General features: G+C 38.4%; 1 protein-coding gene, 1 long non-coding RNA gene and 1 pseudogene across 3 annotated transcripts; 1 reads left to right on the forward strand and 2 right to left on the reverse strand.

Annotated features, from left to right (window-relative positions):
* Nucleotides 1-28,800: 28,800 nt before the first annotated feature.
* Nucleotides 28,801-29,154, forward strand: LOC149163537 (large ribosomal subunit protein eL34 pseudogene; annotated as a pseudogene).
* Nucleotides 29,155-47,317: 18,163 nt separating this feature from the next.
* Nucleotides 47,318-48,214, reverse strand: LOC149163538 (uncharacterized). Of its 2 annotated transcripts, none has more exons than XM_089430766.1 (3): nt 47,922-48,214; nt 47,740-47,800; nt 47,318-47,642 (listed from the first exon to the last, which is right to left on the reverse strand). In XM_089430766.1, exons 1-3 carry the CDS (start codon nt 48,180-48,182, stop codon nt 47,617-47,619), a joined length of 348 nt encoding a protein of 115 aa, XP_089286892.1. In that variant the 5' UTR covers nt 48,183-48,214; the 3' UTR covers nt 47,318-47,616. The 2 variants fall into 2 exon arrangements, with proteins under 2 accessions (XP_089286892.1, XP_089286891.1); XM_089430765.1 differs by having other exon boundaries at nt 47,740-47,812.
* A 6,336-nt stretch (nt 48,215-54,550) lies between these two features.
* LOC149163539 (uncharacterized) lies at nt 54,551-55,251 on the reverse strand. Its single transcript, XR_016260174.1, has 3 exons — nt 55,182-55,251; nt 55,000-55,060; nt 54,551-54,902 (listed from the first exon to the last, which is right to left on the reverse strand). It is a non-coding gene; the product is annotated as an uncharacterized LOC149163539 (long non-coding RNA).
* Between the last annotated feature and the right edge of the window lie 16,838 nt (nt 55,252-72,089).

The following is a 72,089-nucleotide window of genomic DNA, read 5'->3' on the forward strand; positions in this document are numbered from 1 at the left end:
AGAAAAATCTTGGTGTGTTGTTTTATCTTTGCCGTAGTAATACGGAGTTTAGTGGTCCCTTGGATGATGGCACATGGACGTGTCTGATAAATGTTATGATGCCACATGGACGTGTATGATAAATGCTTCTAAACAGGTGTTGACACTCACACCACGTGGAAGTGTACTGCAAATGCTTTTGAAAACGTGTTCACAACTCATGCCAAGTGGGTGGGCCGTGGGCGTGTACAATAATCAATTTAAAGAGATTGTTTTAAATTTCAGTTAAAAAGAAATATATTTACGCAACATTTTTATAATAGAAAGTTTAAATATATATATATTTTAATTAATAGCAATATATTATATTTATATTTTATTTTCAATCAAATGGGATGATTATTGTGTTTGCTCTTTTAAAAATTAATTCTATAGAATTTTAATAGATTTTAGTTACAATAAATTGAATGAAACTTAGTAGATTTGTAATGGATTCTGCCTCTAATTTTTTTTATAACTTAACAATTCAATAATGTTATTGAATGTTATAATTAATAAATGAAAGTTAAGCTAAACTAAATATAATTACGATAGAATGGATGTAAATTATAAATGCAACCAGTTAATTTAATTGTCACAATTTTAAGGTGTTTTTTTTTGTTACGAACACAATATTTTAATTACTATGACATGACTAAGACATGGCTATACTCAAAATCTCAATCACTATCACTATGAGATCACTAGAATAATGATATCCAGATTTAATTCACTATATATTGAATCAAAATCAAAAGCTACAAAGGAGGAGATTAAAATAAGTTGCGCATATTTTGGATGAAGTGAGAAAACAAAATTTATAGGGGATTACTTCCTAATAAGTTGGGAAAAGATTTTACATCTTATTATAATAGGAAATTACTTTATGATTAGTTGGAGAAGGTTCATGGATATTGGACCAACTTAAGCTAGTTTAAAAAGTGTAAAGATTTTGAATTAATGTGTAAATAAAACATAAAGGATAGGTGATATTTTGTTTTTTTTTTTTAGAATTAACATGATTGTATTCTTGATGAGATGTTGATGTTTTGTCATTTAAATTATATTTTTGAATGTAGAAATAGATTTAGCTTATTGAAGAACTCCAGGGTATAGATTTAAAAACTTGAATTATAATTATCTCAATTTCTAACCTAACTCAACGCAAAATTCACTTTAAAATGTGCTAGGAAAAGCCTAGAGAAGTCACCTTGTTAAAGTACTACAAACATAAATATGATATTGTATCATCACACACTGGGAGGAATTTTGATCTAGGTGGATATTGGTGGTCACTCGCCTATTCCACTGCGACCCTCACCATTGTACCATTATTTCTTTCAGATTTCATAATTGTAGCACATTTTACTATTTTTGTCAGTTTTTCAGGTCTTGAACTTACAGAGCCGTTTTGAAGCCCTAAAAGGCCTTTTTTTGGAAAATGGGAAAACATAGGCCTTTGATTGATGTTTACATATGAAAGTTATAGTACTCGGATAAATATTTTTAACAAGGTATCATGCGCATCAAACGAAGATCATATGCCAAAGTTATGACCCCAGAAAGTTGATGTACCAATTTACCCCAACGGGGCCCATAGTTTTGGCACTTGATCTCCTAGGGTTAGGTTTTTGGATGTTTAGGGTTTTCCTTTGTTTCTCAATAATAAATAGGCCTTCGAGCCTCATTGTAACATAGTTTAGAGTCATTTAGACACTACATCTCTTCTCAGAGATAAGCTAACATTGCCCGAGCAAGTTTATTTCCATTTTGTATGTAAGCATATTTCAGTTCTTTGATATTAATGAAATTAAGTTTTATTTCTGCTACATCTCTGTGTTTATGTTTATATCTGTATTATGTTGTGTTCTTGCATAAGTTTGGAACAGTGGTATTAGAGCAGTCTGTTCTTTCTCTTCTTTTCTTTGCATGTCCCAAACGAGGTTAGGGTATAAGGAGTTAGGGCTCGAATTGGTTGAACCTTTGCAAGATCAACCTCACAAACCCCGACGACCTCCCATGGTGGAAGAAAAGAAAGATGAGGAAGTAGGAGATCCCTTCCAAATATTGATAGAAGAAGCCCTCGAGCGACCAAGGAACACGATGATGAACAACTTTGTCCAGATCCTTCGACAGATGTCCACAAGTGACACATCTTCATCTTGTAACCACTCTGGTGGCACCACTCCCTTTAAGGTACAAGTCAACTTTGACATTCCCATATTTGAAGGACAGGTGGATGCAGATGTCGTAGATAGATGGTTAAATATGTTCGAAGGGTATTTTTCGATTCATGATTTTTCCAATACGGAAGGTTACTTTTGCACTCCTCAAAGCCACCACCCACATCAAGGATTGATGGGAAACCTACTGTGAGCGGGAGGACAAGAGAAAACCCCCACTTTTTTCAGATGCACCCACTTGGAACTCTTTATGAGATGCCACCAAGGAGCAATATTACCCTGTTGGGAGTTATGAAGATAAGTACATAAAGTGGACCACACTGCAGCATGGAAGGGACCAAGACATGCCGAAGTTCACAAATGTTTTTCATACCCTTAGCACGAAGTTGGGTATCAAGTAATCTAACTGACATCTGGTACTCAAGTACCGTAGTTGTCTACACAAATACATCCAGGACGAGATGGAGTTCCTAGACATCTCCTTGCTTGGCGCCGCCTACTGATACACTGTCAAGATCAAGCAAAAGTTTAAACATAAGAAGCAATACTTTGGATCTACAAATCTGAAGCAAGGGAAAGGTGCCCCTAAACCACATAACAAAGGACAAAGCCAAGGCGGGGTGACCGAGGACAACCCATCGAAGCCGCAAGCAAAGAACAACACCACAAAGACAAAGAAGGACACAAGAAAGTGGTGTGAGTTCCATAAGTGCCATTTTGACAACACAAGTGAGTGTTGAGCCAAGCAGTCACTAGTGGCCGAGTTAAGGGCTTTAGATTCAGATGCATGTTCTAACTTTGAGTCAAAACTCGACAAGGGGAATGACAAAGGGAAACATATTATTGATGTGGAGCTTAGCGCCACTGTTGCCACCACCAAGATCCAGAAGATTGAGCCTGAAGATCCAGAGGATGGGGAGCATCTCTTCACTCACAGATGTGGGTGAAGGGTTCACTTCTGCAATTTATTGTCGACAGTGGGAGCCAAAATAACCTCATTTCAGTAAAGATTGTGAAGCGGTTGGGCCTACCGACCGCACCACACCCACAGTTGTACACCATTGAGTGGCTTCACCAAGGATGAGATCTTCGCGTAAGATAGCAGTGCTTCCTTTTCTATAGCATCAAGCCCTTCACGAATGAGGTATTGTGTGATTTTTCTCCTCTTGAAGTTTGTGATGTATTATTAGGCCAATCATACTTGTGGAAGAATCATGTTGTGTATGAGTCGAGGCCTCACAATGTTATTACTTCTTTGGGAAATAAGTTATACAAGATACCAGAGGTAACCCCGCTTACAATCATCTCTTTGACCTCTGCTAAGCAATGTAGTAAAATCATTTCCCAGACTATGAAATTTGTTTTCTTTCTTATTCACTCTCAAACTATGGGGAATATCGTGGCCACATCCATGGCCCCTGAGAAGGGTTCCTCCACTCAGCAGAAGAAGGTGGATAAGGTCATGGAAGGATACAAGGACATCTTCTCCTCACCCACAGGGGTACCCTTGCATTGTCAGGTCAAGCATTTGATCGATCTAACTCTCGAAGCACCTCTACCCAACGGGTCGATATATCGTCACTGCATTCTGGAAAATGAGGAGATCAAGCGACAAATCTAGAAGTTGCTACAAAAAGGGAACATTTGACCAAGTTCCTTGCCTTGTGGGAGCTTTATTGTACTTGTACAAAAGAAGGATGGTACCTAGAGGCTTTGAATTGATTATCAGGCACTAAACAAAATCACTGTTAGGTACATGTATTCAATCCCATAGATTGATGACCTTCTAGACCACCTCTAGGGGGCCAAGTATTTCAACATGATCGATCTGAATTCTTGCTATCACCAAGTTCCAATAGAGTCCACAAATATATGGAAGACCACATTCAAATCCAAGTAAGGCCTTTTTTAATTGTTGGTTATGCCCTTCGGGTTGACAAATGTGCCTCCTACTTTTATGAGGCTAATGGATGACATCTTGTGGCCCTTCACTAACTCATTTGTGGTTATTTATCTGGGTGACATCCTCATCTTCAACAAGAGTTGGTAAAAACACTTGCAACACATTCAGAATGTCCTTCAAACCCTGTGGCAGCACAAAATATGTGCCAATTTGGAGAAATACACCTTTGACATGAGCCAGGTCCAATATCTGGGTTACATCATAGATGAGTGAGATGTGCATGTGAATCTAACTAAGTTCCAAGTCATTCAAAATTGTTCATCCCCGACCACTCTAACATAACTTCACAACTTTTTAGGCCTTGCAAATTTTTATCGAAGGTTCGTGTTGGGATCCTCCCATATCACTTGGCCTTTGAGTTAGATTACTAAGGGAAGAGCGAAAGCAAATTTTTCTTGGTCTGAGTCCCAACAGAAAGCGTTCACTAAGTTGAAGTGTCGTAACTGCTTTTCACCGATACTCACATTTCTAGACCTACAACAACCATTTGAAGTTGATATAAACACTTCCAACTATGCTATTGGTGTAGTCCTCACCTAACACAGACATCCATTGACCTATCATAGTGAGATGCTTTTCGATATAATTTAGAAGTACCCCACCTATGAGAAAGATATGTATTCCATCGCATAGACTTGTCGTCAATGGAAGAAGTACATTCTAGGGATGGAGATGGTCATCCACACTTATCACCGAATTCTACAGTTTATGCAGGCACAAGAGAAGTTGCAGAACAAACGACATCAGAAGTGGTCTATATATCTGCAAAAATTCCCCTCGAACATTAAATACAAAAAGGGAAGTACTAATCATGTTGAATACTGCCTTAGTCGACCCCCAGTTTCACCACTGATTACTTTTCTCAATTCTTGTCGCTACGAGACCTTTAGATGGCTGCAACTATACAAAAATGATCTAGAGTTCACCTCCACATACTAGATGTTAGTGGATGGCAAGAAAGTTCCTGATTTTCACCTCCAAGATGCATTATTATGCTACTTGGACCACCTTTGTGTTCCTTCAAGCAAGCGTGCCAAGCTGATTTAGGAGGCACATTATAGTCGAGTCGCAAGACACTTTGGTGTGGAGAAAACTATGGTCGTACTACAAAAGTACTTTTATTGGCCAAAACTTTGACATGATGTTGGAAAATATATCAGATTCTGCACTGCCTACGTCATCGCCAAACCAACTATTAAGAAGCAAGGCTTGTACACTCATTTGCCTACTCCCAACCAACCTTGGGAATCCATCCCCATGAAATATTTTTCTCGCCTCTCTTCTACCAAGCATTGTAATGACTTTGTATTTATAGTCGTGGACATTTTTTCTAAGATGGTTATTTTGGCAGCCTGCAAGAAGAGTATCACAACAGAAGACACGATCAAACTCTTCTTTGAACGAGTGTGGGTACATTTTGGGATCCCATAGACCATTATATCAAATTCGGATAGCAGGTTCCTGAGCACATTCTAGTCAAGCCTCTGGACACTATTTGACACCAAGGTCACCAAGTCGACTGCATTCCATCCCGAGATTGATAGCCAGACAAAGGTCATCAACAGGATGAGAGTGCACATACTCCGCATGTATAACTCCAAGAATCTTAGAACCTGGGCTGAGACCCTTCCCTATGTGTAACAAAATTATAACATAGCTCTCCATAGCTCGACTGGTCACAATCTCTTTCAACTGGGTCTAAGATTTCAACCATTGTATCTGATTGATGTTTCCATGCCTCATGTAACTACACAGACAAAATCCACACATGTACTGTCTGAGGTTGATAAAGCAACCTGATTTATTGAATTCATCCAACACATTCATGAGTAGGTTCACGACATCTTGGATAAGTCCAATGCCAAGTACAAGCAATGACATGATCAACATCGGGTGCCACCCAAGTTTCAGGTGGGTAACAAATTTTTGTTGCATTTGCAAAAATAATGCCTTATCAGAGCCCATCGAAAGCTCAGACCACTTTGATATGGGCCTTACACCATTACCAAGGCTATGGGAGACAATTATTTTCAATGTGGACCGCCTTTGGCCATACTTTCCACAATTACTAGACACATCATACATTGCAGAACAACTCAAACTAATAGAGCTAAACCTAGACTACATGGAACAGGCCACAACTAATTCGATCATGGACATGTGGATCAAGAACACTCACCAATAAAATATCCAACTGTATCGGGTTGTCAAGCTGGCCAACTCCTGTACTAAGGCAAGTGGCTCACCAGGGACTAAGTTCAACAGAAGTTTCCCCATCTCATGGAGGCACTCAATGCAATGGTGTTCATTGCTTCCTAAGAGGGGAGGATTGATCCAGGTAGATATTGGTGGCCACCTGCCTATTCCACTTAGACCCTCACCATTGTACCATTATTTCTTTTGGTTTCCATAATTGTAGCACGATTTACTATTTTTTGTTGTTTTTGAGTCTTGAACTTTCAGAATCATTTTGAGGCCCTAAAAAATGTTTTTTAAGGAAAAAGGGAAAACGTGAGATTTTGACTGACGTTTGCAGTTGAAAGTTATATTCCTCATATATATCTCTCTAACGAGGTATCGTGCTTGTCAAACAAAGATCATATGCCAAAGTTATGACCCCTAGAAGATGATGTACCAATTTACCCGAACGGGGCCCATAGTATTGGTGCTTCATCTCCTAGGGTTAGGTTTTTGGATGTTTAGGGTTTTCCATTATTTCTGAATAATAAATATGCCTTCGAGCCTCATTGTAACATAGTTCGGAGGCATGTAGCCACCACATCTCTTCTTAGAGATAAGTTACAATCGCCCGAGCTAGTTTATTTCCATTCTATATGTAAACATATTTCAGTTCTTTGATATTAATGAAATGAAGTTTTATTTTTTCTGCATCTCTGTGTTTATGTTTATATATGTATTTTGTTGTGTTCTTGCATAAGTCTGGATCAAATTTATTGTGTGAACAAAACATTTAGTGAAGGGTTAGGTTGTGCAGAAGATCATTTCTTAAACAAATCTGTCATAAGGAAATTAAGGGTTTCCTTGGGGCTAGGTGGTAGGAAAGGTTGTTTCTAGTTAGCTCAATCATAAATTTAGTCTAAATGTTCTGGAGAAATGTAAGAGGAAAACAACTAGAGATATCTAATTCAACTCATCTACAAATATCTAATCCAACTTAGCTCCAACTCAAATGAAAGTTGAAATTATTTCTTAATTTATTTTTATATCCATTCGACAACTAATCTCTCGAATTCAACTTAGCTCCAACTCATCTCAAGTTTTAAAGTATTTCCTAATTTATTTCTATGTTCATTCTAGTAAATTTAACACTTAGCTACCTTGTTATAAAATTTGTTTATTTAAACTAGATACATGATGTTAAATTATCTAATCATACGATTCTTTAAAAAATAAGAGATAACAAAGGAAAAAAAATTAACATGAAAATGATAGACTTTGTTTTTTTCAGTGTAGTTGATTTCAATCTTAACCAAGACAGCCCACAACTAAAAGAAAAAAGAAAAAGTGTTGGGGGTCTATAGGCACAATGCTGCTTATGTGAAATCAATGTCACCTTCCATTGTGACACGATGCTCCAACGCTTTTGTAAATTACAACACATATGAGTGTTTCGCAAACAAATCCACTTGAAGATTTGGAGACAGAGCAAGCCAAAAGTGAATTGGCATCACCTGTCGTGCTCCCGCATTGCCTAAAAATGCCCCTGGTGCTAAGAAAATTGTTTAATTGAGACTTGATAATAATTCTTTGTCCTCAACGAGGGCTTTGTTAGACTTGCCTTGATCCATTAGAGAAGGAAGCAACTGTGTTGCATATAGAAACATCCCAATCAATAGAAACCCAACCAGCCATGTGGACCACAGATCCACCCACAATGCCTGATAAATGGGTTGCTCCATTATTTAGTTCTTTCCCACTCACCAAGAAAAGGAAAAGAAAAAACTAGACTAGCCCAATGTAAAACACACGTGAATTGAGAAGTTATTTTTAACATCAAAGGCAAATATTTGACTTGATACATGGATAGGATCGCTTAAACCTGTTGTTTGAAACTAAAAAATGCAGAAACCACATCCTTCATTTTCATTTTTGTTTCTCCACGAAAATAATCCACTTAAATTTGGTTTGTCCAAAAGGAAAAGAGAGCATATGTGCTCTGTTGGTAAAGCCATTGAAGATATGTCAACATTTGTGTTGTGTTGGGAAGTGAATTTATTGTGATACATTTGATTTCAACAGGGCGTGGTCTACAAATGAAAACTTGATTTTATAATTGAGGCTGAGAAGAATAATTGAATAATGTAATCGTTTTTTAAATAAAATATGTTAGGAAGCTCAAAAAAATATAGTTGGTCTTGCTCTTTGCATTGTGACTAAGAGGAGTCTAAAACAAGTTTTCTTACAACCCTCCTATCATTTTTATTTTCTTCATTGCTAAAGCTACCGCCATTATGACATCTATCAACGAAATGACCTCCATTACACTCTATTTATTGCTACTTGATATTTTTGTTTTGTGATCCATTTCTCAGTGGCTGTAGAGTAAACAAAAATTAAGTACAAAATCGTATGAAGGTTGAAGGTCATTCACTTTCAATGTAACATCAACAACATGACTTTAAGTTGTCTTCAAAGTTGAAATGTTGGCTACGTACTCTGTATGTCATGAATTTTAGAAACGGGAATAAAGCAACATGTGAAGTTGCCAACCAAGATCCAGGCCCAACCTCTAAGAATATCTGACAATTTATGTAGCAATCCTTCATAGGGCATTTTGTTATAATAGTTAATTTTTTTAAAGACTAATATAAATAAAAATTTACATTTTTTTTGACATTTAATTTTAACTTGGCATTTTTGGGACGTGTTTGAGAGGCCTCTTGATAGGTTCAATTTTGAACCTTCTCCCGTGTATAGAAAATACTTGTATAGGCCCAAAATTCAAGCATATGAGAATGAAAGAGACGTCGGTCTTCCATTTCTTTAATAATTATTTCATACTTTGGTTTTTTTTCAATGTTTTTTGCTTGTTCCATCTCTATGTTATTTAGCAAAATTACAAAACAAAAACAAAAAACAATGTAAACTTTGAAACGGGAACTGATACCGTTATCCGTTTCGTAGAGATAGCAAAAAAGTGACATGATTTTGAAAAGGGGTGATGCAGAACACACATGTTTTTTTTAGAGCATAGTTTTTGACACTTTAAATTTTTTTATGTACATTATGCTCCTGATTTTGAAAAGGGGTGATGCAGAACACACATGTTTTTTTTAGAGCATAGTTTTTGACACTTTAAATTTTTTTATGTACATTACGCTTTAGAATGGTAGTGATTTTCCTGCTGATTTTAAAAAGTGGTAATTCTTCATGAGGCTCTTTTTTTAAAAGGCCTATCTTTTGAATTTAAATTTTCTACTGTATGAAAGGTAAATAATTATTTTCTAAATTTAATAATTTTTGAAGTGGTCTTCTTCTTCATATTTTCTTGTTTTTATTTTTATTTTTTATTTTTTTGTAGTGAGTTTTTTATTGTTGTGCATATTTAAAGAAGAAGGTCAATATTTTGAATTTTCGATATTCTACATATTGATACATCGTTAATTAATTTTTCAATCCACATGAAATAATTGTCTCTAAAAAACAATAATTTTTAATAATTGACATAAAAATAACCATTTTCAACATAGATATAACTAGAAAACTACACATTTTGATAATTTTTTGTACTTTTTTTACTAGAGATGACATGTCAAAATCACAATTTTCATAGGAAAATTTTAAGTAAAAATGGTTAAATAATATTTTTTTTATGAATCTCAACTCAAAATAATAATAATAATCACTAATTTTTCAAAAAATAGTGATTAACATAAAAATTAATGCGAAAATCACATAATACAAATATTGAACGCATAAACATTAATTGAGTGCTTATTCTTCTCATAAAATGTCAAAGTCAAAACATTACAAGTATAACTAATTAATAGTTACAAAAAATGAGTTTAATTTCCAAACATAACTTAAATTTAATTAACAATGTCACGTAATCCAAACTCTTCGTCTTCTAGAGTTTCATCATTGTCTTCTCCCACAATATTTTTTGCTTCATTTTTCTCATTTTCCTCTTTTAATGGATCTTTGATGTTTGTGAATCTCCCAATGTATGCCTTTCCAATCATTCCGCGTAATGGTGGTAGGGGTTCCTTTGCTTTTTTTGCCACATGTGATTCACTAAAGTCCCTTTTCTTCAACCCAATTTCTTACATTGCATCTAAAAGAAATTGAAGAGCATTAATTCTTTACTGAATAAAATTGCACTGTATTGGATCTTTTCAATGGCAATGCAATTTCTTCATTTTTGAAGGCAACGTGTTAGTGTCGTACCTAATTATCAAGCACAAAAGAAATAATGAAGTAAATTAGTGCAATGACATATAAATTAAGAAATAACATATTGAAATTCAATTCCATATAATAAAACTTACTTGAGCTAGAAAATAAATCTAGAACCCAATCTCCTTTATTTGAACACATGTCTATAAGATAGTTAATCAATAATTGTGGTTTTTGATAAATGTTAACTATCTCTCCATTTTCTTCTTTGTCTTCATATGTTAGTTTTCTCGCGACAACATCATAAGTCAGTATTTGGCTATGACTCTTTCCATCTACTCGATTAAAAACCATAGACATATAGCTATCATCTTTTTTCCAACTATCAATATGGATGAACTCACAATAATTTATAAATGGTTGATCTTTGTAGAGTTCCTGCAGAAACTCCGATAGATCTAAAATTCTAGTTAAATTAAACACAAGTAATTTGTTGATATTGAAGAGAAGAGAGAAAGAATTTGCTCCATAAAATCAATGTATTAAATTAATAAACCATAGTAATACATGAGAAACCAGACCTCTAATCCCAAAGGGAGGTGGTTATATAGAAATTGTCGAATCTAGAAAACTAGGAAAAAAACTAGTAAAGAACTAGAAAGGCTAAGAAAAGCTAAAGGGAGGCCTAAAATAGAAACAATGACTCAAGACAACCTATGCCAACTATCAACCACAAGGAAAGCATGAGGATGGGCACATTTCCCAAGGAAGACAACTTTAAAACATGCTAAAATGGTCCGGGGGACCAGATCCTTTGATTTAAGGGGGGGTAATCTTCATGTGGGGCGTTAATCCTCAAATAACTCAAGTGGATGAGGTGTGGTTAGGTGTGAACATGCACTTAGATGTCTAAATGGTTTAGGAAAGTGGTTGGACCAATATTTCCATAATATTAGGCATTTAAAGGAAAAAAACAAGGGAAACTTGGTCCACCGAGCTAGTTTACCAAAAACCAAGTGTGAACATGATTTTTAGTGCATGTGGCTAAGTCAAGGATACTTAGGCTAAAAAATAAATGTAGATGTTAGGATTATATTCCAACACCCCCCCTTCATCCTAACTCACTTATCTAAACTGAGTCCCTGCCAAGATGCCATGTTAGGTACTTAGGTACAATAAATAAAAGATCCTCATAAAATGAAGGAGGGAAAACCTCGTGGGAACCCCCCCCCCCCCCCCAAAAAAAAAGAAAAGAGGAAAAATGGCTAAGTGGCTAGAAGGGCCTACTCAGCTATCTCCACGACTCCAAGCATAGCTCTTATTTCTAAAAATTTCATTTCAGTGAAAGACTTGGTGAAGATGTTTACAACCTGCTGCTCAGTGGGGCAGTACTGCAGTGATATGAATCAGTCACAGATCAGCTTGTGGATGTAATACATGTGAATCTCGATGTGCTTGGTCCTCTGCCTCTAAACTGATCAATCAATATCTGAATGGACCCCTGATTGTCACAAAATATGACAGTCGGAAGTGGATACTGAATACCAAACTCGAAGAGAAGCCCCTGCAACCAAATAGCCTGTGTCGTTGCATTCACTACACCTCTATACTCTCCCTCGGCTATGGATTGCTTCTTGCTAGACCAAGAAAAAGGCCTTGAACCAAAGCTAAAAACATAATCAGAGGCGGACTAGCGGTCTATACCATCACCAGCCCAGTCAGAATTTGCGTACCCAATCAGTGAAAGTGGGCAATCTGCAGCATAAAAGATACCAAAACTAGAAGTACCTTTCACATATCTAAGGATTCTCTTTGCAGCTTTCTAGTGAAGCTCATGGGGCTCCTGCATATATCTAGAACAAAATCCTACTGCAAAAGATATATAAGGTCGGGTGTGAGTAAGATACAACAAACTCCCAACCAACTGTCGATACAGTGTACTGTCCACCAAAGGTGTAGTACCCGCATCCTCAAATCTGATCCCTAAAAGAAAGGGAGATGTTGCTGGCTTGCATTCTGTCATCTGAAAGTGGACAAGTAGATCTAATGCATAATTAGACTGTGCCATCTTGATCCCTGAAGTAGACTGAGAAACTTCAAGACCAAGAAAGTAGTGCACCAATCCCAAATCTGTCATGGAAATTCGATAGCGCAACGCTGATCTTGCCGAATCAATAGCTTAGGTAAGGTTCCCTGTCATCAGTAAATAATCTACATAAAGTACTATCAGAAAAAGGGAATCATCATGTTTCAGCAAATAAACATTCGGATCAGATTTTCATCGAATGAATCCAAAGGAAAGCAGGAAAGAGTCCATCTTTGCATACCAGGCTCTGGGAACCTGTTTTAAGCCATACAAAGATTTCTTTATTCTGCAAATGAGGGAAGAGTTATGAATGTATCCTTGTGGCTGCTCCATATAGATCTCCTCCTTGATATCTCCATGAAGAAATGAACTCTTCACATCCATGTGATGAACTTCCCATCTGTGAGAAGCAGCAATGGCTAAAACTAGTCGAATGGAGTCCATTTTTGCAACAGGTGCAAATGTCTCTGTGTAGTCTATGCCATGTACCTGTGAGTATCCTTTTGCAACAAGTCGAGCTTTGTACTTGCTGATCTCACCATCTACAACAATCTTTGTTCGATAGATCCATCGGCATTGAACAAGCTTTCTTCCTTTCGGAAGTGGAACCAAGTCCCATGTGTTGTTTTCCATGAGAGCAGAGTACTCTTCATCCATGGCAGCCTCCCAAAGCGGGTTTCCAACAGCCTCAGAGTGTGACTGTGGATCTGAACCAAGTGTCATATAGCAATGTATGGGAAGCAATGGTTTGGTGGTAGCCAGGGCTTGAGGAGCCCCAAAAAACTGTGATCTAGTTCTTCTCGCATCCGCAGGATCACCGACTAGTTCACCCGCATCTTGCAGGGTTTTATCTGCTCAAGTTGGCAGCTACGTTGGAGTAGCCATGAATTACTCATCATCCTCTGAATCATACCCAAGAGGCTTCTCTGATGGCTACTCTAAAGTGCTCGAAGAAGTTTCGGACTCCTCCTCATCAGTGGTAACAAGCAGTTCCTCGGCAGGGTTTGCTGAAAAATCATGTAGTGATTCTTCTTCAAACTTCACACTTTGAGCTACAAGGAACTTTTAAGTGTGAGAGTCCAGCAATCCATATCGTTTGACATTGTCAGGATATCCAACAAAGATACATTCAACACTTTTAGGCTCCAAAGCCTTCCTCTTATCTGTCGGAATGTGAGCCCATGCTTGTGAACCAAAAATGCAAAAGTGCGACACTTTCGGTGTCTTACTGATCCAACATTCAAATGGAGTGGTGCATTTGATTGCTTTGTGAGGAATGCAGTTCTAAATGTATGTTGCAAAATTAATAGCTTCATCCCATAGCTTAGGAGCTAATGATTTGGACTGTAGCATACAATTTTCCATCTCTTTTAATGACAGGGTTTTCCTCTCCGCGACACCATTCTACTGTGGTGTATATGGCACTATGTGTTGTAGCTCTATACCTGCATCAATACAAAGTTGCTGCACATATTTCTTGACATAATCCCCCCATTATCAGTGCTGAGTATCTTAATCTTACACTCAGACTCATTCTCAGCAAGTGCTTTAAATTCTATAAGGAATTCAAATACTTTCAATTTTAATTTCAGAAAAAATAACCAAGGAAAGCGAGAGAAATCATCTATGAAGGTGAGTACATATCGAGCCTTACTGATTGAAGGATGCAGGAATGGGTCCGTGATGTCACTGTGAATCAACCCAAGAGGTGAAGAAGATCTTTGTGCCTTCCCTTTGTCAAATTTTTTCTTCGGATGCTTGCCAAGAATGCATCCTTGACATACACCGCTTGTGAATTTAATAGCGGGCAATCCTTCTACCATGTTTTCCTTGCTAAGTTGATGCAAGTACTTATAGTTTAGATGGCCAAATCTTTCATGCCATAACCTGTTGATATCATTAGATTGTGATAGAAATACAGTGCTAATATATTTAGGAACAAAGTGGGAGAAGAAATACAAATGAGAACCATGATCTGCAATTCCATGTGCAAGCTGTGAGCCCGTGGAAATGTCGGTAATCATTGCGGAGTCCAGAGTGAACTCCACCTTCCTTCCAGAGCCGGAATGAGTGATCTGATATATCGAGAGAAGATTTGCGGACAGTGAGGGAAAATGAAGCACATTTTTGAAGCAACGCCCTTCAAGGTCTACAATTCCTTCTTCGCACACCTTTGCAGATGTGGCATCTCCCAAGTAAATTGGGGATCTAGTGCTTTCTTCGATGCAGGAAAATTCATCTTTTGATGTAGCCATATGGTTCGATGCACCTAAATCAAGGATCCAAGATGATGGAGTGGATGTGACAGCCATTAAAGCATGATCATCTCGTGCTCTCCCTCTCCCATCTCCCATTCTGTTATCATCCTTCTTCTTTGCATTCTTGGGTACAGTGAGATTGTGCTGCTGCAATTGCTTAGCCATCTCATCGATTGTTTTCCTCATGCAATTTTCTGCGGGATAAAACCTTTGGAACAGTAGCCGAAAAGTGTTCTTTCCTTCTTCTTCTTACCCTTAGGCAAAGAAGATCTCTCTGAAGATTGTATGGGTCTCTCCTTCTTCGATTCATTAAATTTACCCTTCCTTTTTTGCTTGTCTCTTCCACTACTCTTTGGGGCATCAGTAGCCGCAAGTGCTTGGTTCTTTGAATGCTTGATGGCACCCATTTGGACTAACTTAGCTTGCTTTTGAGTCAATGCTGAAATGAAGTCATTCAATGGAGGCATTTTCCATTTTTCCTGAGTCAATTGAGATGCTTGAAAAGACAATACAAATACAGAATATTCAGGGCCTAATTTCGAGAGAATTGAAAGGATGAGTTGATCTTCCTCTTTCTTGACTCCACATGCATCAAGTTAAATGAGGAGGGATTTAAACTTGGTGAAGTATTCTTGCAGATTGCTGAAATGAGTTGGACTGAGGGATGTGAGTTCATTCTCCAGTTGATGCACTCTCATTTCATCCTGCTTGCCAAATAGTCCTTCCAATGTGGTCCAGACCGCATCGGGAGTAGTGGCTCCACTGACATGAAAGAGGAGTTCTCTAGAAATTTATAGGCATATCAAGCCAATTGCCTCATCTAATTTATTGAAATACTTGCTCTTCTCCACTGCAGAATTCGGTTCAGTCTCCACTCCCATTGTTACCCTATAAAGCCCTTTGCTTCCGAGGAGCAGAGTGATCTCTGTCTTCCATTCGAAGTAATTGAAAGGATTTAGAACAAGTTTTGTGGGCTGAGAGATGATCCATTGTTGCTCGCTGCACCTCCTAATGATCTATACCTACAAATAAAACTGTGTACAATCCACTAGATTCGAACTAGCTCTGATACCATGTAGAATTCCTGCAGAAACTCCGATAGATCTAGAATTTTAGTTAAATTAAACACAAGTAATTTGCTGATATTCAAGAGAGGAGAGAAAGAATTTGCTCCATAAAATCAATGTATTAAATTAATGAACCATAGTAATACATGAGCAACCAGACCTCTAATCCCAAAGGGAGGTGGTTATATAGAAATTGCCAAATCTAGGAAACTAGGAAAAAACTAGTAAAAAACTAGAAAAGGCTAATAAAAGCTAAAGGGATGCCTAAAATAGCAAAAATGACTCAAGACAACCTATGACAACTATCAGCCACAAGGAAATCATGAGGAGGGGTGCATTTCCCAAGGAAGGCAACTTTAAAACATGTTAAAATGGTCCGGGGGACCAAATCCCTTGATTTAAGGGGGAATCTTCATGTGGGGCGACAATCCTCAAATAACTCAAGTGGATGAGGTGTGGTTAGGCGTGAACATGTACTTAGATGTCTAAATGGTTTAGGAAAGTGGTTGGACCAATATTTCCATAATATTAAGCATTTAAAGGCAAAAAACAAGGGAAAGTTGGTCCACCGAGCTAGTTTACCAAAAAGCAAGTGTGAACATGATTTTTAATGCATGTGGCTAAGTCAAGAATACTTAGGCTAAAAAATAAATGTAGATGTTAGGATTATATTCCAAAAATCTTCACGGTTAAGGAGATTTGACTTTTGCCTGTAAAATGAAATAGTAAAAGTTCAATTAACTCGTACATAAATGAATCTTTTAACATTAATCAAATATACATTTTAAATGTCTTACCATGTAAGCTGCATCCTTGAATTTGTTTTCCCCTTGAAGCTTGACAATAACATTGCCAATTGTGTGTCTGAATGAAATGTCACAAATCTCCATAATGGTGATGACGTGACTTCTAGAAATCCTGCAACCACTTTACTAAGAGCTTGATAAGTATAAGGGTCACTATCATAGTCAATGTTTGGAATATTTAAACCATGGGGAATATCTGCAATAACTAGGGCATAATCCCTTTTAGGTATGAGTTTAGCAATGTCTTCACAGTTGCCTTGTATTACTTGATATTGAATGGTGTTAAGATGATCCAGGTGGATGTTGGTGGCCACCGACCTATCCCATTTGGACCCCCACAACTGTCTCTTTCAGTCTTTTCAGTTTACTAAATTGTAGCACAATTTACTATTTTTAGCAATTTTTCGGGTCCTAAACTTCCGGAGCCGTTTTGAGGCCCTAAACGATGTTTTTTGGGAAATCATGGGCCCATGTTGCCTCCCAAAGTGGTAATACTCGGGTAGATCTTTCTAACGAGCTATTGTACGCGTCAAACAGAGATCGTATGCCAAAGTTACAACCCGGGAAATTGATGTACCAATTTACCCAAACGGGGCCCATAATTTGGCGTTTCATCTTATAGGGTTAGGTTTCGAGATGTGAAAGGTTTTCCATTGTTTCTCAACAATAAATAGGCCTTCAAGCCTCATTATAACACAGTTCAGAGGCATGTAGCCACCACATCTCTTCTTAGAGATAAGCTACCATCGCCCTAGCTGGTTTATTTCCATTTCTGGTTGTAAGCATATTTCAGTATTTTCCATTAATGAATGGAAGTATTATTTCCGCTGCATATCTGTGTTTATGGTTATCTTTGTAATTTGTTGCGTTCCTATTTAAATCCAGATCAGTGGTATTAGAGCCGTCTGCTTTTTCTTTGTTTTTCTTTGCATGTCCCCAACGAGGTCCGGATATAAGGAGTTAGGGCTTGAACTGGTCAAACCTTTGCAAGACCAGCCTCGCAAATCCCAACAGCCTCCCATGGCGGATGAGAAGAAAGACGAGAGAGCAGGAGATCCTATCAAAATCTTGCTCGAAGAAGCCCTCGAGCAACAAAGGAACGCGATGATGGACAACTTTGCACAGATCCTTCAGCGGCTACCCAGAGGCGACGCATCGGCTTCCAACAGCTACTCTGGAAACGACACACCGTTTAAGGTACAAGTTAATTTTTAAATCCCCATCTTCGAGGGTCAAATAGATGCAGATGTCGTAGATAAATGGTTAAATATGCTAGATGGGTATTTTTCTGTTCATGAATTTTCTAATCGCGAAAAGATTGTTTTCGCTCTTCTCAAAGTAGCCCCCCACGTCAAGGACTGGTGGGAAACCTACTGCGAGCAGAAGGATGAAAGTAGAGGCTCACTATTTTCAGCTGCACCCACTTGGAATGACTTCTGGGATGCCATCAAGGAGCAGTACTACCCTATCAAAAGCTACGAGGACAAATACATCAAATGGACCACACTGCGGCAGGGACGAGACCAAGATGTGCCGGAGTTCACAAACATTTTTCATACCCTTCGCACACAGTTGGGTATCAAAAATTTTGAGCTGCATCTGGTACTCAAATACCGCGGCTGCCTACACATATACATCCAGGAAGATATGGAGTTCTTGAACATCTCCTCACTTGGCACAACATATCGATACGCTGTCAAAATCGAGCAGAATTTCAAACAGAAGAAGCGAGACTTTGGATTTGCAAATCCGAAGCCCAAAGGACAAAGCCAATGCGGGGTGAACTAAGACAACTTGTCGAAGCCGCAAGAAAAGAACAACACCACGAAGATGAAGAAGGACACAGGAAAGTGGTGTGAGTTCCACAAGAGTCCCACTCATAACACAAGTGAGTGTCGGACCAAGCAGTCGCTGGTGGCCGAGTTGAAGGCTTCTGAATCAGATGCATGTTCTGACCCTGAGCTAGAACCTGACAAGGGGAATGGCAAAGGGAAGCAGATCATTGATGCGGATCCCAGCGCCACTGTTGCCACTGCCAAGATCCAGAAGAATGAACCTGCAGATCCAGAAGAGGGGGAGCGTCTTTTCCACTCACAGATGTGGGTGAAGGGTTCGTCGCTGCAATTCATTGTCGATAGTGGCAGCCAAAAGAACCTCATTTAAGTAGAGGTCGTGAAGCGGTTGGGCCTACCGACTACACCGCACCCGCAACCGTACAGTATCGGGTGGCTTCACAAAGGACGAGATCTAAAAGTTCACCAACAGTGCCGCCTTCCCTACAGCATCAAACCCTTCACAGACGAGGTATTGTGTGATGTTACACCTCTGGATGTTTGTGATGTATTATTAGGCCAGCCATACTTGTGGAGGCGACATGTTGTGTATGAGTCCAGGCCTCGTGCTGTCATTATTTATTTGAATAATTCATTATACAGGATACCAGAGGTAGCCCCACCTACCGCCACATCTTTGATCACCGCTAAGAAAGGCAGCAAGCTCATCTCCCAGACCAGGAAATTCATCTGTCTGGTTCACTCCCAAAGTAAGGGGAAGATTGTCATCACATCCATGACCCCCGCGAAGGGTTCCTCCATGCAGCAGTAGCAGCAAAGGGATACAGTCATGACAAGACACAGGAACAACTTCTCCTCACCCACAGGGGTACCACACAAGTTTCAGGTGGGCGACAAAGTTTGGTTGCATCTGCAGAGAGAACGCCTTACCAGAACCCATCAAAAACTCAGACCACTCCGACATGGTCCTTACACCAGTACCAAGGCTACGGGTAACAATGCTTTGAAGCATAGCATTCCTCCATTCCTTCGCTTGCACCAAGTGATCAATGTGGACCGTCGTCAACCATGCTTCCCACCATTTCTGAACACATCAGAGATTGCAGAACAGCTCACCAGGGACCAAGTTCAGCAGATGGAGGAACTCAACGCAATGGGGACCATTGCTTCCTAAGGGGGGAGGAATGATCCAAGTGGATGTTGGTGGCCACCCACCTATCCCATTTGGACCCCCACAACTGTCTCTTTCAGTCTTTCAGTTTCCTAAATTGTAGCACAATTTACTATTTTTAGCAATTTTTCGGGTCCTGAACTTCCGGAGCCGTTTTGAGGCCCTAAACGACGTTTTTTGGGAAATCTGGGGCAACATGGACCCATGTTGCCTCCCAAAGTGGTAGTACTTGGATAGATATTTCTAACGAGCTATTGTACGCGTCAAATGGAGATCGTATGCCAAAGTTACGACCCCGGGAAATTGATGTACCAATTTACCCAAACGGGGCCCACAATTTGGCGTTTCATCTTCTAGGGTTAGGTTTCGGGATGTGAAAGGTTTTCCATTGTTTCTCAACAATAAATAGGCCTTCGAGCCTCATTGTAACACAGTTCAGAGGCATGTAGCCACCACATCTCTTCTCAGAGATAAGCTACCATCGCCCTAGCTGGTTTATTTCCATTTCTGGTTGTAAGCATATTTCAGTATTTTCCATTAATGAAATGAAGTATTATTTCCGTTGCATATCTGTGTTTATGGTTATCTCTGTAATTTGTTGCGTTCCTGTTTAAATCCAGATCACAAGACCATTCCAAATGAAATGAGTAAGAGTTGAATCAAGTTCAACATTCTTAAGACATTGCTTCTTTAGTCTTTCGATCTTAATTCTTTCAATAAAGGCTCTGAAACTATCTGGTGCTCCATTTGCATCCTTCTTCATCTTTTATAAAATAAACAAATATATGTGTAAGTTATAAATTAAAAATAGTATACAAATGAATAAAAATGAATGTATAAATCAACATACCTTTTTAAATGCAAGATATATATATATATATATATATATATATATATATTTTTTTTTTTTTTAATGTTGATGTAGAACTTGAATCTGGATAGTTGCATACAACATCATCCCAACTATCTTCATTCAACAATTTAACCATTTGTTCTTGAATTTTCATGTAAACTTTGTGACTGCATAGATAAAGTAAAAAAAGTTAATATAACAATATTTATAACAAATACTACCAAGAACAATATGTTATATTTAAAAGAAAATTATAATCTAGAAATAAATAAAAATAATTCAACAAACTTACTTTTGAAATTCCTCAGACATTTCCTCCAATGCTAATTCCCTTGACCTTACACGAGATAATATTGCCTTTGAAAAGTTTTTCATCCTTCACTCCTTGCAATTCTCTCCAAGGTGTGATAGTCATATCTTCTGGAAGCTGCTTCCTTTCAGGACCTGATTTATTGTTGCTACATATCAATGGTTTAGACCTTTTGAACTTTTGGTTTTTAATGCCAATATTCTCCCATATGCTAAAAATCTCATTAATCAATTCCCATATCTCTCTAGTTCTAAATGCCAACTGGAAAATGTTATCAATAGCTCTGAATAAATCACTAACTCTACCACCTTTTGAATTGATTTTCTCTTCAATTTGATAACCTATTTCCATACAACGTTCCTTTTGGAAATCTACAGTAACATTTAGCTTATTCCTACCACATTTTTCTTCAAATTCACTATGAATAAATCTAACCCTTTGGATGAAAGTCATAAACATCCTATATTCATTATCTGAATTATGATGCCATGCCACTAACTTTGCTTTTCTATCTGATAAACTAGCATAAATGATACATTTCATTGTTTCAAAATGTGGGTTATTGGGATATTCCTCCATCAATTTTCTTTGAGCTTCTATAGAATGGTTCCCCCTAAACACATAATAATTGTATTCAAAACATTTTGACTTATCAAATGCTTTTTTGTTGGGAACTTGAATTGGATCAACAAGAAGCACATAATTAACTACATGATCATATGGATTGTACCTCATCAATGTCTTCAAGTTGTGAACATGCAAATGGTGTGGCTTTCTGATTTGATATTTACATTGTCCTTCACTTGCCTTATAGATTTGTCTGACATTAAGCTGAAATGTATGACCACCCTCAATTAAGTTTCTCTTTGTCAAGTTCTGTTGAATGACATTTTGTTTTGTTTTGATAATGCCATCCTCTAAATCAGCTCCTGGTGTAATGATTTCTCTGTTTTCTTTTGAAGTTTCACTAGGTTCTTGACTGTTGGTAATGACTACTTCAAAATGTTCAACTTTACTTTTCTTCCTCATAACATTCTCATCATTAACTGGAACAAATTTATTCTTGGGCATTGTTACTTTTGGTCTTTTACGACTCTTCTCAGTTCCAATGTCATCCTTAGTAACGACAACATATTCTTCACTGCCAGTTTCAACTTCCTCATCTTCAAAAGTAACCTGTCTACCTTTGCTAGATTTATCCACTAGAGGTTTTTTTTTTTTTGATCCCTTGGATGTAGTTTTGTAGCATCATGAATTACTAAATTTTTCTTGTTTGTCATATCTTCTTCTGACACTGAGTAGAAACTGCTGACAACTTTCATAATATCATGCTCTATGAAATGAATGCCTCTTAACCTTATTGAACAACTTTCAACAAAATTCTGCCAAACAAAATATCATATGTCAATAAAAACAAAGTTATAAAAATATAGTGAGACAATTACAAGAACACAAAACAAAAATATAAATAACAATACTTATGATATTTTGTATCATCTCATTTATGATTTGTTTACACAACTTTGTAGATATCTCTCTTGTGTCATATAATGAATATGATAACTTGTATTTAATCCTTTCATGTGACTTGGGTGGTTTTGTAAGTATGTAAACAGATTCACTGTCCGGTACCGAACACATGTCTATGACCTTTCCCATCACCTCATAAATTCCATTATCATTAGGTATATCAACATATAGATATATCTGCACATTTTGGCTTTCTCTTTCTTTCACATACCAGACATTTGTTGGAAGTTGCATTTCTTTTGATTTCTTTCAGTATGAAATCATTTTCTTATCATTTGAGACACTTGAAAGATTTGTAGCCATCGGCTTGGGTGGGGTTCGTTCATTAATGTTTTTTTGAAGATCCATCTTTAAGAGTCTTTGGTCCAGAAAGATTCACATAAATCTTTTTTGATGCCATTTTCCTGAAAAAAGACACATATAAATCAGTAAATCATAAAAAAATAATAACTTAAATTAACAACGAAAATGATAAACGATAATTAATTTTGTAAACTATAATAGTTAAAAAAATAATAAGAAATTTAAAAAATACAGTGCCCTACCGCCCCACCCTGAAAATCGACCGGCCAACCGAGCCAACTGTTGGGTCCGACCCCCCTACCCCACCGTGGCGGCCCAACAACTGCCCCCCCTCTCGAACCCCAGCCCCACGCCACCCTAGCGGCCTAACGGCTCGTGGGGGTTGGCCCTCGGAATCAGCTCATCACCTCTGCGGTCTGTTGGGCCGCCAGGGTGGGGCGGGGGATGGCAGCAATCGGGTCACCACCCTCGCGGGTCGTTGGGCCGTCGGGGTGGGGCAGGGGACTGCGTCCAGCCTTCGCCCCACCCCGGCGGCCCAACAACTTGCTGGGTGGCAGGACGATTCCGAGCATCGACCTGCCACCCCCGTGGGCCATTGGGGTGGGGCGGGGGGCTGCCGGGGTGGGGCAGAAGGCTGCGGCCAACACCCACCCCACCCTGACGGCCCAACGGCTTGTGGGGGTGGTGGGTCGATTCCGAGAATCGACCTGCCGCCCCTGCGAGCCATTGGGCTGCCAGGGTGGGGCGGGGAGGTGGGTAGCCGACCCCATCGCTCCTAACCCACGGGCCCGTTTGGCCTCCGTGAGCATTACCGGGCCCACCATGCCCACTGCGGACGTAGTGGGTAAATTTGGCCCAAATTTTTTTAATTAAAAATAAATAAACTTCATTAAACTTATTTAATTTTAAAAATTGCAAAGCAAAAAAATTAACTAACCTTTCAAATGCGAGAATCCTCCATTGAATATGTTGTTGATAGCAATGTAGCTGCTCCACAAATGCGCTCCAAGTCTTTTAACAAACCTCGGAAAACATTGATGTGATTTGAGTAATAGTGATAATGAAATTTATTATATAGGTGAAATTATGGAAATGTTTTATTGTACAGTTAATGTGGGATTAATTTGTTTTTAAAAAAAATTAACATGTTAATTTTGTTATGGCAATATAGGAAACTATGATAAAGCGAATATTATGGAATTGTTTTACAACACAGTGAATGTGGGATTAATTTCTTTTCGAAGGTATTATGAAAATAAAAATAAAACATTCAATTGTCTAGTAAATATTATATAATTTAAATATTAAATTAATTTAGGTAAAATATTTAGTTTACAATTTTAAATTTAAAGATTTATTTCATAAAAAAAAATTAGTTAAAATTTTTCAATAAATTATAGAAGAAAATAATGGAGGGAAATATATGAAACGAAATATTTATGGAGGAATACATTTTCGTGAAAATGAGGAATGGGATATTCCGTACTTGGTGGAAGAATAAAGTGAAGAAACAGGAAACAATCAGAATTAGCAGCAGACAAAGGCAAAAGATGAACAACAACAACAACAGATACAACAGCAATAGCAGTGGTAGTGGGAAGAAAAAGAGAATGATGATCAGACAAGGTTTGAAGCTACCCCACCACTTAGGAGATCAGGTAGGAAAGCTTAATTGCCTGCAAGTTATAGGGAAAATGATTTTATAACTAGTATGATTAATATTGTTGAACCTTCTAGTTATAAGGAAGCAAATGAATGTAGCGAATGGAAAACAACTATGGAATAGGAATATGAATCTATAATCAGAAACAAAACCTCGTAATTGGTTGAACTTCCTAGAGGGAAACAAACCATAGGCTGTAAATGGTTGTATAAACCAAAGATTAATGCAGATGGAACTATAGATAAATTAAAAGCTAGATTGGTAGCAAAGGGGTATTCACAAAAAGAAGGCATTGACTATGAAGAAACTTTTGCCCCTGTAGCTAAACTTAATACCATCAGAATGTTGATTGCTTTAGCTACTAAGAAACATTGGATGATTCACCAACTAGATGTAAAGTCTGCATTTTTAAATGGAGAATTGAAAGAAGAGGTTTATTTAGAGCAACCTAAAGGGTTTGTCTAGAAAGGGAAAGAACATTTAGTCTGTAGGTTAAAGAAAGAACTTTATGGACTAAAGCAAGCACCCAGGTCTTGGTATGAAAAGATTGATTCATTTTTTCTACAATTTGGCTACAACAGAAGCAAAAATGACCCTAATCTTTATACCATGCAAGATGAACAAGGGTGCATAGTGTTGATTTCTTTGTATGTATATGATTTGATTATTACAGGTGATGCTACATATCTAATCAAAGAAATCAAGAAACAGATGTCACAGGTGTTCGAAATGAAACACCTTGGTGAATTAAGATACTGTTTGGGTCTTGAGATCTGGAGAGATTCAGGAAAAACATTTTTGTCCCAAGGAAAGTATGTCAAAGGACTACTAGAAAGATTTAGGATGGATCAGTGTAAGCCTGTAGCAGTACCATTACAACAGAACATCAAACTGCAGAGTGAGGATGGCTCTAAATAGGTAGATGCGACATTTTACAGACAGCTGGTTGGGAGCCTAATCTACCTGACCACTAATAGACCAGATTTGGCTTATGCAGTCAATGTGCTAAGTCAATATATGTCCAAGCCACTTGAAAGTCATTGGAATGTAGCGAAAAGTGTTTTGAGGTATCTACAAGGTATTGTAGATTATGGTATTATTTATACTGATTCCTCTGATGTTAGATTGACAGGATTTACAGATTCAGACTGGGCTGGAAATGTAGACGATCACAGATCCATAATAGGCTATGCATTCAGCATTGGATTTGGGGTGATTACATGGAGCAACAAGAAATAGAACATAGTTTCCTTGTCTTCAGCGGAAGTAGAGTATCAAGCTATGTGTGCAGCAACATGTGAGGCAGTTTTGTTGTGGAGACTTCTCCAGGATGTTGGGGAAGAACAGAAAGATGAAACAATGATCAAATGTGACAATCAGAGTTCAATAAAACTTGCTAATAATCTGGTGTTTCACAAAAACACTAAGCACATTGATACACAGTTCCACTTTGTCAGGGAGAAAGTGCAATCAAAAGAAATCCATTTGGTATATTGTAATACATGTGATAATGTTGCAGAAATTTTCACTAAGCCTCTTGGCAAAATCAATGTTAGGCATATTTGTGAACCCCTTCTCCATTAAGGGGGAGTGTTATAGATAATGGAGAATATCTTACAATAGTGAGTTGGTTCACGAGACCTCAAGATAGAAACTAATTCCTACACCCGCAACTCATGGAGTTGGTTACCTAGTTGTCCCTATCGACATGACTAGGATCGCAAGAACCTACATGTGAGGGGCCTTGCCTTTGAACCCAGCCTAGATAACTACAAAGTCTGATTCTAAGTCTTTCACTCGCAGCAAAACAATGGATCATGCCTACAGAGCCTCAAAGTCTCGCACTCGCAGCACAACAATGGATCGTGCATATAGAGCCTCAAAGTCAACCTGTCAAACGCTGCTTTGGATGTAAAAAATAGGCATAGAGAGAAAATACATCAAAGATGAGATTAATAATTTTAGTGGTCAATATGTGTTGTAAATTCATGAGTTCCAACCACCTATAATAGATCCACCTGTATAGAATGTCATTTATTAATTTCAGTGTGATATTGGCAGTCTCATATGGTAACGAATTTGTGAGAGGGAAAGATAGCCATACATTAGAGGCTCTCTTAGTGGCTAAATGGTGACTTGGATCCAGTGTGTTCTTTATAGGATACGTATATACTTGGGATTTGTATTTAGTATTTTATTTGTAAGACAAGAGTCTGATTTTGTTATATATATATATATATGTCAAAAGAATAAATGGATATTTTGTTAGAAATAGTGATTACTCTCACATGAAAATTTAGCAAGATTCAAGTCAAGTGATGGATGAAGAGATAAGATAAGTGAAATATAGATTTAGAGTGTAAGTTAACTAAGTTAAGTGTGAGTCAGGTTGAGTTCAATCTGTATTTGGAGAAGTCCAAATTTAGTGTGTGCGTGCATGTTAATTTATTTTAGGCAAGTCACTAGATAAAAAGGTTTAATACCTCTCACTCGTTCATTGTAATCAAGTCGAAATCAAGTTTGGTTGATCAATAGAAAATCAACATCTCGTCTTATTGATTGTATGTGAATTTTGTGTCTTACCTCCTCTGTCTTTCCAACATGTTTGGCATTAAAATGATACCTTGGTTTGACTCTTACATAAATTTTCATGTTCAAGGAAGTTCAAACTATAGTTAGTCGACTATTTTTTCCTTGCTCTAAACCTTACAAAAAACCCCTAATAAAAGTATATATTTGCATAACATAAAAGAATGTAGAAATTTATTTGAAATGGGAAGCTCTTTTTTAACAATTTCTCCACATAACCAGATGTTCATTCTTCTCGTGTTGTGTTTTCTACTCTAGCTTTTTTCTTCATGGGTTTTGCGGTGGTCCCAACTTCTTCCATGATGAATTTAATACCATTGTTGGAGTTTTCCTTGATTTCAGTCACTTTACTATCCATAACTGCCAATATCGATTGAACCTTAGATTGAAATTTCTCCATTTTGTTCTACAGTGATTATAATTTGGTATTCATTAACAGTTGATCAACAACACAATTTGGTCAAAGAAGAACAACAAAGAGCCATATATAACCTCTATTGCCTCTAATGCATTTGAATCCATACCTAGATCCGGACTAATTTCATAGATTGATAGTTGATAAATAGGGAGGGAGAATAACAATAACTCCATTATGTGTTGAATTGAATGCTTTAGCAAGGCTGAGACTCCTCTCACTTATGTGAACTCCTTCCCTCCTTGAAGTTTTAAAACTTGTGGCCACCTTTGCCTGCATGTTGTTTCCTCCATACACCAAATGTTACTCTAGAGTATGGAGGGATACACATTCTTTGGATTGTGTGGTTTAAGAGTTATTGCAGGTCATCTATCCATCCTTACGAATGTCAATATTCTCACTGAGATCTACTTGCTAAAGAGAAAAATAACTTTGGTGAATTCTTTATTGATTGCTTGAAGTTTAATTTGGTTGTGGTAACCTTTATGGCTAGAATTTTGGACTTTCTTTTTATATACCGAGTTCATGGAAGAGGTGAGTTCAATATCTGTTGATCCACTTCTAGGATCCCTTGCTCCATGGTGGTTCCTTTGTTTTCCAATAAATCAACTTTTTCATTCAAATGTCTATAGACATGGAAGAATTTAATTTGCTCAAATCACAATAATTGCAGTGCAATTCTTTGTAAAATAGGGGGAAGAGCTGAGTTTTGTGATCCCTTAGCTTTCTACACCTGTCAAATCACAATCATAGAGTCTCCAAACACTAGGACTTTTGTAATCTTATTTGCTATTGTTATTTATAATCCTTGCCAAAGCACAAGATATTCAACTTCATTATTGGATGCTACACCCAGGGCCTAAGAATATTGAGTCTCTATTTGATCCTTGAGGTGAAGGATAACCCCTACCACTCATGCCACCCCTTAAGTATATATTAATATTTTATTTTTTAAACAATTAACACTATGTTAATTTAATATAATTTTAATTAGTAAAATAATTATATAATAAAACATGTTTAATAAATTAATGAATTGGGTTATTTATGAGGTAATGAATCATTTACATATTTTATTTTATATTAAATGACTTAATGGTTAAAATATATGTTTTTTAAATAGATAATAAGTTTAAATTCAAAATAATAAAATATCAAATGGTATACAATATCATTTATTCCATGTATCACATTTTTTTTTTATATAATTTATATTTTATGTAAAAAATATTTAATTTATTTTATATTGCATTGTGGGTGTAAGAATTGTATTTTAAATAATTTAGATTGGGTAAAACTATTTTGAAAAATCATTATTTCGTCTAAATCAAATTTACCTTTTTTTTTTCTTCTTTTTCTTCTTTCCCCATAGAAATAAGTCTATAACTTTCATTATGTTTATATAGAAGTTGTGGTTATCAACTGAGAGGGAGAGATGGTGTAAAGGTTGACGTATCTCAAGCGCCACAACTATGCGATGAAATATAACTAACTAGGTTCTAAGGACTCCACGTGGGAGGCTAATATACTAGACCACAGAGAAGAGAGCTAGTGGACATAAATGTCAAGCAAGAGAATTCATGGGGTCCCCCATCTAAGGCTATTTGAGTACAATAGGTCAAGGCTTAGCAGGAACATGAGAACTATTGGAAAAGCATAGGAAGGTGTTTTATCTGGTTAATTTTTTTGTGGCCAAATTATTCAAGCATTCTTGAAAGAAGAACAAAATATTGTCAAGAAGGTTTTGAAGATTCAAAAGTCCAAGGAAAAACAAACCTTTAGGAGTTAGGTTTAAGGTGTTCCTTTTTCTTCTTCGGGAAATGAATGTTTTCCTTGTGTTTGAAGGTTGTAAACAAAGGTTTTGATATGTTCCTATTGTGTCAAATACTACTGATACATATGATAATACGACTCGTATTCTTATGTTTTAATTAAGAGCTGTGAGATTTATTTATCAGGCAAAAAAAATTCATTATATTAAAAAAAAAAGTTACATTAGTATATGCATGAACATTCTTTTTTTAGGACATGACCCCAAATAAATAGTTTTTTCTATTATCATCTATATTCATCAGTAGGCCGATATGAAAGAGTCCCTCATCACTGATTTATCAAGAGAAAAATGTTGGAGAAACCAACTGAAAATATCCCCTACAAATATGACAACATAGTTGTCTTTGACGATCTGCTCGAGGTTGTGTGTTAGATACTATTAAACCAAAACAAAAAAGATATAGAAATTATGGTATCTATGAAAGTACAAAAAAATGATATGATAAATAAACTTCTAGGGAGCTAGTGAGACGCAAAGGTCAAAAACAAATTATGTCCTTGGGCCCTCTTTATTTTCAGTGACCACAATTGTTCCTTGGTTCAAATCCATTCCACTTTTCAAGAACCTATCAGTTGTTCTAGATGTAGATGTGATCAAGATTAATGCGAGAGAAAGATGAGATCTTTTTTGCGATTTTTTGATGAAGAGAGAGTATGGAATAATTACTGAGGACAACTTTCCCTTTCATTCATTTAATGACTACCTGTGAGTTACCATACATGTGTCAAGTGTGGACATCTCAAGCAATGACCAAGAAAATGATGGTATGGAGGGAAAGTAGTTCTGCATATTTATTTGTGGTTAAACCAATATTAGAAAACAAAGATAGAGAGTGGGTATCATATAGGTTTAGTATGCCATCGACTACTCCTTGAGAAGGCAAACCTTCTACTACCCCATCAAAAAAATCCTAGGGGGACTTAGTTTGAAAAATCATAGGAGCATGAAGGGTGGATGCACTATTATGGCAGGGAAGAGAAGAGGAAGCAATAACTAAACTTTGAGATGAAAATTTGGATTAGCTTGTATCTTTCTTTTCAAAGATATCTACATTCAGTTCCAACCAAATATCCCATATAACACACAAAGAGAGTCATAGTGAGAGAGCCATGTTTGTAGGAAAAAATGATGCTTTCTTCTTTCCAAGGTGGAAGCTGAGGATAAGAATATTTAATGTAAGACCGGACCCTTCTAGTAAAGGGGCATTTGATGAAAATATGGACGATAGATTTAGCATCTTGTATGTAGAGAGATTAGAAATTAGTGCGCATAAAATATCATTTTCGTAGATTTTCCCAAGTGGGGACTTCATCTTTTAACATGAGCAAGATTATAAATTTCACTTTTGAAGGACAACCAATTTTCCAAAGATATTTTCCCCTCTAGGTAGGATTCCCATGCTTGTGAACGTAAGAAATGTAACCATATTTCAAAGCATAATTTCTAGAAGGGCTTGGCGTCCAAAGAAGTTGATCTCAGAATTAGATATAGAAACATTTGTAAATTTAAGGACCTTGATGTAACCATCCTCGATGAAGTGGCATTCTGACCTTCAAGTTGAAGGTCATCAGTAGATAACTAGGGTTGTGGTCCATTTGGAGGATAGGCTTAAGATATGTGTGCTAGAATAAACTTCCCAATATCAGCAAGGTGGTGAATTAATGGATCTAAAAGTTGATGTCCTTGTAGGATCCCGATCCAAGGAGACCTCCCCATAATAACTTTTGTGCCACTACCAATATTCCAACAAAGATGATCACCTATGATGGGGAAAACTTTTACGATGCCCTTCAAGATTATAGATGCTTTCGAACTTTCTTTCAGAGGGGAAAATATCCAATCTAATATTGATAAAGGTTTGATATATTTTTATGCATGACTTGCAATTCGATGCCTTCCCCTAGATGAGACACTAGACACCCTTGGATACCAACATAGTTACGGATGAAATAGGAACTATTACCTCAAAACGGGTACTCGAGCCCAAAAACCCCAAAAACAAATGATAAAACAACCCAAAAATGAAAATTATTTATTCCAGAACAATGTTTTTTTTAGGGTAAATTTTCAAAATGTTTTTAAATGGAATTAAAAACCTTTTTTTTTTTTTGAAAAATGGTTGAAAAAAACACTACTAAAAGAAATTGTTTATTCTGGAATAACAAAAAAAAAATGGGTTACAATTTTGACATTTTTTAGCAATGGAGTTAAAGAGAAAATATTCGGACTTCGAAAAACTGTAAAATTCCAAAAATTCTCAAACATGATGTTAAAGATAAAATATCATGTCTATTAATTCCAACTATTTCCATCCATGTTGTTAAAGATAAAATATCTTGACTCTAAAACACCTTGAAACTGTAAATGTTTTCCACCATAGCATTAAAGATAAAATATTATGACTGAGAGAAACATCAAAATATTGACAAATTTTCAACCATGCAATTAAAACCAAAGATTATGACTACAAAAAAATCTCAAGTTTTCAAAATATTTCAAGCATGACATTATGGAAAAATTTTATGACTAAAAAAACTTTAAAAATGAACACCTGAATGAAAGAGTTATTATACCAAGAGTATTTTTTTTAAATGTTAAATGTATAGCGATTTTAAAATCTTAGCCTAAGACAACTTGAGACATTGCAAAAAAAATTAAAAATCAACTATCAAATTAACACGCAGTGTAGGTGAGTTCAACCCATTGTAATGAAAACTTAAAGACCAACCATGAAATTAACACATTGTGGGGCAGACTCGATTCATTATAACGAAAAATTTAAAATCAACTATCAAATTCCACATAATGGGATTGGGTTGCTAGACAAGCATCGACATGGACTATATATATATATATATATATATATATATATCTGAAAGATACATAAGAAAACAAAAATTCAAATATTGAAAAATAAAATAAGAAATAATAACAAGTAATAAAACATAAAGAACATGACAAAAAAATTCAAATATTGAAGGTGAGGGGAGTGAGTAGGGAAAATTTTAAGAACCCCCCCTAAATTTACATATATAAAAAATGGGCGAATCTCCATGGTATATAGGAAAAATGGAAGGCAATTTTATCAATAATATGATATGTATATATAATTTTTTGGCGAATCTCTCACCAGGCATGGCGAATATTTTACTCAATTATAAAATCTTGTGTTTATTGAATACACAAATGAAATCATTGCATTTCTTTAAAATATCTTTTGAAATCAAAATTACCGAAATTACATATCGATAACCTAGTGGGTGTAGGATAAAATTCACCCGTGCCATTCACAGAAAGCATGAGAAAAAAACCTAATACTATATATAAAACCAAGAAAAATTCAAATTCATCACTTCTAGGGACCTTGTAACCACCCTGCTAATACACAAGTATGTTCCTATTTGCAATTAGAAAAATTATCCAAATTACAATCTGTTTACTCCAGCATATGTTGGAAAGTTATAGAAGGATGACTAGTGCAATCAATCCATTCCTTTTAGCCCTGGATTTTTTTCAGTTTAAAACAGTAGTATACAAATATACTTGTCCAATGTCTATGCTTTAACCATTCACCTTAAGATGTTTTTACAATATAATTTCCTAAGTCTATTTAATATCTTCATTATCATAAAAACCAACCTGTATCCATCTTAACTCCACATCTACCACTCTTAGGGGATGAAATCTATTTATCCCTCGGAGCAGTTGGTAGACCTAGAATTAAGATGGATCTAAGATGATATAATTTCCCCTTTAAATCGTCTATGGTCACATGAATACCATGGTATTACCATGGGTCAATGCCATGGGTTATCATAAACCTGGAGCTTATAAATTACTATTAGTAATTTATAAAAATTAATAAAATTAATAGTTGATTTTTATTTTATTTTTTATTTTAACCAAGCTAAAATGTTTAACATACATTAAATTACAGCATCCATTTTTACTCTTGATCGGATCAAATATTTTTTCACTCTATTCTAGTTTTCATATCACGATATTTGATACCTCTAGGGGGTTAGTAGATCCAGAGTAAAGATGGGTCTATGCTAGTTTAATTCCCCCATTTAAATAGGGTACATTCCAGGTGAATACCATGGGTCAATACCATGTGCCATTTTTATTTTTATTAATACTAATATTAGGGTTAATAATGTTTTTTTACATGGTATTAATAACAATCTAGTCCATGGTATTTGTCCCATAGGTTTCACCCAAATATAAGGCATTTTTGAGTGTTTGTAAATATAAGGTGACTTATGGAGTAAATATAAAAAAATGTTTAATTTGTTTACCATACCTTTCGTTTATTTATATTTTTATTAATTTACCATACCTCTTTTACAAATATGGTATTTGGCCCATAGGATTCACTTGAATAAAACCTCTTTCTTGAGCCTTCATAAATAGAACGAGGGTTATGGACTAAATATAAAAAGAGGTTTTATTTATTTACCATGCATCTAGTTTATTTATATTTTTATTTATTTACCATACCTTTTGAGTAAGTATAAAAAGATGTTTTATTTATTTACCATACTTCCACTTTACTTATATTTTTATTTTTTTACACCCTTCCATGTATATAAGGTGACTTATGGAGTAAATATAAAAAATGTTTTATTTATTTACCATACCTCTCATTTATTTATATTTTTATTAATTTACCATACCTCTTTTATAAATATGGTATTTGGGCCTTTGGCCCATAGGATTCACTTAAATAAAACCTATTCTTGAAAATGGGCGAATGGATTCACTTAAATAAAACCTATTCTCGAAAATGGGCGAATGGAAGGTTGTAACTCCTAATTTCAAGGGCTAAATTTACCTTTTTACCCTCTCCCTTAAAATAAGGTGGGCTATTTGAGGTGATTTGTAAAAATGTACTATGATACAAAATATTCGCCCACTAGAAATTTAAAACCCCTTAATTTCGCCAAAGGGCGAACATTCGCCCCTAAAATTTTCTATGGGGGTGAGGGATGGGGAAGGTCGAGGGTGGGGAGGGTAGGCGGGTGAGGGAGGGCCGAGGGGGGAAGGATCAGGGGGGAGAGTCGGGGGAGAGGGGAGGGGAGAGGGGAGGTGAGGGGGGTGAGGCAGGGCTGAGGGAGAAGGGGAGAGGTGAGGGGGAGGTGAGGGGGGTGAGGGAAGGCCGAGGGGGGAGGGATTATTTATTTATTTTTATAATTTTAATTAAAAAAAAATTTCTTAATTTTAATTAATGCTTTTTTTAATTTTAGTTTTTTTCTTAATTTTTTATTTTCACTTTTTTGGTAAATATTATTATTACTATTTTTTATTTATTTATTTTTTTTACTTAAAAAAATTGTTTTAAGATTTTTTTTGTGGTTCAATTTGTTTTTCTATATATATATATATATATATATATATATATATATAATTTTCATTTTTTATTTATATTTTGTTTTTTTGTTAATTTTTTATTCAATTTTTTTTTTACTTTTTCGAGTTAATTTTGGTTTTTTTTTTTTTTTTTTTTTTTTTTTTACATTTTTATAGTTTTTTTGTTTTTTTAATATATTTTTTTGTATTTGAATTTGTATTTTTTTTTAATGTTTTATTACTAACATTTATTTATTTATTTATTTTTTTTTATCATGGTTTTTTATTTTTTATTTTTATTTTTAATGTTTTATGCTTTTTTATTTTTGTTATGTTTTTTTTGTTTTCTTGTTTTGTTTTGTTTTTTAAATTTAATTTTATACATATTTTTATTTTTTTATGTTTTATGTTTTTTTTTTTTTTTTACATTTTTTGTAGGGTGTTTATATATATATATATATTTTGTGTATTTGATTTTTTTTTGTCATGTTCCTTTTTTTTTTTACTAACATAAAAATCACCAACATTTAAAAAAAATTATCCACACTTAATTCATTAGAAAATTTAAAGTATAAAAACTAAGTCCTTTAAACAGAAAGGGTTGGTGCTCATTGACACTTTTCAAAATCAAGATGAAAATCACTAACAAAAAAAATGTTCACACTTGATACATAAAAAAATTTGAAGTGTAAAAAGTAAGCCCTCTAAAAAAATGTCTTGATGCTGCATCAACACTTTTCAAAATCAACACGAAAATCACTAACATTTAAAAAATGTGTTGACGCTGCATCAACACTTTTCAAAATCAACATGAAAATTACTAACATCGAATTTTTTTTTTCATATTTGATACATAAGAAAATTTAAAGTGCCAAAAATATGCTTAAAAAAAAGTGTATTATGGCATCAACACTTTTCAAAATCCGGTGACTTTTTGCCTCCTCAAAAAAATGAGTACCGGTTCACTTTCTTATTTGACTGGTAATTATGTTTACCAAGCCTTTTGCGAAATAGGGAAGATTTTTGAGCCCCCAATCTTCATAAACTTTAGGCTTGGAGATGGAGCTCCAAGTTGTGAGGGAAAAAAAATTATTTTCTTCTTTTCTAAGCCATAGAAACCACAGAAAAAATTCCTTTATCTTCTCTAGAATACTTAGAGGAATCCATGCTAGGGAATCCTAGTACACATGAATGGATTTAATGAGTGATTTACAAAGGGAAAGGTGACCAACCCTTGAAAGCCACCTGTTTCTCCATAGTCTAATTCTTTTTTCCACTATTTCTAGTAGTCATGACCAATCTTATTTATGATAGATGCAAGGTTTAAGGACAAAACCTAGATATTTTAATTTAAGCCTTGAACAATAATCATTATTTGAGCTGAAAGGATATGTTCAATAATAAGTTTTTCATCTTCTAGCACATGCCATCTGATGATAGAGGGTTTTTTTATTATTGATAATCATGTGAGTTGTGCGATTGAAGATATGAATGATATCCTTTAGACCTTGCATGTGGGGAAGAGCATCATCCAAGAAAATAAGAACATCATCCATGAAGAAAGTATGAGAAAGAGAACAACCAGGAGAGGTGAATACACCTTTGAAGCTTCCTCTGCAAACTGTGTATGGAATCAACCTACTCAGACCCTCGACCACCAAAATAAATAGAAGAGGGGAGAAGGAATATCCTTATCATAAGCACCTCTCTATATTGAAGAAAGGGGAAGTATCTATGTTTATGAGGATGGAAAAATGATTGTTGATATCGTTCATAATCTAGGATACAAAGGAATGTGAGAAGTCTAGGTGAATCATAATCAAATGAAGATAAATCCAATTGGCTATATCAAAAGATTTAGAGAGGTAAAATTTGAAGACTAAAATTAATTGACAAAGGGTGTTGACTGAAAGAAGAACTTCTTGAGCCATTCCAATAAACTCATGAATATGCTTATCATATAAGAAACCAAATTGATTTTAGAGGGAGATATGGTTTACAAGAGTCTCCCTTAATCTAAGAGTGATAGCATTGGAGATAATTTTGTAAATGGCATTGCAAAGGGAAATGGTCCTAAATTGTTCAAAGTAATTGACATTATCAATTTTTGGAATAAGGGTAATAAAGGTGGAATTAAAGGGAGCTAGAATGAGAATAATGGACCTAGAGTAATCAACAATAGAGAGGAGATCATCACCCAAGATATCTAGGAATTGGGAGAAGAATTCAATAGGGATCCCATCTAGTCTAGGGCTTTTTTCCTTTTTGAAACTATGAAGAAGTCTTTCCAGTTTAGGTCTAAAGACCTCAGCCATGGGAGATTTGTTTTGATAGTCGTCTATAAAAGTTGGGAAGTGTCTAGATGTTGACAATATTTTTTGACATAAGCTCTCTCATCTTGATGAAATATAGTTTTGAATTAAGATCAACCTTCTTTAGCTATATCATAAAAGATGTGGCCATATTTTCATTTTCCCCTTTTATACCCCAAATGGTATTTATGGTTTTGTTATGGTTGGTCAACCTATGAAAGTATTCCGTGTTGTCATCTCCTACATGGAGACATAGGATTAACCTTGTAACCTCCATTCCTTTTCCTAGTCTAGGAGGATCTTCCTTTTAGATTTTTGTAGTTCCGAATATGAGCATTTAGATCCTCTGAGGGATCCCCAATAACATTTTGGTTCAAAGGGAGAGGAGATGGGATTTGATTTCCTTCAGGGCTCTAAAGTTCTCTTCTTTCATCTTTTTTTCCCATTTGATTATGACTGACTTGTACTTTTTGAGATTCTATTGGAATTGAATAAGGGGAGATTCAGAGGAGTTGGGGTAGAGATGAGTCCAATTATTGTTTAGGAAAGAAATCATGGAGGGATTATCAATCCAGGAGGGATTGAGCTTGAAAGGACAAGGTAACTTATGAGGGAAGGGTTCCATATAAAAGAGAATAAGGACTTGGTCGGAGTCTCCACTAATTGAAGTCCATTTTCTTATTTTCAGATTGAGCTACAAAAGAGCATCCGAACTAGGAATCAATCAAGATTCTTTGTGATTTTGGTGGATCCATTTCCATTTTTTATCCATGTAGGAAGAACCTTGGGAGGGATAATGTTGATAAGACTAAGATCATCTAGCAGGTATACAAGGAAATATGAGAGGGAAACAAGTCTAGCTGGAAAAACCCAAATTTCAAAGTTACTAAGAGTAAAGTTTAGGTCCCCACCAAAAATGACTCTACTTGAGATGAAAGTGGAAATCTTTGTAAAATTATCCCAGAAATGTCATCTATTAGCGTATGGAACATGGAGGTTTATGAATAGGAAGGATAGATTTAGATCATAGAAGTGAAGGTTCAAGACCAAACTACAACAAATTGACCATGAGTTTTGCAGTTGCAAGGAGTGGGATATCCATCTTGTGGTCAAACCCCCTAATATTTCTACAGTGTCAATGGATAAAAAATCTCAGTCTAGAAGAGAATTACTTAAGGAATTGATATCTTTATCAGCTCCTTTAATTGTCAATTCTTATTAAAAAAGGATTTGAGGAGAATTTTTAATAATGAGTCATTTAAGAGCCATTTTTTTCCTAGGGTTGGCTAGATCCTGACAATTCAGAGAGATAACTTTCATTAAGAAACCAAGATAGGGCTTGATGGTCTAAGTATCCTTAAAATTGATGATTGTTTCCCACAATGGATTTTGAAACTAGCTTGATGTTATTCTTTTGAGAGGAGATACCCTTTTCCTTTGATGGAAGGGGATGAGGTAGGTCCTTGAAAGTGCCTAGATCCTTGTGAGAGCTGGAGACAAGGTCAAGAGGAACAAAAGGGGGGGGGGGGGGGGGGGGGGGGGGCGGCGAAGAGATACTATAGGAACAAATATTGTAGCGAGGGGGGATAGAGGGAGATGAGAGGAAGGGGATGGGGGTATATAAAGAAGAGGTTTACAATGGGGGAGGGGGAGGGAATGGAAGGATCCAAAGTTGATGCCCTTTGTGAGTAAGATGAGGAGCATAAGGAGGGGCACAGTTTTGGCCCAATGCCTCTCAATTAGAAATTACAGGGGAGCCTAGTGAAGTAACATAATATATTTTACTTTTCCTAAATCATTTCTTCCTTTTCATTTTCCCCGTTGCATAGTCTCGGGTAGGGTGACCATAGGCATGCCATCAAGAACACTTGAAAGGAATGCCTTCGTAGTTGATATTCTAGTGATATGTGATGTCTTTGAAGCTAATAAATATTGATTCAAGAAAACTTAGTGAAATATTTAACCCCACCCGTATGTGATCAATAACCATATAGCCAATTTGTTAAAAGGAAATGTTCACCTCAGAAAAATTCCATAGAATTCCCCACTTCCTTAAACACACTTTTAGACTAGAGAAAGGGTAGTAAGGTGAGGAGCCAAACCCAGATAGGATTCAAGTCTAGTTTCTTCGATCATGTGTTAAAATTGAGAGACCATTTCTTCACAAATAACACTTGAGAGATCTAGGACCACTTCTTATACAGGATTTTTCAAGCATAATTTGTTGATAAGAATTTCCACCCCATACACCATTTTGCCACTATCATGTAGTGTGAGAGATAACCAAGGAGAAACTTGAATTTTTGTTGCTACCACCTTCTCAAAACAACCATGGATACGTGCTTGTTATTGAAGCATCCTACAACCACCAAGTTTTCCATATTTTTAATTTCATTTCATTGGACGTCCTTCCCAAGGGCTAGGGATGGAACTTCTAGTTTCTTCGATCATGGACCAAAGGGAATGGCTATTTGGCTCCTCCCCACCAAAAATGACTCTACAAAACCATAGGTGGGTCCACCCAACCTATGTTGGCATTATGATTCTGGTATGGCTTTATGATACATATGTTGTACTTGATGGCAACCCACTCATCTCAGATGATAAATTATAGTGCAGAAAATTTCACGCACTTATATGCAGAGAAAAGCTTATTCTATGTAGAGAAAAGTTCACGCACTTATATGCAGAGAAAAGTTTATTTCATGTAGAGAAAAGTTCACGCACTTTTATGCAGAGAAAAGTTTATTTCATGTAGAGAAAAGTTTATTTCATGTAGAGAAAAAGTTCACGCACTTTCATGTTGGAGAACTTACCTTTGGTCCATGGTAGTTAGTCCTTGGTATTTGAACCTATGGTTTTGGACCATGGTACCTCGTCAAAAGTGTGTATATGTTGGAGAACTTACCTTTGGTCCATGGTGGTTAGTCCTTGGTATTATTGAGCCCCATGTTTTTGGGCCCCTTGTATTGGTTATCTATGGTATTGATCCATGATTTTAGGAAGAAGCTTGCCTATATAAAGCAAAGGAGATCACTTGGCTAATTCATTCTTGCAAATCGAATATCTTAAGATCTGAAATATTGGGTTATTGTTTTAAAAGTTTGATCTATGAAAGGGAAGTTGAAAGCGAATCTGTGAAGGGTGATCTCTCGAGCGCTGTAGCTGCGGAAGTGCGGAGGCGCCACAGAAGGCGCAGTGCGGAGACGCCACAGAGGCGCCACAGAAGGCGCAGTGCGGAGACGCCACAGAGGTGCCATAGAAGGCGCAGTGCGGAGGCGCCACAGAAGGCGCAGTGCGGAGACGCCACAGAGGCGCCACAGAAGGCGCAGTGCGGAGGCGCCACAGAAGGCGCAGTGCGGAGACGCCACAGAGGCGCCACAGAAGGCGCAGTGCGGAGGCGCCACAGAAGGCGCAGTGCGGAGATGCCACAGAGGCGCCATAGAAGGCGCATTGCGGAGGCGCAGTGCAGAGGCGCCACAGAAGGCGCAGTGTCGAGGCGCCACAGAAGGCGTAGTGCGGAGGCGCCACAGAAGGCGCAGGTGCGGTGGTCGCGGCGCCACAGAAGGCGCAGGTGCGGAGGTAGTACAGATATCCGCAGATCTATACCAGTGAAGTTGCGATCCCTGCTTAAAATTTGTTTTAACTGCCTTTGACTATTCTGCAGGGTTTTGGGTGCATAACTGATGTTTGGTTACTGGTATTGAGTTCAGATACCAACATGATTAATGACTTATATTTATGTACTAGATCTGGTTGATAACGCTCATAATATCATTGTATATGTATGGATCTGGTGATTGGGTGATTCAGAAGGTTGTTTGATTATGAGCTTCAATGTTGTTGTTGGATCCAGTTTGAAAATTTATGAAAAGTGGTCCTTGAAAGAAAAGAAGTAGGGGGTTGTAGCTCCCTTCCAGGAGAGACTGGAAAACGAGAGAGAGTTGTAGCTCTCTGCAGGTTGCAGCCTGCGTACTGGTAAAGGACTGCACCAGTACAAAATCATTGTAACAGGAGTTTCTAATTTGAAAGAAGATAGAGACATATTGCAGCAGGTGGTTTTCACCCACATTGGGTTTCCACCTTATATCTGGTGTTCTTTGGTGTGACTATCTGTTTTTCTTGTTCATGCTCATTATTTTATGGTACTGATATGCAAAAATAATTCAAAGTGTAAATAAGGAAGATTTGTTAAAAGAACTTGATAATACTGATTCACCCCCCCCTCTCAGTATTATTTTCAACAATTGGTATCAGAGCAGGTCCTTCAGAGAAGCTTGATCGCTTGAAGGTAGATCATTCATCATGAGCAACTACGAGAGAGAAGCATCAATCAGGCCACCAATTTTTGATGGGACGAACTTCAATTATTGGAAGATAAGAGTTACTGCCTATCTTCAATCTCTTGGTATAGAAGTTTGGGATATCATAGAGACAGGCTACACTTTTCCTTTAGCTACTCCTACAGATTCGGCCGAGAAGAAGAAATATGAAACAAATGCGAAAGCAGTCAATACTCTATTGGGATGCTTATCCCAATCGGAATTCGTGAAGGTAATGCACTATAAATCCGCAAAAGAAATATGGGACAAAATTGTCACGAGCTATGAAGGAGATGAACAGGTAAAACATCCTAAACTTCAAACTTTCAGGATTCATTATGAGAATCTCAGAATGTATAATGATGAAAGTGTGGCTAACTATTTCCTTAGGGTAGATGAAATTGTTAACTGCATGAAAAACTTGGGTGAAGAAATAAAAGAGGCTATTGTGGTTGAAAAAGTCCTAAGATCCTTGTCCCCCAAGTTTGAATCTAAAGTGTTCGCTATAGAGGAAAAAGCAAATCTACAAACTCTCACCATGTCTCAACTACATGGAATTCTAACTGCTTATGAAATGAGAAAGGGAGGTCCATCAGACAGAAGAGAAGCAGCTTTCAAGGCTTCAGGCAAAGGAGATTACTATGAAGCAAGTCACGTGCCAGAAGAAGAAGAAGAAGAATCAAATTTTGTCAGAAATCTTCAAAGGGGTTCTGGAAGGTTCAGAGGTAAGTTACCTTTTAAATGTTTTGCTTGTGGAAGAGTAGGTCATTATGCTGCAAAATGTCCTTATAAGGATAAAGGAAAGGAACCTGCTAGATGGAACAAGAAACAGAGTGCAAACAAGAAAAGTTACTACACTCATGAAGATAGTGATGGTCTATCGATTAGTGATGAAGATGAACAAGGTAATGACTATAAACTATTAATGGCATTTGAAGATGATGATTATACGGATGCTATAGATGTGGATAGCCTTTTTGAAGAAATTACTAGACTCAAGAGATGTATAGAAGAAAAGAATATGATCATTGATACTCTACAATTTCAAATTGATGAAAAGGAAAAACATCTTGAAAAATTAGAAGGTGAAATTGTTGGTCTTAGAAAAGAGATTGAGAAAACAAAAGCTATTAATCTTAAGTTTGTCAAAGGATCTGAAACTTTGGATGAGATTATCAATGTACAACGTTCTCCACTAAACAAGACAGGTCTGGGCTATAATGGAGAAACTTCTCAAGCAACCACTTCAAAAAGTTATTTTGATGCAGCAAGAAGGAATGAGCAAAAGCACAATGAAGACCATTAGGCAAGGCAGGGACGAATTGCAAACAGAGACTATCAAGGGCAATCCGTTTTAAGGGTGAACAAAAGCTACAACTAGCCACAGGTAAAATCTTCTCAATTTAGTTCAAGAATGGATGACAATAGAAATTACAATCATTTGGCCGGTAGATTTGATAACCGCAGAAATTTCTTCAATGGACAATGTTTCTCTTGCCATAACTTTGGTCACAAAGCAGCTCAATGTGTTGCATATAAAACAATCATGACTAGAGAAGCTCAAAAACAAAGAAGTATGATCGGGATTACAAAAAGGACCTATAACAACTTTTCGGCTCTTGAAAATGAAATTGAATGTTCTATTTGCAATAACTTTGGTCATGAAGATTCTGAATGCAGGAGCAGGTTTCAGCAGACAAAGGAACAAGCCTCAAACACCAAAACATGGAGAATAAAGGAACCACAAACAGAAAGATGCGGGATAGCATTCTATGCAGAGGGACATGAAAATCTATGGTACATTGACAGTGGATGTTCGAAGCATATGACAGGTGATAAAGAAAAACTTGAGTCATATTCTGCTCTAGAAAAGGGAAAGAAAGTTTCTTTTGGAAATGATACTCCTGCAACTATAAAAGGAAAAGGCATTGCTCAGTTAAAAGAAAAGGTCAAGGCTGGAAATGTTTTGTATGTTGATGGATTGAAACATAATCTTCTAAGTGTCAACCAGATGTGTGATCAAGGAACCGAGGTGATATTTAGAACAAATGGATGTCTTGTTCGTGATCTTGATACAGGTAAAACGGTGATCAAAGGTAAAAGAACTCCAAATAATCTATACGTATTTGAAGAAGGACAACAACAATGCTATCTAAGCAAGGATGATGAACACTGGCTATGGCATCGGAGGTTGGGGCATCTAAGCTTTTCACAAATAAGGAAAGCATGCAAATATCAGGCAGTTCGCGATCTTCCAGATATCAAAATTCCAGACAACACCATATGCAAATCATGTCAGTTTGGAAAGCAAACCAGAACTAATTTTCCAGAGAAGGAAGGATCAACTAGCATGCCTCTTGAGCTAGTACATATAGATACATGTGGTCCATTCAGAAAAAGAACACCTCGAGGAGAAGAATACTTGATATTATTCATTGACAATTTCTCCAGGTTTGTCTGGTTAGGACTAATGAAGCACAAAGATGAAGCATTCAAAAGATTCAAATCCTTCAAAGCCTTGGTTGAAAATGAATCAGGATACAAAATTAAGTGCCTCAGATCTGACAGAGGTGGGGAGTTTACCTCGAATGAATTTTTCGATTTCTGTGAAGAACATGGGATAAGAAGAGAATTCTCTACAGCTAGAACTCCTCAGCAAAATGGAGTTGTGGAAAGAATGAACAGAACAGTCCAACAAATGGCTCGTGCTATGCTTGATGAGTCGGGTACTCCCACAACTTTCTGGGGTGAAGCTGCACATGCTGCGGTTGTTATTCTCAACAAAACAAATGTCCGTGTTAACAGCACTCAAACCCCTCATGAGCTCTGGTGTGGTGAGACTCCTTCGGTGAAGCACTTCAAAATCTTTGGGAGCAAATGTTATATTAAGAATACTGATGAGAAACTTGGCAAACTTGAACCTAGAGCAGATGAAGGCATTCTTCTTGGTTATTCTCCACATAGCAAAGCATAAAAGTGCTACAATAAAAGACTTGGCAGAATTGTTGACAGCATTGATGTAGTGGTTGATGAGAAGGGATACATTCCTAGGCAAGTACATCATGAAGACATCGAAGAAGATGAAGGCTACCCTCAAAGATAGAATGATGAAGAAGAAGAACCTCAAGAAGAACCAGAGGAGCAGACAAGAATAGAAGAGAAGACTCCATCCATATATGTTCAGAAGAATCATCCAGAATCTCAGATTGTGGGGTAGAAAGAAGCAGGTGTACAAACAAGAAGAACAATTGCAGAAGCTTCAAGCTATTTGGCATTACTCTCTTCCACTGAACCACAAAATGTGAAAGAGGCATGCAAAGATGAATGTTGGGTCAAAGCAATGGATGAAGAACTTGAGCAGATCGAAAAGAACAACACTTGGGAGTTGGTTCCTAGAACAAAAGATAAGAATGTTATAGGAACAAAATGGGTCTTCAAAAATAAATTGAATGAAAATGGAGAAGTAATTAGAAACAAGGCCAGACTTGTTTGTAAAGGGTATGCGCAGCAAGAAGGAATAGATTTTGAAGAAACCTTTGCTCCTGTTGCAAGACTTGAGGCCATCTGAATGTTCCTTGCTCTCTCAAGCTTTCAAAACTTCAAAGTATTTCAAATGGACGTGAAATTAGCCTTTCTGAATGGAGACTTAGAAGAAGAAGTATATATTGAGCAGCCAGATGGTTTCATTCTTGGAAATGATCCAAATCTTGTATGCAGATTGAAAAAGGCTCTCTATGGTCTCAAACAAGCTCCAAGGGCTTGGTACTATCGTTTGGACAAATATCTTCATCAACCAGGTTTTTCAAAAGGATCGGCAGATAGCAATCTTTATATAAAAGTTGAAAATGACAAATTGCTAATACTTGTTGTGTATGTAGATGACATTATCTTTGGCAGCAATGAAGAAGCTATGAGTCAAAGCTTTGCCTTGGTCATGCAGAAAGAATTTGAAATGTCCTTGCTGGGAGAACTGACATATTTCCTTGGTTTGCAAATCCAACAAAAGGAAGGAGGAATCTTTTTGTCTCAAACCAAGTATCTCAAACAGATTTTGAAGAAATATGGCATGGAAGATGCAAAACCAGTATGTACACCCATGGTCACAGGATGTAGCCTCAGTGCAAATGATGAATCTGCAGCAGTACATCAACCAACCTACAGATCTATGATTGGAATTCTACTTTATCTGACAGGTACTCGACCGGACATCATGCATGCAGTTGGAATAGTTGGAAGATTTCAGGCAAATCCGAAGGAGACTCATCTTCAGGCAGTGAAGAGAATTTTCAAATATCTTCAAGGGACTCAAAATTATGGTTTATGGTATCCTAGAGATACAAATCTCACACTTCATGCTTATACAGATGCCGATTGGGCCGGAAGTGTGGATGACAGGAAGAGCACAAGTGGTGGCGCATTCTTTATGGGTTCCAGACTAGTATCTTGGTTCAGCAAGAAACAGAGTTTGATTGCCTTATCTACAGCTGAAGCAGAATATGTTGCTGCTGCATCTTGCTGCACTCAACTCCTTTGGATGATGCAGACCTTGCAGGATTTTCAAATCACTTGTACACCACCTATCTCCATCTTATGTGATAACACAAGTGCAATCAGCATCTCAAAGAACCCAGTCATGCATTCAAAAACAAGCACATACCAATCAAGTATCATTTTCTTCGGGAACAAGTGCTTGAACAGAAGGTCAAGTTGGAGTATGTTCCTTCTAAGGAACAAGTTGCTGATATACTGTGATATACCTATTATGATTAACCCCACGTAAGGTAATTTTAAATTACCAATCAGTTAATCAAACCTGCGTAAAAGTAATTTTTAAATTACATATCAGTTACAACTAATTCTTGGCATTGGTTAAATGGATCAGCAAGCACCCTAACAGGGGAAAGGAGGCAGAGAGAAGAATTCCAGGAGAGAGCAGACAGAGAAAGAAGTCTGGTAGAGACCAGATAACCTGAGAAAGAGGTTAAGTCTGGTAGAGACCAGATAACCTGAGAAAGAGGTTAAGTCTGGTAGAGACCAGATAACCCAGCACAGGAGTGCATGTGTCTTGTTGAGGGCTGTAGGCCTGCAAGACTGCTCGGGGGGAGAATCCAGTGTGAAGTGGATCTCAAGGTTGGGAGGATAAGAGCAAAACTATTGCAGGTGACTTCTGCAAGTAAGGACATCGATAACGGAATAACCAGGTACGCATTCTCTGAACTAGCTAGCAATTAAAGAACAGGTACAGAGGAGGACAGACCGGTCACGGAACTTATCTTACTGTCATTAGTTACTGTAGTATGTCAATCTGATTAATGCATACAGTTCTTGAAATGTTATATATGTTAATATAAGACAATGGTCACCTACAGATACTGCATCAATAGCCTACGGTTGCATAGTCAGTATAATACGCTCAGAACAGAGTTAGTTCTTAGAGCTGTGGCAGAGGTATGTGACTGTATCAATAACCGTGAGGTAAACTAGAGAACAGAAAACAAATAAAACCTAGGAAAGGTCTAGATATGCCTGGTAGGAAACCAGGTTATATAATACAGTAACTTGCACGGAAATAATACAGCATAGTGATATGTCAACATGAAAACGGAATAGCATTAGCAATGTACAGCATGTATGTCGAAATTGCTTGGGCAGACCCTAATGAGGGTTACCATAGGTTACTCATATTAACAGACCCGGGTAGGGTTACAAATCCATGTGACGGACCTGTTAACAAGTAAACATAGCAGAACCAGACAAACGCATGCATTGTTACCAGTTAAGCTAATGATATCAGATTTATGATATATAAATTTAACAAATAGTAAACTGACATTCAGGGTCATTATAATGACTGTTGCGGAGGAGGTAGACGCTGCGCTCAACACCTGAGCGCAGGACTACCTCAGTAACGCATTAAAGGAACTGTATACATATATAAATGGAAACCGTGCAGAATGAACTGAATACATGTGGAAACCCCAAGAAACATGCTGTATTAATACACACTGAAGTAAACCTTAAGGGTCACGAATCTGCGGCATAGACGGTAAATGAACATACAGAAGAAAAACCCAGTATATAAGTTTCCACATGAACTGACTAGTAATATCAAAATGACCATTCGGAAATATGGTATAAGCTGAGAAGCGAAAACAAATGATCATTAATAGAAAACAGCAAAACATGTTCATGGCCGAGAGAAGTCCGGCTTAGAGATCGGTGGTAAATCCCAACATTATGAAAACAATATATATAGACCTTCATAGACTCGGTAAAACTCTGAGAGCTTTTCAAATATACATCCGGTGACATCTTAACACCTGAGGGCCAAGCCCCAAAACAAATGAATAAACACAGTAAATGGCATGAAAGCCTATTAAACCCTAAAGGCCGCAAGACAGACCGGCTCGAGGAGACTGGCCGTATAGGCGTAGTCAGGGTATGAGACAAATCATCGAACCTGAAACAGGTAACAAACCATAACCCTGCTTCAGCTCGAAGTCGTTCGCACAGTAAATCATAACCATTAAACTGGGGAAAAGGTTATTCGACCATACCTGTAGATTTCGTTAAGGAGCCCGAACCCTTCTGCACACGGTAGGAGAAGCTACAAAGGACCTGTACATAACCCTCAAGATGTTTATGCAACCACAATTAATTTGAGGGTTACAAATAATAAGGAAAGCTGTAATTAAATTGACTGTATTGAGAACGTGTAATTACTTCCGGCCATTCTTACCTGAGGAGTATCATAGACACCGGAGTAGTTGCAGAGAGTCTGAGGGAGAAGTATAGGAGCTCGGCTGCCGCGGGGTGTAGCAAATGGACTCTGCCCGAGGAACCCGGTGATTAAGTATTGTGTGTCAAACCCTAGATCAACCGGAGCCGTTCGATGAAGAGGATGGATCACCATCGTTGAATTGAGCGGGAGGTCTTGGCGCGGAACCCAGTGTGGGTCAACTATCCACTGATCACCTGCCTTCACGTGAACTGGTGCCATCTGGCCACGGTAGAGGGTGAGTTGGGTTACTACTCACGCACCACCTGGCACACCGTGTAAATGACAACCGAATATGCCAACGTATATACCATTTGCATTAAGTGTTGGTTCAAACGTTAAGAAACGGAGCCCATGTTACAAGCCTGAGATTTATTAAGGGGTTTACATTTATATAAGTTTATCAACATGCGGACCGGTGTGAGCACAAATATGTGCTAGTAAATGTAAATAGATTTAAAGGGGTTGAAAGATGGACCCTCCTGTTAAAATTTAATTTATTTATGCATTTAAATACGGAAGATCGTGACAATGTGGTATCAGAGCTAAAGGTTGCAATACTGGCGCCTTTGGGAATTGGTAAGTGGAAAGGATATTGGAGTACGCCATCAGTGGGCATTAACTCAGGTATGAGTTAAATCATTCGCATATTCATTTATGTCGTACACTACTATTGGCATGACAGATGTGATTCATGTTATAACTTCTTTGAGAAGTAGGTGATAAGTTGTTGCATAACTACGTTCATAACGTTGGATTCCTGATGAGGATAAAAGACAATGAAACTTTTGTCGCACTTAAGAACGATATTGAACACTCATTGACGAAAGTGACAATCAACTACCAAGTTTGATTTGCAAATATGGCAATAACAATGATGTATTTAATGAACAAATTGAAGTTACAATGAGCAAAACTTAGGGGAACATCCTTGAATAGGATGAAAAATTGTTAAAAAGGACATTAGAAGAACCCCTTTAGATATTGAAAACATGCAATGAGTCAAGCAGCGAGACTTAATTGTCATACCTAACTTTTGAATCAGTCTTGTCATGGATGCATGAAGACGATTGGTGGTTGAGATTGGTTAGTGTTGTATGACTAACCCATAGAACTTATATGCATTAATTCAATTGAACTAAGATCGTTACAGATCGTAACGAAGTGAAGGTTGATTGATGTCGCATGCATGAAATGTGCGTATGAAGATTTTATTTTTGTTACTCTCTCGGTGCTATAGTCCAGTTGTGCACGAGAAGAGTTCTTAATTTTATTCACCATGAGAATGCATGATGAATAGTATATGCTTATGTCCTAATAGTTTTCATGATGATTACCCTCTAATTGACTGAAATCCATTAGCATGGTATGTGCTGATGTTAATCATTACTTGTTGGGAGAAAAAAAAAAAAAAACCATTGGAGTCTCGATTAAATGATGGTTGAATTTATCTCCACTATGGGAATGATGGATTTCTGCATTCCAGTGTGAAGTTAAGGGTAGAGGCATGTTCAGTGGGTAACATTTCTAGGACCCATTCATGGTATAATTACATGTGATAATTATTCATAAATAAACTACCTGTGTTAATACAGTTGTCAGTAAACTCTAATTACCTTCCCCAACCATAGATGCTTCGAAAGGAAAAGGAAGCAAGGAGAAGGAAGAAGACCATGCTGTAGGGACAGACGGAGATGGGAAAAGAAATCGCTAAGCCTGGTGATGACCAGATAGAGCAAGCTTGGGTATCAGAATCTTGCAGAAAACTCTAAGTCTGGAAATGACTAGATAGTGCTTGATGTGCATGAGAGTATTCCCTTGACCATGCTTAAGGAGTTGGAAAATGATAACTATAGTGTATTGATGTTAATGATTTTCGTAATGCTTCCTAGAAGTCATTGTTCTGAAATAGACACATAGTACTGTTATGATAGTTGTTGCGTCTAGCATCAAGTGGTAACTCTGGTGCGTGTGTGACACTTAGGAGATTATGCTTCTAATCGCATAAAGTAGAGCCATTGCTTTCGGTAAGGGTGGTTTAACTTGTTAGTTATGCATGTTGATCCAGGGATAAGATAAGTGTCTTGTCCACTTTCTTGAAGAACACATATGAATGTCTTATATGATTTCTTAGTAGAGAAAGTATTTGAATGCATGCAATAAAAGAATGGTTCTTTTATAGATTTTCTTGGTAAAGAAAATGGTATAAGGCATGTAGTTAAAGATTGACTGTTTATATGTTTTCTTATGATAATACTTGCAGTAAAAGAATTGGTTATTTTATATGCTTCTTGGTAAAATGAATTGGTAGTTCCTCCTAGTCGGACTACATGTGAGTCTTGTGAGAGAAATGTTTGTCTCTCGTTGTTTTCTTGGAATAAAATCCTTGCTAAATATAGCCAAAGTATCTTCTTGAGAGAAGAGGATGAGGCATATAAATGTCCCGAGGACATAGCATGGAAGGTGGTCAAGTTTTCTTGAATTAAAATATGTATCTTTATTTGATAAAAGCTTCTTGGGAAATATATATATATATATATATATATATATATGCTAATTGCATTATGATTCTAGTTAGTCTCTAAGTTCTAGTGAAATGATTATGCATTACATGCATGATAAAAGATAACTAAGGATGTGCTTCTAGGCACATAGATATTTATCCCTAACTTCTTGAGGAAAGAGTATATTACCTATATACATAAATATAGTCTCATCCTAAGAGTATGCATACTTCATGTATGAAGATAAAGGATTTTAAGAGAGTTCTTGAAAATGGAAATAAAGGTTCTGTCCTTTAAGAACACATTAGAATAGTGTTCATACAAGAACCAAAAAGTCTTAATTGTTTCGTGAAAGGAACTATGTACATTAAAGTAAAATAATTGTGTTAGGAGAACACATGTTGCATATTGGTAGCTATTTTGACTTTGGAATTATGAGTCTGTGTGTACTTAGAGGAAGTGGTCATGTTAGCTTCCTTGAAAATAATACTCTCTTGGAGAGATTGTCTTGTTGGAAGAGCTGTGTTGATTGCTTGATTTGATGCATAAAGGATAAGTAAACCTTGTTTTTGTATCTTGGTTTTTATGCCGAAAGATAGACATCTTTAATAATTTCTTGAAAGGGAATCTTGAGAAATCCTCACATCGAAAGATAGAGAAATGAGGATTAAAATGACTTCCTTAAGAAAGAGGTATGTGATTTGTCGTATGAAATGATGGTGGTCTTCTAGTGAAGGGAGTAAGTGTTGCATACATTAAAGAAGGGCTTATATGATAAGCAATGGTATGTACAAAGATTAGTCATCGTGACATGAGAGTTATGTTCTCGTATGTTAGAGAAATTATGTTTAATTACACTAACAATGCATGACCAAAGTTAGCATAGTAAACGTGAGATAATACTCCATTAATGATGATTTGAATTGGGACAACAGACTATGGCAAAATTGGAAATGTTTAGATTATTAACTCAACTGTTGTTGACATTTATACATTAATGAGTATTTGCATATGCTTTTATACATGACAATATTGTATGCATGAACATTCTTGGAAATGGAATACGTGTTAACTGATGCATATTTATAACTAACGTTGCTGATGGGATTAAGTAGTGGTAGCTTAATGGCAACAAGAAAACTCATCACGTAAATTGCTGCAATGTGAAATGCAATTATAAATGAGAAAGAATGATGTTATATGATATGCATGAATTATGTTATTTGGAAAATTTGCATGCATACAACGTGTATGATGGATATGTTTCCCATCAATCTTGATGTTGTGGACCCATGTTGGGGTTAAGTGTAAATGCATGGTATACATGCATGTTTGTTGTGCTAATGATAATGTTCATATGGTTCATTATGTAAATTACTTTGAGGAAGAGTATTAAAAGAGAAATATTCATGCTATGTCTGGTTGGGATCAGATGGCATAAGAGGAAAGAATTTCCTGTGTACGCTACGTCTGGTTAGGATCAGATAGCGTTTACTGGCGAGACCAGTGTGATTGCGGTCAAGTAGGACCTGCGTTTACTGGCGAGACCAGTGTAATTGCGGTCGAGTAGGACCTGCAAGTGCTTGGGTTGATGGCAATTACCTGCCCAGAGGGGTTGATGGTACTTGTCTGCCCGGAGTTGGGTTGATGGCAGCTACCTGCCCGGAAGGGTTGATGGTACTTGTCTGCCCAGATCTCCTCTCCTTAGAATTCTTGAGCTGGTTGGCCAGTGGGATTCTATGTTAGACCTGGTAAGGTCTTTATCAAAGAAACTGTCTGGATGTGAAAAGGACTCGATTTGGTTGTGAGAACCAGTTTCCATGGATTGGGAATTCTTTAGTCCATTGTGGTCTCATGGCTAAAGGAATTAACTAATCAGCTATATGTCATGTTAAAAATGAATTTTACATATAGTTGTGTAAAATATGTTATGCACATTTAACAAGAAATGAGCTTAGTGCTCAATAAAGAATAAATGGAATCTTATTTCCTTTATTGTGTTATTAATGTTGTGAACATCTTAGTGGGAGCTAAGACAATTCTTGCTTAATACAGTGATTGACTGTTTTGATGATTAGAGGGCTAGGTGCTCTTTTGGTACTTCTCGAAGTATTTTACGAATGTCTTTAGTAAGAATTCGTTCAGTGTGCACGTGAGCAGTGATTTATCATTTGATGATTAGTGTTAGTGCTCTTTAAGTACTTGTAAAAGTACTGTGATTTAGAAAGCATCTAACATTGCACAATTGATTGCTAGTCAAAAGTGTCTCATTTGACTCAAAATATAGTGACTAATGTGGTTGAATTTGTTAGTCATATATTGCAGGAACTACTTATCAAGGAAGGTTGAAGAATTGTCCAACCTCTATTAACAGGCTTACATGAAAGTATTCATGATTTTCAAGCATAAGATGGTAAGTTATGGTAAGTTGACACAGAGAATTGTTTATTATGAATGAATAAGGGCCAGGTGGTGGCGATTAGAAGTTGCATATTTTTGCAGTTACGAATGATTATGACTATTGATGCTTATAACTAATGATATTTCTTAAGACTATATCATTACTATTTTATTTGTCGTCTTTTCTTGGAATGAAATCTTTGATTTCAAAGAGAAAGGATCACATTTTGTGTGGATTAGATGGTAATACCACGAGTAAAATATCAAGTTCCAACGAAAGATGAACACCGAGGACGGTGTTCCTGTTAAGGGGGGGAGTATGTGATATACCTATTATGATTAACCCCACGTAAGGTAATTTTAAATTACCAATCAGTTAATCAAACCTGCGTAAAAGTAATTTTTAAATTACATATCAGTTACAACTAATTCTTGGCATTGGTTAAATGGATCAGCAAGCACCCTAACGAGGGAAAGGAGGCAGAGAGAAGAATTCCAGGAGAGAGCAGACAGAGAAAGAGGTTAAGTCTGGTAGAGACCAGATAACCTGAGAAAGAGGTTAAGTCTGGTAGAGACCAGATAACCTGAGAAAGAGGTTAAGTCTGGTAGAGACTGGATAACCCAGCACAGGAGTGCATGTGTCTTGTTGAGGGCTGTAGGCCTGCAAGACTGCTCGGGGGGAGAATCCAGTGTGAAGTGGATCTCAAGGTTGGGAGGATAAGAGCAAAACTATTGCAGGTGACTTCTGCAAGTAAGGACATCGATAACGGAATAACCAGGTACGCATTCTCTGAACTAGCTAGCAATTAAAGAACAGGTACAGAGGAGGACAGACCGGTCACGGAACTTATCTTACTGTCATTAGTTACTGTAGTATGTCAATCTGATTAATGCATACAGTTCTTGAAATGTTATATATGTTAATATAAGACAATGGTCACCTACAGATACTGCATCAATAGCCTACGGTTGCATAGTCAGTATAATACGCTCAGAACAGAGTTAGTTCTTAGAGCTGTGGCAGAGGTATGTGACTGTATCAATAACCGTGAGGTAAACTAGAGAACAGAAAACAAATAAAACCTAGGAAAGGTCTAGATATGCCTGGTAGGAAACCAGGTTATATAATACAGTAACTTGCACGGAAATAATACAGCATAGTGATATGTCAACATGAAAACGGAATAGCATTAGCAATGTACAGCATGTATGTCGAAATTGCTTGGGCAGACCCTAATGAGGGTTACCATAGGTTACTCATATTAACAGACCCGGGTAGGGTTACAAATCCATGTGACGGACCTGTTAACAAGTAAACATAGCAGAACCAGACAAACGCATGCATTGTTACCAGTTAAGCTAATGATATCAGATTTATGATCTATAAATTTAACAAATAGTAAACTGACATTCAGGGTCATTATAATGACTGTTGCGGAGGAGGTAGACGCTGCGCTCAACACCTGAGCGCAGGACTACCTCAGTAACGCATTAAAGGAACTGTATACATATATAAATGGAAACCGTGCAGAATGAACTGAATACATGTGGAAACCCCAAGAAACATGCTGTATTAATACACACTGAAGTAAACCTTAAGGGTCACGAATCTGTGGCATAGACGGTAAATGAACATACAGAAGAAAAACCCAGTATATAAGTTTCCACATGAACTGACTAGTAATATCAAAATGACCATTCGGAAATATGGTATAAGCTGAGAAGCGAAAACAAATGATCATTAATAGAAAACAGCAAAACATGTTCATGGCCGAGAGAAGTCCGGCTTAGAGATCGGTGGTAAATCCCAGCATTATGAAAACAATATATATAGACCTTCATAGACTCGGTAAAACTCTGAGAGCTTTTCAAATATACATCCGGTGACATCTTAACACCTGAGGGCCAAGCCCCAAAACAAATGAATAAACACAGTAAATGGCATGAAAGCCTATTAAACCCTAAAGGCCGCAAGACAGACTGGCTCGAGGAGACTGGCCGTATAGGCGTAGTCAGGGTATGAGACAAATCATCGAACCTGAAACATGTAACAAACCATAACCCTACTTCAGCTCGAAGTCGTTCGCACAGTAAATCATAACCATTAAACTGGGGAAAAGGTTATTCGACCATACCTGTAGATTTCGTTAAGGAGCCCGAACCCTTCTGCACACGGTAGGAGAAGCTACAAAGGACCTGTACATAACCCTCAAGACGTTTATGCAGCCACAGTTAATTTGAGGGTTACAAATAATAAGGAAAGCTGTAATTAAATTGACTGTATTGAGAACGTGTAATTACTTCCGGCCATTCTTACCTGAGGAGTATCATAGACACCGGAGTAGTTGCAGAGAGTCTGAGGGAGAAGTATAGGAGCTCGGCTGCCGCGGGGTGTAGCAAATGGACTCTGCCTGAGGAACCCGGTGATTAAGTATTGTGTGTCAAACCCTAGATCAACCGGAGCCGTTCGATGAAGAGGATGGATCACCATCGTTGAATTGAGCGGGAGGTCTTGGCGCGGAACCCAGTGTGGGTCAACTATCCACTGATCACCTGCCTTCACGTGAACTGGTGCCATCTGGCCACGGTAGAGGGTGAGTTGGGTTACTACTCACGCACCACCTGGCACACCGTGTAAATGACAACCGAATATGCCAACGTATATACCATTTGCATTAAGTGTTGGTTCAAACGTTAAGAAACGGAGCCCATGTTACTAGCCTGAGATTTATTAAGGGGTTTACATTTATATAAGTTTATGAACACGCGGACCGGTGTGAGCACAAATATGTGCTAGTAAATGTAAATAGATTTAAAGGGGTTGAAAGATGGACCCTCCTGTTAAAAAAAAATTTATTTCTGCATTTAAATACGGAAGATCGTGACATATACTCACCAAACCATTGCCCAGGGAGACTTTTGAATACCTTAGGCAAAAGCTGGGGGTTGTTGATGCATCATCTTGTTGTTGAATCTCTTCTGATTGTTGGTTGTACGGGAATATGTGTACATGTGCTGGGCTGCAGATTGGTTGAAGATCAAATAGCACTGGTTCAGAGGGAGCTTATAATGCATTGTTGGCATTATGGAGGATGTACAGAAGGCGATCATGGATGCTGATCTGAATATTACTGCAATATGTCTCTATCTCTTTCATGGTCATTTATGGTGTTTGGTGGATTATGTTTCTTCTTTACAGATCTGGTTCGTATTCAGGGGGAGCATGCTCTTAGGGGGAGCATAACCCTTTGCCCTTGATGTCAAAGGGGGAGAATGAGCTGAAGATTTTGAGGTTGCCATCAAGTCCAAAGGGGGAGATTGTTGGCATTATGATTCTGGTATGGCTTTATGATACATATGTTGTACTTGATGGCAACCCACTCATCTCAGATGATAAATTATAGTGCAGAAAAGTTCACGCACTTATATGCAGAGAAAAGCTTATTCTATGTAGAGAAAAGTTCACGCACTTATATGCAGAGAAAAGTTTATTTCATGTAGAGAAAAGTTCACGCACTTTTATGCAGAGAAAAGTTTATTTCATGTAGAGAAAAGTTTATTTCATGTAGAGAAAAAGTTCACGCACTTTCATGTTGGAGAACTTACCTTTGGTCCATGGTAGTTAGTCCTTGGTATTTGAACCTATGGTTTTGGACCATGGTACCTCGTCAAAAGTGTGTATATGTTGGAGAACTTACCTTTGGTCCATGGTGGTTAGTCCTTGGTATTATTGAGCCCCATGTTTTTGGGCCCCTTGTATTGGTTATCTATGGTATTGATCCATGATTTTAGGAAGAAGCTTGCCTATATAAAGAAAAGGAGATCACTTGGCTAATTCATTCTTGCAAATCGAATATCTTAAGATCTAAATATTGGGTTATTGTTTTAAAAGTTTGATCTATGAAAGGGAAGTTGAAAGCGAATCTGTGAAGGGTGATCTCTCGAGCGCTGCAGCTGCGGAAGTGCGGAGGCGCCACAGAAGGCGCAGTGTGGAGGTGCCACAGAAGGCGCAGTGCGGAGACGCCATAGAAGTCGCAGTGCGGAGACGCCACAGAGGCGCCACAGAAGGCGCATTGCGGAGGCGCCACAGAAGGCGCAGTGCGGAGACGCCACAGAGGCGCCATAGAAGGCGCAGTGCGGAGGCGCCACAGAAGGCGCAGTGCGGAGACGCCACAGAGGCGCCACAGAAGGCGCAGTGCGGAGGCGCCACAGAAGGCGCAGTGCGGAGACGCCACAGAAGGCGCAGTGCGGAGGCGCCACAGAAGGCGCAGTGCGGAGGCGCCACAGAAGGCGCAGTGCAGAGACGCCATAGAGGCGCCACAGAAGGCGCAGTGCGGAGGCGCCACAGAAGGCGCAGGTGCGGTGGTCGCGGCGCCACAGAAGGCGCAGGTGCGGAGGTAGTACAGATATCCGCAGATCTATACCAGTGAAGTTGCGATCCCTGCTTAAAATTTGTTTTAACTGCCTTTGACTATTATGCAGGGTTTTGGGTGCATAACTGATGTTTGGTTACTGGTATTGAGTTCAGATAACAGCATGATTAATGACTTATCTTTATGTACTAGATCTGGTTGATAACTCTCATAATATCATTGTATATGTATGGATCTGGTGATTGGGTGATTCAGAAGGTTGTTTGATTATGAGCTTCAATGTTGTTGTTGGATCCAGTTTGAAAATTAATGAAAAGTGGTCCTTGAAAGAAAAGAAGTAGGGGGTTGTAGCTCCCTTCCAGGAGAGACTGGAAAATGAGAGAGAGTTGTATCTCTCTGTAGGTTGCAGCCTGCATACTGGTAAAGGACTGCACCAGTACAAAATCATTGTAACAGGAGTTTCTAATTTGAAAGAAGATAGAGACATATTGCAGCAGGTGGTTTTCACCCACATTGGGTTTCCACCTTATATCTGGTGTTCTTTGGTGTGACTATCTGTTTTTCTTGTTCATGCTCATTATTTTATGGTACTGATATGCAAAAATAATTCAAAGTGTAAATAAGGAAGATTTGTTAAAAGAACTTGATAATACTGATTCACCCCCCCCTCTCAGTATTATTTTCAACAACCTAACATAGGGTCCAAAACCAAAATTTTTCGGGGCGCTGCCCCGGACCCCATAAAGTGGGGTTATGGATACACCTCAAACCCCCTATGACCTTCCCCCCTCTAACCCCTGGTTAACTACGTTGGTTAGTCGTGGAAAGAATATAACACAACCCAACATTCTCCCACTTGTTGTTTTCTTTCCATAAGGGGGCACAAGAGAGCTTAGTCATTTATCCAGCCCTACAACGCCCATTGTTTCTCTACACACCAAGAGAACTTCTTAGAGCTCACAGATTTTGTCAATGCATCTGCAGTATTCTTCCAAGTGTCCACCTTTACCAGCAACACCTTTTTGTCTTCTATCATATCCCTCACAAAGTGATACTGAACATCAATGTGCTCTGTCTTTGAATGATATGCAGGGTTCTTTGCCAAGAAAATTGCACTTTGGCTGTCACAGTCTATCCTTATAGCTTCCTGTACTAACCCCATACTTGAACACAATCTTTGCAACCAAACTGCTTCCTTGCTTGCATGAGTGGCTGCCATGTATTCTGCCTCTGTTGTTGATACTGCCACTACAGATTGTTTCTTACTCATCCAACTGACTGCACCTCCAAATAGGTTAAACACATACCCACTTGTAGATATTCTTTGATCCAGATCTCTAGCCCAGTTTGCATCAACAAAGCCATGAATATCCAACACGTTTTCCAATCCTGGTCTTCCTTGGTAGCACAAACCATAATCACTAGTGCCACGCAAATCCCTGAAAACTCGCTTTAGTGTCGTCCAGTGTTCCTTCCCTGGTTTTGACATAAACTTGCTCAATACTCCGACTGCATGTGCAATGTCTGGTCTAGTACAGACCATTGCATACATCAGGCTACCGACTGCCCTTGCATATGGAACATGGGACATGTCCTCTTCCTCTTCTTGTGTGTTGGGACACTGTTCAACAGAAAACCTCACATCTACAGGAATAGGAACCTTCACCGGTCTACTATCCTGCATATTAAACCTCTGCAATATTGTCTCGACATACTTCCTCTGGTTTAACTAGAGCTTCCTCTTTAACCAATCTCTTTTAATTTCCATGCCCAAAATACAGTTTGCAGCACCAAGATCTTTCATGTTGAATTTGGAGGACAATTGGGTCTTCAAATCCTGGATAACTTCTTTGTCATTTCCAACCAACAACATATCATCCACATACAAGACCAGATAAATAACACATTCACCAATTAATTTAAAATACACACAGTGATCTACTTTGCTTCTGGTGAAGCCAAGTCCCCATATAAATGTATCAAATTTCTGATACCACATCCTTGGTGACTGTTTTAACCCATACAGAGACTTCTTTAACTTACATACCAGTTCTTTCTTACCCTTCACCGCAAAGCCTTCAAGTTGCTTCATGTAGATCTCCTCTTCCAGATCCCCATGAAGAAATGTTGTCTTCACATCCATCTATTCTACCTCAAAATAAAAAGTAGCAACAATAGATAAAATTAATCTAATAGAAGTTACCTTGGCAACAGGAGAAAAAATATCACCAAAATCAATTCCTGTCACCTGGGAATAACCTTTTGCTACCAACCAAGCTTTGTATTTCTCCACTTTTCCTTTTGCATTTGTCTTCTTTTTGAACACCCATTTGCTACCAATGGGTTTCCTTCCAGTTGGCAACTCCAGCAGATCCCAAGCCTCATTTTTGTGCAAAGATGCCATTTCATCAACCATGGCCTCTTTCCAGAGTTTTCCATGCTCTGAATCCACTGCTTCCTTCACAGTTCTGGGATCATCATCAGTAACAGACAAAGCAAAATTTGAACAGAAAGCAGATGGAATATACCTTTCTGGCTGCCTTCTTTCACGAATTGATCTTCTCACAGCCAGAGTTTGTGGCTCTTCATCTTCTGATTCCTCTTGTGCTGTAGAGTTTGATTCTTCCTCCTTTAGCTCAAACTCTATCTTCTCAGGTTCCTTTGGTTGGACTTCATGTTTAATAACATCTTTCACCTCTTTGAACACCACATCTCGTCTGTACACAACCTTCCCTGTTACTAGGTTCCAAAGCTTATAACACTTTAAACTATCCTTATACCCAATAAAGATGCACTTTTCATATTTACTATCCAACTTGGTTTATTTCTCCTTTGGAAGATGTACATATGCATCACATCCAAATACCCTTAGATGTGAAAGAGAGGGTTTCTTACCAGTCCATACCTCTTGTGGAGTCTTATCCTCCAACGCTGATGAAGGTGACCTGTTGACTAGGTAACATGCAGTATCCACCACCTCTGCCCAGAATTCCTGTCCTAACCCGGCACCACTGAGCATTCTTCTTGCCCTTTCCATCAACGTCTTGTTCATTCTTTCTGCAACTCCATTTTGCTGAGGTGTATATGGAGTAGTCTTCTACCGTGTTATACCGCACTTCTTACAGAATTCTTCAAATTCCTTGCTACAAAACTCTCCACCATTATCTGTCCTCAGCACCTTTATCTTCTTCTCTGTCTGGTTTTCCACTAGAGCCTTAAATTCTTTAAACTTGTCAAAGACTTCAGATTTCTTTTTAAGGAAATATATCCATGTATTGCTTGAGAAATCATCGATAAATGATACATACTACATAGACTTACCCAGTGATGGAAACTTCACAGGTCCAAACACATCACTGTGCACAAGCTCTAATATATGTTTCGCCCTCTTACCACCAGAGGGGAAACTCACTCGATTCTACTTCCCGTATACACAATTTTCACAGAAATCAAAATCCAGAGAGCTATTACTCATACCTTCTACCATACCTTTACCATGAAGTATTCAAAGGCCCTTCTCTCCAATATGTCCAAGCCTTTGATGCCACAGCATGGTCTTTTCTCTAGAGACCACTAGATTTTCTGCTCCACTTTTAGGAACCACAGAACTGTTGCACCCATCAACAACAGTGCTACCTTGCAGCTTGTATAGACTTCCAATTCAAACTCCCCGCATCAATACCAGTGCTCCCCGAACCATCTTGCAGGTATCCTTCTCGAACACTGTTTTTACATCTGCATCATCCAACTTGCTTACAAAAATCAAATTTCTGGCTAATGCAGGAATATGTAGAACACCTGGAAGCGTTCTAACCCTTCCACCTTACAACTTCAACTTTACTTTTCCCCGACCAATGATTCTAGCCTTCATGTCATCCCCCAAGAAGACATCACCACCATCATATTTCTCATACTCGTAGAACCACTCTCTATGGGAGTGAAGTGAAAGGATGCACTTGAGTCAATCAACCATGCCTCATGATCTACATGTGTACTTGAAGAAGCCAAGTACACATCCCCACCTTCATCTGAGGTGGTTTTTTCCTCTGTAGAAGAAGCCTCATCAGATCCCTTTCCTTTGTCAAGAACTTTATATTTACAGTCCCTTTTAAAGTGGCCTTCCTTTCCGCATTTCCAGCACACCACCTTTATAGGTTTTCCTAGAGATTTAGATATCCCTCTAGATTTAGATCTCCCACTCGATGACTTATTTTTGTTTATGTTCTGGGACCATCCTCGTACAGACAAGGCATCACCATTCTGGCTCTCCATATTTTTCCTTCTCATCTCCTCTGTTAGCAAGGCTGAGACTATTTCATCAATCTGCAAGGTAGTTGCATTGCTACCTATTGCAATAACCAGACTATCCCACGAATCTGGTAGAGAACAAAACAAACTGATGCACTTATCTTCATCTGAAATTTTAATATCAACAAATGCTAACTGACTTACCACAGTATTAAATGCGTTCAGATGCTCTGTTACCGAGTCTCCATCTTTCATCCTCAAGTTATACAGCTTTTTCCGCAGGAACAATTTATTCACCAGAGACTTAGATTGGTACAAAGTCCCTAACTTGTCCCACAAAGCCTTCGCCGTAGCTTCCCCTGATACATTCAACAATACTGAATCTAAGACACACAATCGTATTGTGCTCTTTGCCTTTCGATCCAACTTCTTCCATTCTTCATTGGACACTCCCGTTGGTTTAGTACCCAGATCTACCACGATCCACTAATCTTTATCCACCAACAGATCCTCCATCTTGAGTTTCCACAACTCAAAAATCTGACCATTAAATTTCTCGATCTCTATCTTTCCACTACTCGCCATCTTCTTTCACCACTAGAATCGATCTCGCAAATCTCCCACTGAACAAGGTCTACCACAGGCCAGAGCGAAACCCCTCAGCAACAAAGGCATCCCCTTGAAGCAAAATCTACTCTGATACCAAATGTAGGTTTTAACCCCATACAAAAATTATCTACATACAAATTCTAAAACACAGAAAATAAATAATGCGAGAGCAAAACACATAAAACACATATACTCAGAGATTTTCCCCTGGATCCCAAAACCGGGACTACCAGCTTGATTTTTCATTACGTTCCTTTCAATGTTACAATACATATTTATACATGCCGAAGCATCCAATACCATGGACCGAAAACCATCACGTCCAAAACCATGGACCAAAAACCATCACGTCCAAAAAACATCTGCAAAAATCATGCACAAAACCCTAGGTGGGTCCGCCCAATCTAACATAGGGTCCAAAACCAAAATTTTCCAGGGCGCTACCTCGGACCTCAAACCCCCTGTGACCTTCCCCCCTCTAACCCTTGGTTAACTACGTGGGCTAGTCGTGGAAAGAATATAACACAACCCAACATGGTTGTTTCCCCTTGTTATCCCCCATCGCAATCCCACTCCGGAGCACTATATTTACGTTCGGATATTCCTCACGTGGCTCAAACCTCATCATCTATAGGTTCTGAGTTGGCGAAGGTGGTAGTGCTCCTTTGTCACGTATCCTAGCTATCAGCAGAGGACAACCTTATGTTTCATGATCAAACAACATGCAATACTTGCACGACGGACGCGTTGGATTAGTGCAATCGCGTGCATAGTGTCCTGGTCCTTTGCAATTGTAGCAAATCAATTGCCCTCAACCTCTACTAGGTCCTCCTCCGCCTCGGCCTTGTCCGCACCCCTGAAATCCTGTCCCCGCCATCCCCGCATTCATGTCAAGGGGCCGAGTTTCGGCCTGAACCCTGTATGTGGGAGTTCTATCCATCATCAATTCATAGCTCCTGCAAGTACGTTCATCATGTCCTACTGACCTGCAAAAGTTGCAGAACATTTGTTGCGATTCTTGCACATACTTATGTAGCAAGTGACAGTTATAGTGGCATGTTTTCCCGCTACCTGACAGATAGCACACCATAAAGGAGGCTCCACGCTAGGTCCCGCTTGAGCTTGTGGCCTTAAAGGCATCGGTCCTCCTCCTGCAAGGTAATTTGCAAAGACCAGGGAATGGTCTTTGTCATGACCTTGACTCTTCATTTCAAGAACCATACCTCCTTGCGTACCTTTGGCCGAACCATCCTATCCTTCTTTAGGCTTTGCATCTCAAGGCGCATATTCTTTAGCTGTGAATGGATCTGCTAGACTCCTAGATTAAGATTCTGCATCAGAGTTTCATGTAGTCTCATGGAAATATCCAAGGTCTCTGCCTGAGTTGTTATCTTCTATTGTGACAACGCACTCCTTAAGTGTGGTAGTAGCGAAGCCACAAACCACTCGCGATGCTATCCATCTGTCAAGTTCATGTTGGCCTCGTGGATCGTACATTTTAGCCTTTGATCTAGTTCCCAAGGCATCTCACCTGGTTTCATTGCGATCTCTTTGAATCCCACAATCGATTGCGCTTCAGATTTAGGCTCACTGAATTCCCTATTTAGTGCTGCTTGGATGTCTTCTACTCCAGCATTCGGGTTATCGTTAGAGTAATTAACATACCAGGTTAGTGCACGATCTTGCAGAGCACTAACCGGTGTCTCTTTCTTTATATGATCATCTGTAACGCCTTGAGATTCCCATACAACCCTCACAACAAACCAGAATTGGTCCGGGTCCTCATTTCCCATGCCTTTTAACAAAGGAAACTTCACTGTATTTGCCATACTGAAATGTGGTGGAGGTGGAGGTGGTATGGGCGAAGTTGAAGGTGAGTGCGGTGAGGTCGAAGTTGGTGTGGGCAGAGGTGGTATTCACGGGAATCCTTGTCTTATTAACTAAATAGTGCTTCGCGGAGAAACCTTCGCTATCACTTCTTCATCCCTTTGCGGAGGTGAAATCAAGAGGCTATACTCTAGACCCTTATTTCCTTCATTTCTGTAAAATTTTCCACTTCGCGTAGTCCCAAACATCAAGGTAGTTGCATAACCTGCTTTTTGCGCAACAACATTTTAATCCAAGTATTCAAATATTTTACATACTTACCTCGCGGTCCTTTGAAAAAGCATCTCTCCGCCTCGCTATAGCTGATTGAGGTGTTGACCGTGAATTCAGTCACAAATCCTCCTATGACGCGATCAATCCAATGATCGACAATGCAGGCAATCTTATCCTCTGATGCTTCCAACCTTCGCACTAACTCCGGGGTCCAAACAATAGGACCGTCAAGTCTCCACCTTCCTTGGCTGTCTGCTAGCTTCACGATCCACTCATACAACTCAAATAAAAAGGAGGTGAAAAATATTTCTTGGATCTCCGTATACAAGTATCGGTCCAACAACTGTTCTTTTGACAGTCACGGTTTTCTATTCTCCTGTGCCATGAATTCGTGGATCTTTCTATCCAACCAGTCTCCAATCTCCTTCTTAGTTGGATTCCAGTGATATGACATCACACATCTCTTATTCAGATTTTGGTCTTGGAAACAAAACCATTTGTTGGCTTGAGGGGGCCTGACCCAGGTTCAGCGTTAGTTAGCCAAACAAATCCCTACACTACTAGCCCTTTCGGCATCAGCCCGCGGAGCGTGGACTGAAGTCTCACCTGAAGCAGTATGGGGGGATGCTAGAACCAAGTTTCCACACCCTTGAGATGGTTGTGATGTCGGTTTATTATTTCTCTACCTGCCTTCGCGCATGTTTCTTAGCCCTCTGTTCCACCCTTCAGTACCTTCGCGAAAGGGTATAGTTTGCTTTCACGTAGCCCTAACCTGTGGCTCAGGGACTTTCACGCTGCTAGGGTAGCGAACTGCGATATCCCCCAAACTAGGCTAAGTGTCTTACTTAGCTTATTAACCGATCTTAGTTAGCTTCGTGTAAATAAATGTTCTTACTCGCATTCACATAACCAAACATACATTCGTGCATCTTATAAGCATTATAAATGAAATTCATATCCAACATAACAAGATGCATAAACAAGAAATAAAGACGCAAAAATTGTAGAACACTTCTCTTTATTGATAATTTCAAACGATTATAGACTCGACCCGCCCTGCGCACTCAGCTGCAGACTTCTACCCTAGGCTTCTGTGCACTCAGCTGCAGAGCCTCTACCTACGCTACAACCCAAGAATTTTCTAACTACTTAGAGCTTAGATTTATTTATACAATCCCGGACCATGGGAAGATCTTTTACAGCTGACGTTACATTTCCTAAATAAGGGCGAACAAACCTATGACTCTTTAACACCTATGCACTCCGCGACCAAAAAATATGGATTCTTTACACGGATTACAAAATTTGACCAAAATATGGGCTTTTAGCCCCAAAATGACCCTTGGAGGATCCCGTGCCCAACACCAAGACAACATTGCACAATCCTGAGAGGGAAGGCACTGCTTTCTTCTCCAGAAATGTGAATTTCTACCCAACAGCTATTCTCCAAGCCTGCTTTGCGCAATCCTAAGGGATAGTGACTGTTGGCCAAGAAAATTGCGCAATGTAGTCACTAAGCTTACAACCATTTCCAGCTAAGATTACACATTCCGTAATTCCAACAGTCAGCAGCCAGACTAGACAGTGTGTCGTGTAGTTCCAGTAGTCATTCAGTCTCCCAGCAGCCTAAACTATGCCTTGTGCAGTCTTGATAGTCGGTCTCCCGACCCTCTGGCCGAAATTGTACAGCCTTCATGATCAGTCACATAGGTATGTTGTAAGTTAGTTCTCAATTTCATTTTGGTTTTCAACTGACAGATTACTTGCCATGAGTGTTTCCATGTCTCTAGGTATTACAAGTATTCATTTGCTTCTCAGTAGTGCAAGTACAATTGTTTCCAAGAAAGTGAAGTCGAAGCTACCATTCAGAGCACACCTAGAGATGTAGTCGATCAAATGTCTATGAGCTTGCCTACTCGCGAAGATGTCAAGTTGTTCGTAGAAAAGAACATCAAGATATCACAACAATAAGCGTCATGAATAGCAGCTGAAGGCAGCATACCGAACACAACGAATACAATGAATGCAGCGATCAGAGCAAATGCAGTGGATGCAATGAATGAAAGAGGAAGGTTATTGACAAAATAGAGGCGGAACAAAATTGCAAGATCAAGTAGATCCACTGATAATGAAAGCAACTTTGGAGACTCAGGCTATGACGTGACGATGTGACATGAAGATCGCATGAAGACAGAGAATGTAATAGAGAAGGAGTTATATGTGCTGAAGCAGCAACTCAAGAAGAACATGAAGCTGCACAGACAGATGAATGAGTTGTAGCAAGAACAGGAACAACAGTGGGTGCAACGTTCACTCACGGATGAAACTACGCCCGTACAGGTTAAAGATCCATCCCAGCAGCTGACACAGAGCGGACATGGTGAGTAGTGTTGTTGATCACATGCAAGGGATTTAGCAGCATGCATGTCATTGTGCGCATGCATGCAATCCAACCCATTCAATACACTCACCAAGGTGAAGACAAAAATCAAGTCCAACTGGAGCTAAACAGGTACTTCGGCAAGTTGATGCGCGTGACCACCAGCACACACTTGAAGATCAGCACATACACTATGCATCAGTGTGTTTCCAGTTTAGCCACACCCAAGAAGACCATGCACATGTTAGCATATGAGTTGGATGAAGGGGACGAACCAATGCACTAGTTGCAAAGGAGGCAAGAGTTTGCTTCAGCAATATGTCACCATGAGGTGCATACACATCATCACGGATGACCACGATTGGCATCAAATCACCACCTTTACCATCACAAGGATGTCAAAGAGTTGGTCTCATCACAGTGGACTGAGTGTTAGTGATGTCTTGCAAGGCTTGCTCAAGCCATGTTGTCTCACATGAGTACATGTGCATTGTAATGTTGAGTCATGTCAAGTGTAAGTCAAGTGTCAATAGCTGGATGTAACAGTCATAGAGTAGGTGAAGAGTCATGAGGGTAGTTGAACTGTCACAAAGGGGAATGTCAAGGGTCACCCCACCCTTTGCTATAAATAGTCCCTCATAACTCATTGTATGGGCTTTTGGTCAGCCAAGCTTCTGATAAGACTATTCTTGGAAAGAGCTTGGACAATATTGTAACGCGCCTTGGCTTCTCCATTGCACGGAGCTAGTTCATCTCTTTGGAGGAGCAGGCAGATGTGGCTGTAATGTTCCACTGTTGGGGCTAGCAGGTTTACATGGATGTATTGTATGATTGGAACTTACACTTCTTTATATAATAAGAGCCAACACATTTTCACACATGTATTGTATCTATTGTAAGACTGATCTTTAACACTTGTAATGCATGTTGCTTTAACCTATGTTCTACATCTGAATTGTTTCATTTATTGTAATGCATAATATATTAATGGAAATGTGTTGTATATGTTGTTAATGTTGTCCCGTTTGTGTCGACTGATCTTCCGGAAATTAGACAGACCTTTCACATGAACCTTGTTATATCAACCGTTGCACTCATTTAGAGTGATCCGTGAGTGCTGTACGTGTTATCTTACCTTGTATGTTGTGACTACTGCATCCGAGTGGACTACTTTGCCAGAAGCTATGTATGTCTTGTGTGTTGTGTGTTCCTAGTCGAGTTGGGACTAATCCCTTTCAACCTGGAACTCATCTTCACCCTAATCTCAACCCACCTGTGTTAGAACCTATCATACGCCTTCTTTAACTCACTTTAGCAGTCACACCCTTACTACTTATAGAGTTATCTTACTTGCCTCTATGCAACATCATGGTCAAGGAATTACCTTATGACCCACTGTTGGAACTCCTACATCAAATGGCCCGTGTTCTAATTGGGATTTCTTACCAGGGAGATCCCCTTACATGTTGGTAGGTCCAGGATTGTCAACATTTTGGTGCTAGAAGGAGGGCAAGATGACAAGCTAAGTCCTCGAATCTATTTTGAATCTCTGCACATCTATCATGACTACCTACCAAGTTGCTCTTCTAGAGTGCATGTCCTATGGAAATGACTTCATTATCTCGGAAAAGCTCTCGGATAACTTGTCTCTTAAAACGTATGATGGTGGAGGCTACGAAGCCTTGGTTAGGCTCACAGTCGGCATTATAGGCTCATGCGAAAGACATGGACTCTTTGAGGAATACATGAGTTGTGTGATGTTGATCTACACACTTCAAGGGCACCTAATGCACTGGTGTGCCACACTGCTTGAAAAATGTATTCATTCTCTCGTTCATCTGGTCAAAGACATAGACCATGCTTTTAATCACTTTGACCATGAAGCACTTCATCAAGAAATTCTGAAATTACGAAAAGCACCCGACGAATCCGTTGATCAATTTTGCACACGCTTTTGTAATCTTGCATGTAGAAATTCCCACTGTAGATCACCTGATAATGCAATATACTAAAGCAAAATACTTGATCCACTTCTACAAACAATTATGTGGAAGCTTAATCGAATTGAACAATATCAATTGAACACATATAATTGATAAGAAGAAATCAATCACACATAACATAGAAGAAATAACCTGGAGAAAGCCTCAGCCTAAAACCCCAACTCTGTATTATCATACAAGTGGAAATATAGTCTAGATTACAAAAAGAATCAGCTCACAAGCTATCCTTCTCTCTCTGCAATCCCTCTGCTGCTCATAGATAGTCAAAAGCCTCTCTCAAACCTTCTCCTCTGCCCTCCAAGCCTCCTATTTCTTTGTGCAATTTTCCTTGGGGTCCAGTGCTGTCACTTGTGTGAATGGGCATCTTCACACACTCGCTAACCTCTGATCCAACTGCGCAATCCTGAAGGAGATAAATCCTTCTCCACGGATGAGCTTCCTTTAGAGGAAAAATCCATCCAACTGATAGTACACTATCCCTCGCCTGATCTCAACTGGGTCTCTGTCTGAACTGACATGCATGAGTTATTCATGAGAGAATATTCAGTTATCTGAAGTGCAACAGTTATGTTCAAGCATGCATTAACTAGCTGAACTCACATTAATTTAAACAAACTGTTTAAATCAATCTAACTGGAGTTGACTTAGTTAACTAAGCCAACTAATTACAACTCAAATTAGAACTCATCCTTATCTCTTTAACTGATGGATAAATTCATCAATTAATGGATAAATTGTTGCATGTTCCCACATAGACTTCATGTGTGATTTTCCACAACTAATTAACTCATGGTGAATTAATTAATTTATTTTCAAACAACTGTTAAGTTCAAATTTGAATTTTACTTCCTATTTTAGTCCAGGGATTGACTAAAATTGGAATCCATCCTGAACTGCTAAAAATAACAATGTTATTTTTAGCACTTCCATTTTTCATTCCCCGTTGCTCAATCCAGCATTGGTACCCAAACTGCTATTTATAGCAAGGCTATTTTTAGCACTTCTATTCTTAGCATTTATTGTTGCTATTTTCAACACTCCCTCTCAACAAGAAAGGCATTCAACTCGAACCCGATCCTGTACCTTTGGAATGTTCTGCATGCAACACTTCTACCAAGTTTGGTTGCTCCAGCAACTCTAGAAACAAAAAAAACTCCCAACTAACCTCTCTGTTGGGCTAGAAACATACTCTGATGTTGAAGCTCTACCTGCTGCTGACAAGTGCTCCCTCTTTGACCTCTGAGCTGCTGCAATACTCCATGCATATCGCACTGTTGCACACCTCTCTGTGCCATCCTGCACTGGTGCAACACTCCTGTGCCTCTCGCATTGTTGCAGCCTGCTAGATTTACATAGTCCTAGGACTCCTGCACTGTAGCTCTCTCTGTCGCTCCATCCACATCTGTCTCTACCCACTCAGCCAGTCCTACTACTCCTCGTCGGGCTCCTGTAGCAAAGTCGAATCAAAGAGGTTGGGTACCTCAAGGATCCTGCCCCTATTCCAACCTTCTTGGGATGATCACTCCACATCGCCCCACCTCCTACTTGGAGGTATGGATGCATGTGATCCCTCTACCCACCTGGCTCAAAATTCCCCCTACTGGAGGTCTCTGCATGAGTAGATGTCTCTACTCAATCTCCTCTTAGCTTCTCTAGTTGTGGCTACTCCACAATCTCCTAAAGCTGCTTCACCAATTGTGGCTCCTCCACAATCGTCTGAGACTTCTTCTGGCGCTGCATGTTGAGAGGTAATGTACTCTCCCTCTCAACCACCAAGTCTCTATTAGTTGCCTTGCTCCTTAAGGCTTTGCATGCATCTTGAACCTCAAGAGCATACATGTTTTTGACCCGTGAATCGATCTGCTTCAGCTGTCTAGTGATGATGTGTCTAAGGAAAACCTTTTCCTTACTGAAGACTAAATCATAGCCTCTATCTTCCAGCATCGTGATTGACACCAAATTTCTCTTCAATCCTGGCACATACTTGACATCGGTCAAGGTAATGCGAGCTCCATGCTCCCTCTGAAAAACAACCATGCCTACACCTGGGACACTATACTTTTCATCATTACCTATCGCTATGAGTATCTAAAGATCTTTCTCCTCCAAAGTACTGAACAAAATCTTGTTGCTGGTCATGTGGAAAGAAGCTCCACTGTCAAGAAACCAACCACTTCTCGCCATGGATGAAACCATGCATTCAAACAGTGTGAAATCTAACTCGAACTATGAGGCCAGTGCCTCACCTTCTGATCCTTCCATGGATCCCTTCTTGGATTTCCTCAATGGACAATTTGTAGTAAAATGGCCCACCTCATGACACCGAAAGCATTGCACTTTTGATTTATCAAACTTCTTCCCACCTTGGGAAGAACTAGATTGGGAAAGAGAATCCTTCTCCTTCCCCTTCTTCACCTTACTTGCTAAGGCACAGTTTTCTTCATCCTCCATGGATGAAGAACTATATCTGGTACTTCTTCTTATCTCCTCCTACATCAGATCTGACCAAAGTCGTTCCCAATCTAGCAGTTTCTGTCTTCCATTAATTGAGCCTTGGTAGCTATGCCAGCCCTTAGGAAGGCTGAGGAGTGCAAGAATCACCATGTCATCATCAGCTGTCACGATCCCTACACTTCCAAGATCATCCCTTGTTATAGATCTAACCTGGAAATATTATAGATCTGATATGAAAATATAAGACAATGCAAATAAACCCAGAAATAATATGAAATGATTCTTTATTGATCAAACCCTTAAGGTAGGGAAACACCATACATTCACTCCTTAAGCAAGGAGAACACTCCACAAGCCATATGCCTGTTCATACAATAATCCTTGACTATTCCTTGACATGGAGTCTCTAGCCTCTATATAGGTCTCATACATACAATACCATGGGTCATTACCATGGTTCCCTCATGATATGTGGTCCCTACATGATATGGGTTAACTACTTGTGGTCCCTTACTATGGCCCATCTATTATTACATTATTACCTTGGGTACCTCCCTTGGTACCCCATATTATCCCCCCTAGATATATAACATTCCACCCCCTTAGCATGTTTCGTCCCCGAAACATGGGAAGAACATAAATAATAAGATCTACTCAAAAGAGTAGTCCACTGGTACCATGCACGTGCATCTAGCCATCCAAGAGAGAGGTGAACTCTCGGTCTCACTGGTGCCTCGCTCGCTTGAGATGAAAGTTGACCGTGGTAGCTCTTCTGTGTGGATGTGTAGTAGGTGGATCTTTGCTCCTCTCTATCTGTCCTATGGGGGTTGTTGTCCATGTGGCTAATTGGTTGCCATCTTGATGGTTGTCTTGCGGGGTGATGTGGGTGATGATATGTTGAAGTTTTAACCCACGATGTCTTTTTCTTTAATTCACCCTGCTGTGGTGCCTGTTGTGGTGTCTTCTTTTCCAATATGACTTCAACCACTGAGCCCTCATTTGATGTACCTGTAACCTTTTCTGCTTCAACCTCTGTTTGTGTTTGATTGTCGATCATC

This window comes from Pinus tabuliformis, chromosome 5_1, assembly GCF_031772625.1.
Source record: "Pinus tabuliformis cultivar Carrire ecotype Pingquan chromosome 5_1, CPIR1, whole genome shotgun sequence".
In the NCBI taxonomy this organism is placed as follows: Eukaryota; Viridiplantae; Streptophyta; class Pinopsida; order Pinales; family Pinaceae; genus Pinus; species Pinus tabuliformis.

Bases quoted from the DNA above. Each gene is read 5' to 3' on its own strand.
- LOC149163538 (XM_089430765.1), bottom strand. From the start codon at position 48,182: ATGGCACCAGTTCACGTGAAGGCAGGTGATCAGTGGATAGTTGACCCA. The intron at 47,813-47,921 runs GTAAGAATGGCC...AAACATCTTGAG, and splicing joins GTGTCTATGATACTCCTCAG to GGTTATGTACAGGTCCTTTG. The intron at 47,643-47,739 runs GTATGGTCGAAT...TACCTGTTTCAG, and splicing joins CTCCTTAACGAAATCTACAG to GTTCGATGATTTGTCTCATA.